Source organism: Nesoenas mayeri, assembly GCF_963082525.1.
Source record: "Nesoenas mayeri genome assembly, chromosome: 1".
In the NCBI taxonomy this organism is placed as follows: domain Eukaryota; kingdom Metazoa; phylum Chordata; class Aves; order Columbiformes; family Columbidae; genus Nesoenas; species Nesoenas mayeri.
In genome coordinates, this window is record NC_137541.1 from 191,889,505 (window position 1) to 191,961,593 (window position 72,089).

Here is a 72,089-nt window from a genome sequence, read left to right on the forward strand (position 1 = left end):
TGCTTATGTTCGCCCTCATGCTGCAGCTCTACATTCAAATCTGTAAAATCGTGATGCGCCATGCCCATCAGATTGCCTTGCAACACCATTTCCTGGCCACTTCCCACTATGTGACTACCCGAAAAGGAGTGTCTACTTTGGCCATTATTTTGGGGACTTTTGCTGCTTGCTGGATGCCTTTTACGCTCTATTCATTAATAGCAGATTACACCTATCCTTCTATATACACCTATGCCACCCTCCTGCCAGCTACCTACAATTCCATCATCAATCCTGTAATATATGCTTTTAGAAACCAGGAGATACAGAAAGCACTTTGGCTCATATGTTGTGGCTGTATTCCTTCTAACCTGTCTCAGAGAGCAAGATCACCCAGTGATGTTTGATTGGCAGCTAGGAGGACATTCCTTAACATGTTACTTTCCAGACATTCTTGCGACACTGTCTTTGGTTTAGATGCATTCATTAAATGGTGTGTGATGGCTTCATATAAAAACCACAGGATGCACTGACCGTGTTGTAAACGGAAAACCCCAGTGACCAAAATGAATTGAGTGGTTTAAGGGAGATTTCCAGAATCAAACTAATCGCTGTTACAGATTAATAATGTTGCTCAGGGTCTTTTTGTTATATTACCCAGACTTTGCCATGATTTTACATCAACTTTGCTCATTAAAATTAGATTGAAACACCACAGCCCCTTTGAAATTGTTTATGTGATTGAGTTCAGTCATGCTGCATGTTATAGTCTGTTGTCAGGATGGATATTTTTTCCCTTCTGTAATTATTTTTTAAAACAGGAAAAAAAACCACCTCATGTCCTGTTAGCCCATTTGTATATCATCAGAATATTCTTCAAAATAATGGCCAATTGTACTGATCTTTATGGTATTTATTGTCATAATCCCAGTGCAACAAATTTGCTCTAAGAGAGGAAGTACTTTTCTAGCTTTTTATTTTACATCTCAGAATGAATTAGCTTGATAATTGTTTTAAAGGGTTACCTGTTCTCTCCTGAGTTCTGGCATAATGTTAAAACAGAAAATATACTTTGCTTTTCAAAGGTCAGCCATATGTTTTCACTTAGATATGGAACACCAGAGCTTATTATACTATTAATTTTAAAAAAATCAGTGGGGAGTTTTGGAGTTGATGAAACAATATGGCTTCTTTTGGCTATGCATTTATAATAGATGCAACACTATGTTTCTCAGACAAGTTTATCTTTTCATAAGTGTATAAGAAAATACCAAATAAATTAACCTACGAATTACTTGCAACACATATTTAGTGTTTACATGAAATGGCTCCCTTAAGTTCGTTATCAAATCAAAAGTATTACCACTTGTTTTTATTGTTCTGCCATATAATTTAAAATACTGAAGTTCATAAATTCTCAGAACATATCTGGTTCATAATTGTATGCAACCAGAACTGCAACATGAAACAATATTTTCTCCTTTTTTAGCAGTTTTATCCTTTAGAGATTGTGATTCTCCACACTGTACACTTGTCAGTTCACTTCATCATAGAATGACAGTTCTGGTCTAAAAAGCAGAGCTTCCTCTCATGAATGGTTACATTCCAAACTGCTTCTAACCTTTTACTGAAGACACATTAGAATGCACTAGAAATAAAACATTATCTTTTAATTTGAAGACTTGACTGTCAGAGTTAAAATCCTCCTGGCAGGTGTCTTTGGTGAGACTTAAGGTGTACCTCAATGTCTATGCATGGGAGTTTATAGTACCGCTTCTATAAATGCTGATGGGAGCTCAATGTGTTAGTGCCCTGTCACCAGTAGGAGGTTATATTCCTTTAAACATCAAAGTTAGCATACTGTATTGTTGCTTCAGTATCTTCCATTACAGTTCAAAAAACCCCAACAAACTCAAGTGTAAAAATAGCAATATTTACAGTTCAATGAAAAAAATATACCTGTATAGTATAGATAGTAGAGACAACTGTGTTGCTGGTCTGGATTTTTCCAAATGGAATCTGTCCTTTTCTCATGGATGTTTGGGTGACCGTAGCTTTTTGTGGCAAAGTTTCTGTGACGTTAAGAATCATACGCTATACACAAAGCTGAATCTCAAATGTAAATGAGTTGTCTGTAAACAAGGCTCTGTAGAGATTTATTTTATTTTTTAATAAGCAGTAATTAATTTTAGCTGCAATGCTGGATTCAAATTCTATGATTTACTTGATTTGGCCTTCACAATATTAGGCTCTTTGTGATCTGGTTAAATAATTGCATGGCATAGTCCAGCAAAGCTGTGAACTTGCAGCTCCCTTGACTTCACTGTGGTTTACAGGTGCTGAGCACAGTTACACTATGGCCCCTGCTCCGTGTAGGATATTGGTGTTATTTATCTACTTCTGAATGCTGATGAAACTCTAGTAATTGCATTTTGCTAAGAATTTTTTGTATAAGAAATAATCACTTCATAAATATCTATGCTATGTATGCGTGCAGTTTTGCAAGTATGCAAAGTATTGGGAATAAAAGGCAGTAAAAATCATGAGCTGTATAATGAAGAAAGACTGACTAATGTAGAATGGCACCTTTTTAAAACAACAAATGAGATAGTTAAAGTCACGCAAAGTTTGCCCCCTCACACTTTTTTTTTCCTCCAATTGTTCTTCTGTATCAAATAGCTAAAAAAGTATGATAAGGATGAGCAGCTACAACTGTGACCAGAATTCAGTCCTGAGGGCAACTGCTGTTTTGCTTATGCAGACCTGTTCTCATCCTCTTGGATAATGTCACAGGCACTAGTGCTTTTCTCTCCACAACACCTGGGTGGTAGGGAAGCCAGAAAAAGCACAGAGGGAGATAATGTCGCCTGCTTTTCTCGTTCTGGTTCACCTAACATCCTTGTCATCTTCCTTGCTCCACAGGCTGCTCAAATCCACAGAGGCTCTACAGTGTGCCGACCTTTTCCTTGTGCCAGAGCAGAGAGACTTGTAACTGGAAGCTCCTCTCCCAAGGAGCAGTGCGAGTCAAATGGAGCAAGGAAGGATTAATTATAGAAGTTCCACAAAGCTAGCTTGCAGGGATGTGATTTGCCCTGGTTTGAGTAGTATATGATTACCTTTCACCAAAAACAGATGAGAAATGTGATTATGCCTCCAACCTACTGTTGTGACCTCCAGTGAGGATGTTGGCTCTTCCAGAAATATATTCTTAAATTGAGACTGTGCAGCCTAGGCCAGAAAATCCTTCTGTAAGTCGTTGATGTAGGTTTGCTCGCAGCTGTCAGGCCAAACTTTAGCATGGTTTCCGGTACTAGATAGATGCTGTATAACACATCTGTGAATGAACTCTTGGAGGATCGGCAGAGCTGTGGCTACAAAGCTGCCTACCTCACTTGCCCAAAAGAAATGCTTGACAGACAGCCGCTTTTCAGGCTCTGCAGAATTAAGCAATTCTCTGCTATGACCTCAAAGTTACAGTGTAGGCTCCGGTCTGTATGGTGAGGTGCCAGTATCCATCCATGATCCCTCTGACACTGGCAAAAATACAGCCAGCTTGTAGGGTTCTGTCATTTTGGCATCCCATTAAACACCACCTACGTGTAAGACCAGGAGTGTTAGAGTCACCATTCTATGTACGGTGAAGTATCTTTCATATCTCCATTATAATGTCAAAAGTATTTTTTCTTAATCTGTAATTTAATTTAAAGAATTAAAATTCATTTTATTTATTAACATGCTTGACCCAAAGTTATTAACATGTTGCATCTTAATGTGCAAACTTTAATGTACTCATTTTTTTCATATATTCATCCCTAACGCTTGGGAGAGGATTTTTTAACAGTTTCTCTTAACAGTAAGATTTCAGCAATATGGGGAAATGCGTTTTTACCACAAGAGCAATAAAATCCTCCATGTTGTGGGTACTATAAACTACTCAGTAAGCTCAGAGCAATAGAGAGGAAGCAATATATTCTTTAGACAAAAAATAATAACGTGCATAAGGACTTTTAAATAAGCAGAAGTCTTCCTTTGTTAACCAGTTTCTACCAGACTGGTGTGGGATGTTATTTCTGCTTGATTTGTCACAGTTATTGAGTTCCTGAATAGAATTGTTCAGCAATAACCTTTTACCTTAGTTCTTGGATCCTGAATTCATAGTATTTGCAAGAGAGAATTCTGTACTACAGTGGGGATTTTTATTCTTTTCATTGTTTGGCATTTAGTTGTACAGCATTCCATGGAGAAATTCATTTCTTTCAGGATTTCCAATTTTAACTTGATACTAAGAATACTCTTCACCAAACACAAACTGAGAATAACTGAATTTGTCATGCCCGTCAAGATGGATATCATAAATGGTGCTAGCCCATCCAGAAGACACTTAGACTTTTAAAAGCCCTGTTTTCCTAACAGGGCACGCAGTGACATAAGCAGCTGCACCTATCCTTTATGTTTGAGGGCCAGCCTTGAGGCATCTCGCAGTCACTAAAACCCTTCCATGAGAGAGTTTGGCTTAGGGCAGGAGCTGTGGATTCATTTCTCAAAAGTGATGAGCAACTTACCAGTGTGACTGGAAGTTGGAATAAAATAGCATTTCTACAAACCAGGCTCCTGAAACACAACTACACACAAAAAAAGGCTTCTCTAACATTCAGAACCATATTTTCAAAATGTTGACCCTGACTTTTATGGAGAAAAAGTATGTATGGTCTGGTTTTCTATGTACAGCAAAGAATGGTTCTTAGTCCTTGAAACAGAAACCAACTCTGGCAACTTTCTAGAAAATCCTCAATACCAATAAGTCAGTGTAAGAGCTTTGTAGAAGTAGGAGGACTAGCATGGTTGCCAGCACAAAATAATTTGATGTAGCAGCTGTGTTATGAGAATAAAAACAATATACCTGCATACCAGCTGTAGACAGATCAAGTCCTGAGTGTATAAGAATAGCACCAGAAAAAGGTGAACAGCATTACTTTAAATCATGCTGCTTCAAGAAGACAATATCAGTTCAACTCTCACTGGATATGGATCCTACATTGTAAGAAATAAAGGATATTTTAAAGTGCTACTGACCAACTATTCAGGGAAAGATATCATGGAGTTGTATTCTTTTGAAGGGGATCAAGAACCCAGCTAGATCTATGAAGGAAGTAATTAAGGATGGTGTTAAATATCTACATGTAGACTCATCACATCTCTTTGAGAGAAGGTCTGAGAATCACTTAAGGTGTTACTTGGCTACCTTTTGGAGAATCTAATTCTAGAACAAGAGGCTGCTCCTGTACATACATTAAATGCAATGAAGAATGTGTCCTCTTTTATGTATTTATCAAAAGGAACAAATAGCTCTTTGGAGTCAGAATTGTTTGCCAACTAGACATAGTTTTAAATAATACCACAGGAAGCCACTTCACAAAAACAGTTTGATAACTTCAGTTTTAAACTTGGAAAAACAAAATTTTCAGATGCTTAGTGTATTGCACACTTGGCATGTTGCATGATAGCAAGAAATTGGTATTAGGCAGCAGGGCTACTCAAATTTGCTGCTTAATCAACAAAAGGCCAGTGCAGATAACAGTGCATCACTGTACTTGGGAAACACAATTTTATATAATATTTTGGTTTCCTGATTTTTTTTTTCCCGATTTGTGAATGCCATTATATAAAGTGGTAGTTTACCCTCTCTTACAGTGTCACATTTAATTTAGCTTAGTGGTAGTCTAGAGATGTGCAATGGAGAAAATGAAAGATCTCTCAATCTCTGTTTATAGAGAGGGGTCTAAAAGGAAAGGGTATGCTTTATATGTCACAAATAAGCAATAGGTAAAGATAAAGCAAAAGATAAATTAGGTATGCTTATCTCCCCTGTCAGTAAAAGAATGATGGGACTTGCAGTAAATTTGAAAGGTAGCATATCTGGAAATACTTTTTTGGTACAAAAGGAGATGACCCCATGAAACTAGGTGCTAATGACTTCTTCAAGCCAAGAATTTCCAATTCACAGAATCATAGAAGGCTTGGGTTGGAAGGAACCTTTAAAGGTCATCTAGTCCAACCTCCCTGCAATGAATTTCTTTTAATGGATCAGAAATTTGGATGAACTGCAAGGATATTTGCTTTCATATTAGGTGAATGATGAAAGATAAGAGGATGGAAGTCTTTATGGCTTGGTGAATCAACCAGGTAGTCAGTGCTTGAGCTTGGATAGGAAGAATGCTTGAAGAAATGCATCCCTGGTGAGCAGGTTGTTTTGAACTTTACCCAATGTACACAGAGTACCTGAGAAGGGCTCTGGGGCTGCGGTTGTTCTGGGGTGTAGTGAAGCAGCCCCTGTCCTTGCAGTTGGCAGTATCGCTGTTCCACTTGAATGGTGCCCAGAGAACAGGAAGGAGGAAATGTGAACATCCTCCCTTGAAAATGTGACCTCGTATGTTTTATTCAGGTTATTACTTGTCTTGCTAGCAGAGTCTTACATGGCTCTGCTTGAAATCAGAAGAGGTTTTTTGTGGAAAAAATTTTGAAAATATGAAAGTAGAACCAACAGCAGATTACAATAAGTCATTATGTATTTCTCTTTGTTCTGAGCAGCAGCAGAGTCTGTAACTTTGTAGTAACCATTTCCTTGAAAATGATATGCCCTTGCACTAAAAAACTAAAACGTGAATATAGTTTAAATTAAACCATATCTCAATTAACTAGTGCATCACTGCTGTGGTAGAAACTAATTCATGAACCTGTTGGAGTGAGTGCAGAGGAGGGCCATGAGGATGATCAGAGGGCTGGAGTAGGTCTCCTGTAAGGACAGGCTAAAGAGAGTTGGGGTGGTTCAGCCTGGAAACGAGAAGGCTCCAGGGAGACCTTATAGCAGCATTCCAGCGTATCTACGGGAAAGCTGGAGAGGGACTTTTACAAGGATATGTAGTGACAGGACAAGGGATAATGGCTTCAGACTAAAAGAGGTTAGATTTGGGTTAGATACAGGGAAGAAATTCTCCCCCATGAGCGTGGTGAGGCACTGGAACAGGCTGCTTGGAGGAGTTATGGATGCTCCAGCCCTGGAAGTGTTCAAGGCCAGGCTGGATGGGGCTTTGAGCAGCCTGGGCTAGTGGAAGGAAAGGTGTCCCTGTCCATGACAGGGGGGTTGGAACAGGGGTTAAGGTCCCTTCCAACCCACATCATTCTATGATTAATTCAGTGTCATTGAAAGGATAAAAGGACATTTTCCAGTGGAGGTTTTTTTGCAAATGGGTTGAGAGAGTAAAACTCGTTTTAAAGCAAGGTCAGTCAAACTTGAATCACAAACCCCTTGAACTGCCTTTTGAGGAAATTGTTCTCTCCTGCCCAAAAAATTTGTTTTGCACTCTACATACACCAAGGTAATTTTTACAAACTCTTGCTGACATGCTAAATATTTAACCAAACAAAATAGTGTTATGGGTTTCCCCCTACCAGGTGGAGGGAAGACTTTTTATGTCTCAGAACTAGTGAACTGATTTATTTAGCTGGCATCTCTAAATAAACCAGACATTTCTAAAAAGCATGGAGTACTTACAGACATTCATTCCACATTTAGGGGCTTCATTAAATTACTGAATTACTATTTCAGCTGATCACCATAGAATTACGTGGAGGAGGAGGGGTGGGTGGTCAGTCATGTCCTTTTTTGGTTGTGTTGTTGTTGTTTTGTTTTTGTTGTTGTTGTTTTTGGTTTTTGTTGTTGTTGTTTGTTTTGTGGGTTTTGGTTTGTTGTTTTTTTTTAACCCCTGTAGTAAGATCTCTGCTACAGTCCTTTCTATTTAAAGACAAATGCTGGTTTATGGTTGGACACAAAGGTCTTTTCCAACCTAAATGATTCTATGATTCTAAGAGCCTGCCTCTCATAAGTACAGTGCTGCATTCTTAGGAAAAAAGCTTATTTACAGAGGTTTTAATAGTTTGTTAAAACCCTTTCAAATGCATCAGCAGCACTTTTTCATTGAACAACTTTGGTGGGCATTTGCCCAAACTGGAAATTTGGTTTTTAAAAATGTATAAATTAATTCTTAAAAGGAAACACCCATCTCCAGATTTAACTTAAGGAACTTAAGTACTAGCTATATTACATGCAGACTGGAGAGAGAAACAGTTTCTTAGAGTATTTTGGTATGCTGTTAACTTAAATATTATGAGCTATCATACTTAAACACTTAAATAGCCTAATTACATACTTAAATATATATACACCTAATTATTATAATATTTATTTTACTTTTTATATGTACGATATGCTAGATATTGCACTCTATACCTTCAGTGTTGTAATGGTCCAGGTGTAACCTGTTCACTGAGGCAGTTTCATATGATTAAAGAAAAACATTGCCAAACTTGTATGAATGTTGCAAACTGAAATATTCAGTGGTAAGTGATCAATATTTCAACAGAGACAATCCAGAAATTTTGGAAGGGAGGTGAGTTCTCATGTCTTTAATTTGGACAAATCCAGCTGCTGGCTTTGGGATTACAGGAATGGGACACATGCAGGACAGAATACAAAGAGGATATTTATCACCAACAGGAGCCTACATAGCAGTTTTATGTTCCTGTGCATACTGTTCCCTGTTCTCTCTCTGTCTCTTGTAGGTGCTTTGGTAACAGGACTGCACAGATCAAAGAGCAGTCCACACAGTCGTCTGACACTGCACTTTTTGCACTGGCTGATGCTAACCTGGGCAATATTACAGTATCTAAAACGTTGTATACATTTATTTTTAAAGGGGACATGAAATATGCACATGCTTCTGGGGCATCCTAGGAAAAGGGACTAGGACCTATAAGATTTGGGGCCAAGGCATGGAGCTCTTAATGCATTGCTTACTTATGTGACTCAGAATTTTCCTCTTACTTCAGTGTTTGCTAAGATGTAACTCACCAAAATCACCAGGAATTCAGCTTCCACTGGTTTCAGGGAAGAAGTATTTTGTAGTATTCAAATGAAAGCAGCATGACTTGGCCCTTTGAAAACTGAGATACCCACATACACATAGGTGGTGGGTCTGGCAGTGTTGTGTTCACGGTTGGACTAGATGATCTTAAGTCTTTTTCAACCTAAATGATTCTATGATTCTGTCCTGAAAGGGACGTACTGTTGCATCCTCGTGGAGCTCAGGGAGCTATGCCCCATCCATGGGTTTTTGTTCTGCTGCTCTTTGCTTGCTCTCTGACAACGTGCTCCCTCAATTCAGGAGCAACACGCCATCCACCTTGTAGTGCCTCTGCCCCAGAGGGCTCACGAGGAAAGAGCAGGGAGGTGAGGCTTTTCTGCAGCATTGATTGCAGGGTCAAAGCAAGCTGGGTTCAGAAGGGAGCTCTGCTTCCAGCAGAGAGCTTTCTGAAGATAGAGTAGAAAATAGGGAGCCTTCACATTCCAAACAAATTTCAGCTCCTTTCTTTTGTATTTCCCTTTAACTGTAAGTAGAGGCATCCATTAGTCTGGCAGGAGGGGAACATGGCATAACTGGGAGTTAGCATGCTCCAGCATGCAGCTTTTTACATGGCAGCTCTTCCAGAGCAGAGCAGCTGAATGCACAGTACTCTGCTTCTGAACTCAGGCCGGTCCCACAGCTTAAAATGTGTAAGGGCAAAATGAAGTTTTCCAGAATGTGGAAACAGCATCTGTGATTTGTGCCAGAATGGGTATTGCAGCTGGAGAGGCAGGTAAATTGCCTAGATTACATATACAGCAAAATATTCACGCAATCTCTAGGGCTACTTGCCTGTGCCCAAATTTTCTGTTGGGCCTCAGCCAGAGCCCAAGGAAATGGACATTCTTATTTTTATCATTATTTCTAGAAAGGACCACATTAGACCTCTATCCGTTTTATATGTCTATACCTTTTTACTCTTTGGGGCCAAAATCTACAGTCATGTTGTGTTTTGTTTGGTCTCAGCTTTACTGTCACAGCCAAGCCTACAAAAGTTGATTGTAAATGTGTTTACAAATAAAAAGAAATTTCATAGGGTAAAATGTTATAACTGTGCCTCTGAAATAAAGCTGTAAAACTCTGTATTTAACTTCAGTCCCAGGCCATGAAATTTGGAATACCCTGGACTAGTAGAACCACTTGTAATTTTCTAGACTTACTAACCAAACCCCTACTTTCTTTTTATTGCCAAATGCAACTAAAAATAACCTGTGGTTTACCACGCTCATCTCATTAAATTCTCGGAGAGAACTTTTCCTAGGAAACATAGTACAATTCATGTAAACTCCTGATACTACTGGCTGCAGTGTGGTTCTGTGCTAAATTCTCAAAGCTTTAGCAAAAGCAGCTGCATGGGGGTAGTTCTCACACTACACATCTCATTAGGAGCCAAATGACTGGAAACCAGTAATTTAAATTCTGCATGTTGTGCTTTTCATATGAGAACCAATTTCTGGTTTAATACATAAAGGCCTGTGGTTATTTCTTATACTAACTTAGGGTTGTTTTTTTCATTTAACCGTGGTTGAAGTTTGAACCATAGCTTGCCAGTATATGAAGTTATTTTAAAAGGAAGTGAAACATCTTTGCCTCAGTTTCCCTTAAGATTAAAGCTTTGGATTGCAACTACAGAGCTTCTTGTTGTATACAAGATAGTAATTTAATGCACTTTATTTGAAAAAGGCACAAATTATTTTGTTTATAAAATGTTACAATTGCACTATGCTGTAAGAATCAGTTACTAAATATAAACTGTACAGTTTTGTAGTCAACATTGTGTTTAGTCATAAATGATTGAAACAATTACATGTTTCAGTTAAATGTTAATTTTATATGTGGTATATGTAAGTACAAATAAATTTTCATTTCTAAAAAAAAAAGATTGTCCATTTCATTGAATTTCACATTCCGTTTCAAATAACAAAACACTGTTATTTCTAAAAATATAAAATAAAATATGATCCAGTGCAAAGAGATGGCAGATGACACTAACTAAACTTGGGTGTTAAATTCAGATGTGCAAACTTCAGTTGAACTTCGGTAGATCCTTTGTATCCACGATTGCTGCAAAAGGAAATATCAGGCACTACAGCTTTGTACAGACAGTCTGAAAGAAGAGCTAACAGGAATTCTTGAATGTAGAGTTGTAAATGAAAGCCAGAGTGCCCTTCCAGGTCTGCCTTTCTTATCCAAGTTAATTTACCTCTTATGCACTTTTGACATACTGCTGTTTATTATCATTGTATACACTTAGTTTTGGGGAGCAAAATTCAGTATGAATGTACAAGGGAGTCTGTGCTGGATCTTGCTAAATGGATGTAAATACTTAATAGTTGAGTTAGTTGTCATTAATGGGGAGAGCTACAACTTGAAAGAAACTATGTTAACTTAGTTATTTGGTTTTTGGTTGTTGTGGGTGGTTTGTTTGTGGTTTTTTTGTTTGTTTGGTTGGTTGGTTGGTTTTTTGTTTTTTTTCCAGAGTTTTGCCCTGATCCTCCAGTTAAGTAACTGTAAAATCAGATGCATGATCAGAGTTCTGTTTCTCCAATTTGACTGTTACAAACAGGCTGAAAGAAAATAGTGAACTGTCTCATTTTCCATTTTTTAAAAAAATGTATATTTTAATTCTTCTGTATGGTTTTCTTGAATACCCAGCTTATTTTCCAGGCATATAAATTGATGGAACGAGCTACATCTCTAACTGCAAAACTGACTATTGTGTACCATAGCTGGTGAACATGTAACTTCTGAAATAAATTGGCCAGTGACCGACAGATATCCAGGTAAGTAATGGAGAGTGAGGCTGCTTCCTTCCTACTATGCAGAACTGTAGTCCTGCAGCTCAGGTGTATCCTGGAGGAGATCTCAGTAATGTTTACTTGAACTGGACACACCTGTCCTCTCGCCTCTCACACCAGACATCCAGGCACCAGCTACTTTATCTAGAGAAATTGGTGTCATCGTGCAGGCACAGACTCCCAGTTTGTGTCTCTGCAGTTAAACTACAGCCAAAAGGACTACAGCAGAATGGTGATCAGGGTGTATTTGTTAAATGTTTTTTGCTTAACTAAACATGAACTGTAGCTACACAATATAGATCCTTTAGATCTATCAGCCATCCAGTCTACTAAACTAGATAATTAATAAAAAATAAAGTGGAAAAAAAGAAAATGAGAGAGGGAGGGGTAATACGTGTTTCACCTAACAGAGAAGCCAGTATTGAGGTCATGTGGCCAGGGCTGTTCGGGGATCTTCTTGAGCTTAATCACTGGAACCTAAAGTAGGACAATAAACTGAACCTGTTCTGATGCTACAGTGGATGTTTAACCTGCATCTGTAGTCAGGAGAACAAGGAATGAGCAGGGAGCAGCGGGGGCAGATGACTCGCGTTTTTGGCATTGCTGTGTTGGTGACCCTTCCACACCTAACACTGTCGGTGTAACAGCATCCTGGAAGTCACTGATGGAAATATGATTAGGAGGGCAAAATGGCTGACAAAATCAATAAATAGAATAGTAAAAACTGCCAAAACTTAATGGTACTCAGCCAGAACTGTAAAGGAATTCCTATTAATATTGTGGAGGATTAATGGCATTACAGGACTGGTAGGTATCTTGGTTGTGGTTTTGTTCAGTGCAGATAGCATCCTTCTGCTCAAAAAGCAAAACAGCACTGTTACTAAAGGAGTGTTTTGGATTAACTGGGAACTTCAGGCACTGGCAATGCTTAGACCACCCAGTAACAACTACTTTGTGCCTTCTGCCAAACATACAGTGCTTTATGTGCTATGTTTGGGTTTCAGATACTTTTGTCAACTATGTCTGGAACTAAGCAGAAGGAAAGAGCAGAATTTTTAATAATGCATATGCAACAGAAAACTTCTGTGGGCATTAATAAATGGTCAGTATATTTACAAGGATAAAATAATTTAAAGCTGTCAGGACATCAAATAATTTCCATGCTGCAGTAAGCAAAGTGAAGTTTTTGTATACAAGTGGAAATCTAAAGCCTGTTGTCCAGTGTTATCCTTTGGCTCAAGGAGGCTCAGCTGCAGCATTCCAGGTGCACATGCCTGTTTTTACATTCTCTGAAGTGTCTGTGGGTCACGTCAGAGATGAGCTGCTGGGTTAGGTGGCCATTTGGACAAAGTGCACCTTGTTTTACCTTCCTAGTAAATTCTTATGGATCATCTTATTTATAGTAGGATATCAAAGATTGTCTACAACTTCACCACTGTCCTGTAGCATGAATCTTTGATGTCTACACAAAGTGCAAGGCCCATGCAGTTAATGGATATTTTACACTCATCACTGAAAACTGTGTAGGAAATACATCAATCTGGTATATAGGACAAAGACAATTCCATTTGCAGGTACTCAGGTTTTTAAAAAATTCCAAATCATATATATCTTTTAAAGTTATTTTAAATGATCTAGGATCATATGGATCTAAATATTTTTTTTTCTAGAATTGCTTTTAAAGCTAGCAACTCAAACCTTATTAGTTCTCTTTTTTTATTTTTAAAAATTATTTTATTTTATTGAAATGGCATCCTTATAAGAGAAATGCTCTCTGGGGTTGTTACTCTTTGCATTCCTCTGATTTGAGTGCAAGCTGAGTAAACCCAGCACTGTACAGCATGTAACAACCAACACTTGGTTACTACATGCAAATCAGCTCTCACTTGAGCATCTTCTGCTTGTGGATTTTATTCTTTTTTTTTTTGTTCTTTCATATCTGCCAAAGTGCTTCATCCCCTTATTTTGTGCTAATTTTAAAGATGGTGGCCTTTCAATGCAGGGCATTCTTCTTCTGACAACAAAAGGTATTTTAATGTACCAGGACACTGTCTTCCCATCAGTGGCCTAGAAGAGCTAGTTTCGCCTTCATTTTTTATCATGATGTATGGAGTTTAAATGATGCTTGACAGTGAGCCTATATAAATTTGGTTTTAAGATGCATTGAGTTTGCCATCATCATCATTTTGAGCTGTCAGGCTCAAAAGCATCCTCTCACAGTTTCCAGGACAAGGATCATCCCACTCCAAATCATTCAGCTCACATGGGGAATGCAGAGGATGTGGCAAGCTGGAATGGGAGAGAGCCCTTGCAACCCCAGTCTTGGGCATGAGAGGATTTCAAAATTTCAAGCTAACCTAAGGATTCCCTTCAGCCCCTAGATATTCTTACTCTTTCACCTTCGCAAGAGAGGGGTGACAGAGAGGTGTGAATTCAAAAAGTCTTCAGGTTCCCCCCTTCTCTCTTAAATGCCATCCATCCATCCATCCATCCATCCATTACTGCAGCCTCCAGTGCCTGTTCAGTTTCCTCCAAGAGCTGGGCTTTCTTGGTGATGCTGCTGACAGTGCCCTGTAAAGACATCCATGGAAACCACCACTAGCCAAGCCGTGCATCTCCAAGGGCATCAGACAGAAGGAAGCTTTTGCTATTTGCTAGTTCAGCCCAACAAAAGTATTTCCTTCCTGACATCCAAGCAAGCAGCGGGACAGACCCACTGCTCTTGAGAGGGAAGCAAGGGTAAGCGTTGGCTTTGCTCCCACCAAACAAGAGGCAGGGAAGACAGAGGAGGGGCTGGTCACTGCACAGGCTGCAGGCCTCCCTTGGCTCTATTACTCTGCAGATATGGTCGAGTTCACTGCCTGTAGCGTACGCTGTGCTGAGCCAGGGCCATGCAGCAGCAGCTCATCTCTCCCTTCATGCTTTGGCTCCTGCAGCCTAGTTTCTTGTTGAAATGAGCTCCAGGATTTATTGTCAGTGCTTGATTCACAATCTCTTCAGACTTCTTTTTGTGAGAACTAATAATGCGGATCTGGGGTTTTCTTATTGCTGTTTTTTTAATTATAGTGAGCAGCCTGTTTTCAGTCTCTGGGATTCTCTGTGCTGTGGTTGGTTTGGGGTGGGGATTTTTGGTTTTGGTTGTTGTGTTTGGTGGGGTTTTTTTACCTTCCAGGAGGAAGTCATGGGAAAGTATTATGACTCCTTAATGCTTGGTCCGTTTCATTCATCATACTCCTTCTGAGCAGTGTTTGTTTGCCTTCAGTCCAGGCACAGCTTGTGCACAGCCTTTACAGAAACACAGTCAGCCTTGCCAATAGATGTGTCTGGTCTTAGATCTGCAGACTCTGTGTCTGCCTTCACATGGTACTTCAGGCTGGCCCCATTTCAGCAGCTGCATGTCAGCTTGGGACTGCTGCCTCAAACTGCCCGCTTCCTCAGGAAAGGGAGCAGCCGTTCTCAGATGGTGGCAGTGACCTGCCTCTGCACCCTGCAGAGCATTTGCTAAAACTGGCCAGTTCTGCAGGCAGAAGGGGTGGCCAAGAGAGCATCCCCAGGGTGCTTGTTGCTGCTGCTGAGGCCACCACATCCCTGAGGCCTGGGCAGAGCGGGATGCGAGGGGCAGACAGCAACAGGCACCGGTCAGGCAGGCTGATTCTCCTTCCCTTGTGATACGAAGTTATGAACAGATGCAGGAATAGACAATATAGACAATATCTGTCCAGAATGTGTTTGCTGCTCAGACATCCATGGTGCATCTCCTTGAGGAAAGAGCCACCAGGCTAGATGGGTATGTAGTGTAAGCCAGTCTTGTCCCGTGGCCGTGCAGCTGGGCTGTACTGGTATGAGTATGTACGTAGCAGACCCACAGCCGCTTTTCAGTTTGCAGCTCGTATCAGTTCAGTGTTTTCTTTGCATTTACTTTTAATTTGTCTTACCAGGGACTGTTGTATTTTTCTTCAGAGATGAGATAAAGCATTCATCAGAGCCCAGTAGGTACCCCTATTCTCTTTAGCTTTGCGTCTATTATACTTGATTCTATTAGAGGCTGATTTAATGAGCACTCATTACATACACGCATCTCTCTCTCTCTCCAGAGATCTAAGCAGTGGAATCTCCTACAAAATGATGTAGTGCTTTGTTTTAGTTTGGTTAAAAACAGAACAAAATGCTGCTCTGTGTCCCTCTCAATCATCTTACCTTCAGCAGTCATTTGCAAAAACACTGATGCTTTTCCTCTGCTTAGAAGTTATTTTTACACCATTTAAATGCAGCTTAATCGTATGATAAAAGACTTTCCCAAGCACAGGTCTTTCCCATGTGTCAAAATATCAGTGGATTCCCTATTTAACATCAGATGCAACTGCGCTGCAGTCGTAGGTGAAGTTTCGCCTGTGAACAGCCTGCATGATATATCACTGTAGAGAGCATTTCCCTTGGGAAAACCGTTCTGAGACAGAAGTCAGCAGAGCTCTGACCCCCACAGTGGAAATCAACAGAAAAATCCTGAACAGCAGCTAAGTGCCTGTAAAGATGTTGGTATACATGCAAAGGTAGTGCTGTATCTAGAATAACTCTGGCCATTTATGATAAAGTAGCAGTATTATTTTCAAAGATACAGAAGCCGTGGCAAACAACACATGTAAAGTGCTTCACAGCAGATGGCAATGTGAGCAGAAAGAGGTCACATCAAGCATGCAGCAGACACAAGTATCTGCTGTTCTTCCTTCTTACTTCCTTAAGTGCTCACTATGAGAATGTGGCAAATGAGACTAGTGCTCCCTGCCACTGTGCAGGGAGCACTAAAAGAAATTATCTACTTAAAAGTTCTGAACAATTTCCACTCCTGAAAAAAGCCGGAGTCCATCACATTACCTGTGTGGCTCTCTGTCAGTAGCTCACAGTGTCTGGAAGAGCACACCCCCACAAATCCATATTAAAGTTTAACATAAAACTACCACATTGTCAAGCTTACAGTGTAAAACAGGCTGCCATCAGAAGCAGAAGCAAATAGCAGTGTTAAAAAAGAGCCAGTGACTTGAAAGGCTTGCAGTAACGGCATAGAGGAAAGGTGCAGATTCTGTGGAGATTTTTGGCACTGTGTGCCACCTCCCCTTGCACACTGTAGACATGTCTCCAGTGAAAATGTCTCCTGTGAAAATCCAAGTGGAGATGCAGCGACTGAGAGTTTATGGTCAGTGGGTCAGGTTAAAGGCCGTAAGAAGCCTAAGGTTTACTTGGCCTATTAAAAGTTACAGAAAGCCTCATCTCTAATAAGGTTTTGCCAGATGCTTGCTAATGCAGATGAAGAATGACTAAATTTTTCACAGTGAAGATAGAGCCCAAAATGTTCTTTGCAACCAGCATTAATTAGTTCACCAGCAGCAGAGCTACCATTTCCTGCAGAAAGGTCACAGGCTGTTTGCAACTTTCTGAGTCAAAAACAATGCTTAAAACTCCAGCTGAAAACCACATAGCAGCTGTATACAGCACTGTAATTGCCCCCAGATTGCAGCAACTGACTACAAGAACCAGAACTAGAAACAAAATCCTGCCCAGGAGAGAATACAGGCTTTTGTTGCTGATAGTAAAATCAGAGCAAATATGTAAGTAGAAGAGCAGGACTGTACTTGGTGTGCACAGCATGACGGCTAGGATATGGTGTTTCAGAAATAAATGGGGTAACGAGCTGATGTGTGCATTACATGAGAGCCCATCCTCTCTACACTGAACATTGTATAAGAATTCAGGAAGCAACACGGAAACCTCTTGATAGCCCTCCTTCCCCTCTGGTTCACCATCAGCACAAACAGAGGTCTGGGTTGCTGGAGAGGTATGGAGATGACTGTGAGGTGACAAGCTGGGAGGCCAGGCAGGCAGCTGAGAGGGACCCTGCTTAGCCCAGCCTGGAGAAAAGGGTTTTAACCTTGATGCCTGAGCTTTGAGCTGGAGGGAGGGCAGACAGGTGGTGAGAGCGGACACAGTCCTGGAGGTGCTGGTAGCCCAACACAACATCCCATCAGTGTATATAGTCAAATTTAGCAGATTAGATTAATAGGAGCTGATGGGAAACTTTGACACTTACATAACATGTATCGACATACATGCTTTATTCTACAAAGGCTTTATAATACCCAAATTGTCATTGAGATAACTGAGATCAGACTGATCAACAACTCAACATCACTTTGTACTGTATTTTGATGTTAAAGGATTAGTTTTGTAAACACACACCCATGTGGGAAAGTGACAGTGCAGGTAAGTCATAGGTGGTTCCACAACGGCTTGTGAGGAAAAACTGAAGGAGCTTGGCTCATTCAGCCTGGAGAATGGATGGCTTCATGGGGACCTAACAGTGCGTACAGGGATGTTGTCAGGACAACAGATCCGAGATCTTCACAGTGGTGCACGGTGAGAGCAGGAGAGACAACAGGCATAAGCAAAACAGGTGAGGTTGAGACTGGGTATGAGGAGAAACTACTTTCCATCAGGACAGTCAGGCAGAGGCACAGCTTTGCCAGCAGGGTTGTGCAGTCTCTCCTTGGACGTTTTCCAGACCTCACTGGATAAAGCCTGAGCAACCTGGGCTGGCCCTGCTTTAATCCAGAGGTTGGACTTAGAGACCTCCTGAGGTCCATTTCAACCTGAATTATCTTGTGGTCCTCATGGAGAATGAAACACCCTGGTAAGTGCCCAACCATCTTACCTCTCAGTCCATGAAAGGCAGACTGAGGTATCAAACAAGAGGGGGTTTTGTTTTGTTTTTTTCCCAGGTTTGATCCAAGATGTTCTACAGTGCCCTAGTTATGAGTCAGAGCCCCATACCTTGGTCCAGAATGCTTAGACCTTGGCAGAGCAGTGGTTCATAAAAGGGCAGAGATCAAACTGTATCCAAGTGCTAACCTCAAAAAACACTGCTTACAGCAGCACAACGTAACTGGGATTGTGTGCAGCACCTCACACTGAGCTCCAGGTGCGTTTTCAGACCTGCTAAGTGATGGAGAACAACCACAGCTGGCTGTGCTCTTGCTGACGCCACCTTCTGTGTCGTACCACTCCAATGGGGCTCTGCTGCCTCACCTTCAGCCTGCTGCTCACCTGGACCTTTCCAGCCTGGACTGATGCACGGGCTTATTTCACCACAGGTATAAGAATTTGCACTTATCTTCAGTGAACTTTGTGAGGTTCCTGTCATGTCATTCCTCCAGCTTACCAGCATCCCTGTGAATGACAGCCCTGACCTCCAGTTTGCCCTCCGCCCAATTTTGTGTCATCCATGAGCTTTGGAAATAAAATTAAAGTTAGACCAAGGTCTTCTTTGGCCCACAATGTGTTTGCGTTGTATCGGAGGCAGAAACAGTATTTAAAACAAAAAGTTCACACGTGTGTCGGTCGCCTCCATAGATAGGTCGCAAGAGCAGAAAGAGCAGAGTTATGGCATGGAGCACCATTGGCACTTGGATTCTGAGTGGGAAAAATCACCCAACACCATTATAAGTGGATCCTTTGTGAAACACACCAGCTCACAGTCACTCAGCTCCAGCCCAAGCTGTGGGCACATTTCAAGTCCTCAGGGCCAGTACATCCAGAAGAGTAAAATCAGGACTTTATGTCTGCAGAGGCAGCTGACACAACATACCCTGGTCTTCTGCTGTGACTTGTAGATAACCTATGCTTAATACAAATAAAAACATATAAAGAACAATCACAATTATCAGTTCACCATTATTTATTTCTGTACTTGAAATAATTTAAGGCTATCAGTCTAGTTGGTAGTGACTGATCTATAATTGTTCTGACATTTGGCTCTTTATTCACAGTGCCAGACCAGAAGAAAAAAAAAGAGCATGTGAAGACATCCTGTCCTCCCTGGGACTGAGGCACACAGAGAGGATTGCATGATTCCTGGATGGAGTGAGCCTTCCAGGCTCCAGGACTATGCTAAAAAATACCAAAGTCCCAGGAAAAATAAAGAGGGAAAAAATCTTGTCACTGCCAGCATTACTAACCAAGTACTAATGTTTATGAAATGAAAATTTTCTATGGCAGCTGGTGTTTTGCTAAACTTATATACATTTCCTTAATAGTGTTTTCCATGTTATCGCTGGCACTGTCACTCTAAATGTAATGTAATTTTGTTGCAATAATAAAATACTACACATACACAGTTTATAGAAATACCTTTTCCCTACCCTAGCTTGACAATAGCTCAAACTGCCTGAGAAAGTGAAGTAACAGCTCATTCATCACTGTCCCAGGTGGTTGTATAAACCACTCTAGGAGTCCTGGTCAAACTGCTTTTGTCCTGTTGAAAACTTTCTTTGAAAGCCTTGTAAGTCAGGAACAATTCCTTGTGGATTCGTGACACAGATTTTTACAAACTTTGATGCTCAGAAATACCAGATGGAAATCCCCACACGAACTGCCTGGACTGATGACAACAGGCCCACCACCATCCTGCCCAGCCAAAACCTGCTGGCCTGGCAGCTTTTGTCTCCACCAAACTGGGAGAAAAATGTTTTCCCAGTTCATTTGCAGTCGGCCACTGGAAACCCTGAGTACTGATTCCTGGGGCCCACCCTGAAACGCAAGTGTCCCTACAGCAAACTCTCAGCAACTTGCCCATGGAGAGGTGTGAGACTGCTGGTGGGGCTCATCACTGAGCCTGAGGATGAGGGTGAACGTGGGAAGGCTTGTCCTAAGGTGTTAAACTGTGCCAAGTTTTACCTTAAAAACTTCCTTTCTTAACTTTTTATGTAGAAAAAGAAAAAGCACACACACAAAAATGTAAAAAATATCCCTCGCAGCCATTGAAAGCTGGGTCTGTGACCTGGCCTGCTTTGCTGGCCACCAAGCCCCTTTTGCTTTGGGTAGGAGGGAAATCCCTGGGAGGATGCGGAAAGTGAGATTTGGAGGGGAGGTCCTCACATCATTCCCTGAATACTTGTGGAAACAAAGGTGTGTGGAGACTCCCATCCATGTAGAGTGTATTTCCACAGTGGAGACTAACAGCAGAGACAATGCTAAGATCCAGGTGCACCAGGACTAAAGCACACACACATTTACACCCACCCATACAGTGAAGCCCATCTGCCATCACTCCAATCCCTGACAGGACATGGAGTGGACAAACAAGCAAGGAGCAGCCGCTGAGGAGAAGCTCCTGGGGGAACTCGCTTAGCATCGCTGCTTCCACAAGTGCTGTCTATGCAACAAAATGCCATATAGCTTATATAGGTCTAACAGCTGTATGCACACCAGCTGGGTGCGGTGTACCTGTCCCCTACCTCTGATACAGCATGAAATCCCTGTGGAGCTAATTCATCCTGCCAGGAAGCTGACCTTAGGATGCACCAGAGCATATTCTCACTCAGTAGACAAGGAGACTGAAATAAACTGAAGATTTGTCTTTATGAGTACAGCTCCCAGGGCAGTAGGGCTTTTCCCCAGCTCTACAGGAGCAATAAAAAAGGAATTACAGAAACTCCATTATCTTAGGTGTATGCATATTCCTGCAAGAATTAGGAAAATATTAAAACCAGAGCAGCTACTGTCAGTGCTATTTCATCAGAACGATTTGCCTGCTGATGAGAGACAGGTCCTGTCCATGTGCCCCTCTGGAGCGGCCGAGCTCCCGGGGCTGCAGGACCCCAGGGGCTGCCAGCCCGTGTTTGAGGGAGCTCCAGACAGAGGTGCCCCTGCTGAGCTGGGGGGCTGTGCAGAACAAGCAGTGCTGCCACCTCCCTTTTTGTCCTGGTTTGCTCTTCCTTCTCCATTCTGGCAGGTCTCCTCTCTTCCTCTCTGCCTCCTGCCAGCATAGTTCAAGAATTAGCAGGGGATGCTTTTTGGCCTCTTTGTCATTACATTTAATTAGAAGACACTCTCGTTTACTTTGCTCTCACTCTGCTGCCTGGCAGAGTAATTTGCATTTCCCAGGCAATTCTCTGGCCTTGTTGAACGTCTTCTACCTGAAGTGAGCAGCACAGAGAATCACGCCAAACCACTTGGCAGCAGCAGCTGTGGCACAGCCAGAGCTGACAGCTGAAGGAACACCTGGCAAGTCTACAGGGTAGCTAAAAATTAACAATAAAAGGAAAAATACTGAACATGTGGTAGGTCTGGGCTGTCAGAGGTCACTGCAGACACAGAGCATCATGACAAGGTCGCACACAGAGAGCAAACCAAAGCCCTGAACCTCTCTCCAGTGTAGAGCAATGAGAAACAAGTGTTCACGTGCATCCAGCCTTAAACTGATCCTGAATTATTAAAATTAGTGGGCCAGGAACAATTAGTACATCCCTATAGAGGTGTCAAATTGTGGTGGGGCACCCTGTTCACCCAGTGCCAGCACAGGGCAGCCTCTCCTTGGGGACAGTGGATCCTCACTAGAAGTGAAATAAAATTCAGCAAAGTACGTACTTATCAAAGCTTAAAAATGATTCATTGTTGGGAACGTAATTGAGGAACAGAATGATGAAAAGAAGCCTGTCTGCTGTATTTTCCACCACTTATTCACAGGAGGGTTTTTTGGTCTAGTTCACTTCAAGCAACTGCAGTCATCTGGCAGAGCTGAAAGGCAAATTAAAATGTCAGCCCTGGAATTTGTTTTGGCCAGAGATCTACAGAGATAGGAAGGTACGATAATTGTTCGGTTCGCAGACTCTAGGCACTTCAGTAGATTTATCTGTGGATAAAATTAAGTAAATTGCCTTGAAAGGAATAATTTATTGATATAATTAATTAAATGGGCTGCATTTTTTTTAAAGCAGTATCAGAATCTGCTCTGTTTTCTATAAAACTTCAGTGTGTTTAGTGGAATTTGCAATTATCTAAAGCTTTCTTCTGCATTTTATTTGCCTAGATGGGGCACAACGAAAGAAATCAAATGACTTTCTGATGACAGCATGAGAATTAAGGAATGTAAAGTAGATATAGGGTTTAAATGCTGCAGTAGAGACACAGTTTTACAGAAGGAAAAGCACGTCTATACGTGTATCTGCTGTACATACAGAAGCTGCATTACAGAAGATTATTAACCAAGCTGGCTCAACACTTCAATTTCTATTCTCAAAAAAATTCTTAAAAAACCTTAATCTAGAAAAGTCATGATTTTGAGTAATTCACTTGGAAACCACCATATGTACTCAGAAAAAAGGTAATTTTTCAAGCTGTTGAAACAGTCTGCCTGAAAAGCCTTCCAAAAATCTCACTTTGCACCCAGCACTACTACAAGGGTGAGCCCAGCTGCAATCTCAACATTCTTTACATGAGCTGATGGCCAATGCGCAGCAACCTGTGTCCACCTTCAGTTCAAGCGAGACAGAGAAACGGGCTCTGCTCTGCTTCCCAAGGCCTTTCCCAGCAGTAGAAGTGCTCCAGGTCCCACTTCAAGGCACAGTGATGGTTTGTCTAGGCGGCTCAGACACCCCTGCCCACTTCCCTCACACACTTTGCCTACCACCTCCAAACCACGCTTGCCCCACGTGCCTCTTGTTCTTTGGCTGACCTTTTGTACCAGGTTTCTCAGTTTTTGGTAGCAGAAATCCCAGTTGCACCCTTTCAGACTCCCCAGAGCCCTCCATCCCCAGCTGCAACAGCTGTTCCCCATCACTTCTCCTGCACCCAACCCTACTTTCCCTATCATACCGTGCACCTATTCTCCTCCCCATCCTTCCATCCTCTTGCGTCTGCTGGTTCTTCTTGCACCCCTGTAAGTTAAAGTATAGCAGATTTAAGACAGACCTAACTTGGTTGTGCAAAGCTGATTAAAACCAGAGGAGGAAAAAGTGATGTAGAGAGTCTGAATAAATTTAATCTTGGACTAATGACTGGATTCATCATGTGGAAGAAGAGAGATCATTGGGGGCAGGAGAAAGAGCACTGCATTTGGACTTGCAGAAGCTGCAGAGATGCAGCCAGGGAGCGTCAGTACTCTGGCACATCACGTTCACTGTGCTCTGCTACTGTGAATCACCATAAACTGCACAGTATAAGGTTTTATGTACCAACCGTGGGCGTGCAGTCGATTTTAATTGTACTTCATGTTGTGACAAGCCTTCGGAAAGAGACATTGTTCTGATGGAAATGTTTTCTTTCATTGTCACCTTTCCCATCTATTCAAGATCAAAGCAAATTGTAGAAAAATGGAGCCTGTAGAACAGAGTGGTTGAAGCAGATCGTTACACAGCTCCTGTCAGCTCAAAGGAAAGAACAACAAAAGCAAACGGCAGCGATGCCTTCCCACAACACGGTGCAGACGGACACTGCGGTTACTCTCCGGACAGAAGTGAGCTGGAATCATGGTGTGTGCTACAGGAACCACTGGCAACGTGGCCTTGGCTGGGACGGCTGGTTTTAGCCTGCATCCACTCCCTGCTGGAGATCATTACAGCTCTGAGTACGCTTTGGTCTGCGGCAAATCTCCCTGCTCATGGGTGGGCTTTGAACTACGAAACAGTCAAGGCTCCTGTTCAGGCAATGTAGGTGTCCACCAGCTACCCCTCACATTCAGGTGAGACTGCAGAGATCACCTTTTACCTTTTCTTTCTATGTTTACACACCGTCTGGCATTGCAAGCTTCCCACCCTAACCCCAATTGCTAATAAAATGGCAGCATCTGCAACACGTTTCTTGTTCTGAAAGAACAAAAACTCCATCTGGAAACTGCAGATATATCAAATTTATTAAGAAAGGAAAAACTGATCCTTTCTATGCTATTAATACTATTGGCTTGTAATCTCTTGATGCAGTTTAGATATTATGGAGTTTCAGATTTAATATTCTGCCCAAAGGATGATATAAAAGACACTATTGATTTCCACTCCCTGTAAGCAGGCTTCATCTCTATGTAAATTAAAGATTCTCTAATACATTTCACAATATAGATTAGTTGTCATTCGAGCGTTGATCTATTCTCATACCAGCAGGCTGACTTATTGGGAAGTTCCAGACAATAACGCACCTAATGAAAACTGGTTAGACCTTTGCGTATTGACACCTGCATCAACAGACCCACCATTCAACATCCTAAGGAAAATCTGGGATGGATCTCTTCTGAGAGAAGGAGTGGCGTACACAGCGACACCGCAAAAAGCATCACTCGCCTTCATTGTCCCAAGGGAAGAATCATTCCCTTTCTTTTCACCAGAGCGGGACAGCAGAAGACACCCATCTCTTCCGTCTCTCTTCTGTCTACCAACTGTTCAAATATCTGCAGAGGTTCCAGAACAGTGATAAAGCAAAGCAGCTGAGATCTGAACACCCCAAGTGGCTTCTCCTCCAGCAGCATGCCTGGGGGAGTGGGGAACATCAGCACCGCAACCTCTTCCTTGGGGACCAGGAATCATTTGGTTTTTCCTCTTCAGAGCGATGGTGGAAGCAGCAGTGGGACCGGCATCGGCAGTCACTGCCCTTTGGGGTGAAAGCTTAACCCCATCTTGATGATCCTTGTCACACAATGTGGAAAAAATAACTCTTACCAGAGGCACCAGGGACTGGATGAAGCCCTGCACAGTTTGGTCTCACCTCCAAGCTGACCCTGCTGCGAGCAGGACAGGATTGTCCCGTGGTCCTGTATGAAAGAGCAGAGGAAAGGCTTTCTGCTAAGACTTACTCCCACCACACAGAGGAGTAATGGGAGTCCAAGGAAACAGCACGAGCTCTGTGTTCCCCATCACCTCTCCATCTAAATCTATGCTTTATCACAGAACGGAAAACCTGAGGCTTGCCAACACCTCACTCTGCCCCTCCCGCCCTTTTCTAAACAGCAACCAACACACTCTCTCCTCCTCACAAAAACATCCTTGTCAAGCCCAACAAAGCCCTCAGGTTATTTCTCATTAGGCTGCTGCTGGGCATTAGAAAATCTCTCAGCACGGTGAAACTCGAAGCACATCTCCCAGGCAAGCCTGGGCAGGAACAACCAAGCTTTTCCAATCTCTTCTTAGTCAGCTACAGCCATCAGAAATCCAATGATGAAACCTGCTGTGCAAACTCACCCTTTACAACCTTTTTTTAATTATTATTTAGTGATTTTTACTACTGTGTAACTAAGCAGCAGAACAGCACATCCATTGCCAACCATACATACTCCTCGTTGTAGAAAGGACTCTTACCATGTTTAACTCAAGCATTGTGTTTACAACACCACAGCTGGTGAGCAGAGATGCGCAGCTTCCCTGGGGCTTCAAGCACACAGCAGAAGGCAAGGGACATGCAGTGGGCACAAACTGACACACAGGAGGTTCCCTCTGAACATCAGAAAATGCCTTTTCACAGTGAGGGTGACTGAGCACTGGCACAGGTTGCACGGAGAGTTGGCGGAGTCTCCATTCATGGAGATACTCAAAAGCTGTCTGGACGTGGTCCTGTGTAACCAGCTGTAGGTGGCCCTGCTTGAACCAGAGGGGCTGGAGCAGACAAGCTCCAGAGGTGCCTTCCCACCTCAACCCCTCCGTGAGCCTGTGAATGAAAACCTTACAACATCCAACACCCAGCTGCTGCAATTCACCCATCTCCCCCAGCTCCCCCGGAGGCCTCCGCTTGGTTTGTGCAAAGTCACCTCATAGCTAGGGCAGCCTCAGGGGACCCGTGGGGACACTCACGGGCAGGAGCTCAGCAGAGGTGCAGCAACTCCCTCAGCTGTCACATCTTGTCACTTCAGTGCTCGTAGCTTCACGGCAGCTCTGCCTTGTTCCAACTTTGTTAGGGACTGGTGGACTTGGCCTCCAGTGCGCTGAGGTTTTTCTATACACTTGCTTGTGCCACAGCACCACTCAGTTGCCCAGAGAGGAGCAACCAGTTGAAATACCCACAGAGGACCGTTCCCAGAGCCTCCATTCTCCTGCAGCTATCGCACTCGCAGAGCAGAGCTCACATTAGATCATCTCACAGCAGATGAGTTTCTCTTCTTTCAGAAGGCTTGCCTGTGCAGGGCAGCGCCACCACAGAAAACACCTTCCTTGGGGGAAAGAAGTTGAAGAGACAATCAGCCATGTTAAAGACACTGAAATTTCACAAAGGTACGTAGGAATATTTGCTCTGTGGCTGTATAGAAATATAAAGGCTTTAAGAGTTTGAGGAACAGTGAAGTGGGGGAATCTCCATATCTTCAACTTCTGCATCTCCTTTCTAAGTTCTCATGCAGGTAAATCTTAATTAGAATGAACTCTTATGATTGCCCGATTTGTCCACTGGAGGTCAGCATGTTTCTACAGAAAGGCAGTCCCTCTAACCCGGTGTGTTTGCGGAGGACACAAACTCCGCAGCAGCACCTTGTTCTCCTGCCATGAGATTTTAAGGCTTCATGTACCAGAAGACAGAGGCCTAGTACAGGTCCGTCCCTGACAAAGGAACACCTCTGCTCACACATCCCTTCTTCATCAAGCTAAGCTTCTAATAATGTCACACAAAGGATTAAAGGAACCTCAAATATATTGTTTTCCCAGCTACTAAGCAGGTCTGAGCAGGGCAAAAGCTGCCAGGGCTCCCCTGCAGCTCTCCTGCCAGCCCTGTGGCGCTGTAGGAGTCAAGGCCAAGCTCCCCTCTGGGTAAAACAGCAGGAATTCCTAGCTGAATAAACATTTTCAAACACCTTCATGCTTCCTGCGTTATCTGGCCTTGTATTTTGATCTGATACTGAAGTGTAGTTGCCAGCTGATAGATTTTTACTGTCTAGCTGACCCCAGCTGGCTTGCTTGACAGGATGAGCTGCCGCACGGGTGGTACAGATGTGCTGCTCCACGCTGCCCCCAGAACCGCTGCCCCCAGAACCGCTGCCCCCAGAACCGCTCCTTCATCAGCAACGCTGCTCCAGCAGCTGCGAACGCTTCGCCAGATGTTCAGCACAAAGATACAGGTGTTTGCCTCTCCCAAGCCGAGCAATACATGGTGCTGAAGGATGACAGCAGCCATGGACATGAGGGAGCGAGCACACCGGGAAGGGTGAACAGCTGTGAAAACCGAGCTGTTTAGCAGTCACACCTAGGTCACAGCCACCCTTTAGGCAGTGTCCATTAGGGTATTTTAGTTTGGATCGGAAGCTCTTAGGAGGCAGATCTGCATGTTCCCACTTGCCACGCTTGATCCCCACCACGGAGCAGCACGTGGATTTGATTCCTTCCAGACACACCAAGTGTCAGAGCAGCTCTCGCTGCAGCAGCGGGCGCTTCGCTCGCCTGAAGCAGAACCCCTGAAATGCGGCCAGTGCTGAGCAGCCCTTTGGGGTGAAAGCTTAACCCCATCTCGAAGACCCTTGTCACACACTGCGGAAAAAATAACTCTTACCAGAGGCACCAGAGACTGGATGAAGCCCTGCACAGTTTGGTCTCACCTCCAAGCTGACCCTGGCTTAGACTCAAACCCTTCAGGGTCTGCTTCTGACCGGCACAGACATGGCCTGACCAGCGAGCGGACATCATGGCTGTTCAGGCTGCAGCTTCACCTGTATCCAGTAGACAACTTGTCATCTGTAAATCTCAAGGCAATTCCAGTGGAAGGGAAATCGCATTATTGGGGACTCTCCTTGCCTTCACCTCTCCAGTTTGGGCACCAAATGGAAAAACTGAGGCATGAAGTCTGATGAGGGGAGACAGTCCCCATGCCAGGTCTCCAAAGACCTGGAACTTTCAAATTCTGCATTACTTTCTTTCCCTTCTGTGGCGACAAATTAATGGTGCCTTCAATAACTTCACTTCTGTCCTGCCATGATGATGATGTTTTCAAGAGTAAACTTTGCTCTTGCCATCCCACTACCTCCATTTCCATTCCACCTACACTTCTTGAGCCAACAAGTTTTTCTACATATTTTCTACAGCAGTGGGATCCCTGCTAGCATTCAAACAGATGGCTGAGAATAAATCATTGCTGCCTGAAACCCAGAGAGAAGCAATACCTGCAGCAGGCTGGTAATTACAGCAATTGTGCAAAGCTCACACCTGGAAGCCTTAAAATAGAGCTGTGGCTTAGAATTATGCTTTACCCACATATTCTTTAAATACCCTACCCACCCTGAACATTTGTGCTTTGCTTTCTTTGCAGAAAACATTCCCAGTTCACTAGGCTCCTTTAATAATTCTTGTAGTCATGAATTTTAAATAAGACTTATTTTACTATTTAAATGTCAAGTCTATTTATCCTAATCAGGTATCCAGGCTGGCAGCACTGCCAGCGCCGTTTGTACTCTCGTGTCCCCTCTGATCAGAGAAGGAAATAAAAGCTGAGGCAGGCAGATGGCTGGATCGAAGAGAAAGGTCATTACACACTGCAACAGATAAGGTGAAGAGGATAAAACAGGTAAGGTCATCCTCAGGGAGAAGGTTAAAATTTAGCCTCAGCATTCAGAGGGTGTTTCTGTATAGAGATAAAACAAAAACAAAGAGAAGTATCATAAGTTACTCACCAAAGTATCTTCTCCTATTGTTCAGCACAGGAGAAATCCTGGCCTTTCTCCTCTTCCCCATCTGTCCTAAAAAGTATCTTATTTTCCAACCTCACATTTAAGAGACAGAAGAAAGCCACAGATCTGTGGTGTTATTCTCCCTAAGCGAGGCATCCTGTACCTAAATGGTTTTTCTCTGGTAACACAGTAAGGAAGAAGCAACATTACAGCCAGACAACCCCTGTAATCTCTTATGTCAAGTCATTCTAGTTTTTGCCAGCTGCTTCACAATTTGATATATTTTAACTAGGTCTGAAAATCCCTAAAGTGAGGATTTATTATCTCTTTTGGCAAAGTATAAAGTCTATCATGCCATATAAATCATTCATATAAATTCTAGAAACATAGCAAGAAATATAGGTCAGGAGGAGCACCAGAGGAGAGGGATGGAGCACCCTTTACATAAAGCATGTGGTAGACCTAATTCAGTTTCCTAGACAGAACAACTTGAAGAATGAAGATGGCTCTTAAATAATTTAAAAAGCAAAGGATGGCTTGACAGTCACTGGGGGTTTTGAAGAGAATACAGAGGATGAACAAAAATGAGAACTTTTTTCCAGGTATGAATCTGTCTGATAGTTGCCTTGTACCCAATTGATTTCTATCTTGCATATTTTTTGTAAAGATTTGTGAAATGTCACAATGGTGGTTTTCAGCAGTTACGGCAAATCAGTGACTGGTCACTAGGAAGAGCAATGAGCCAGCAGGATCCACCAGTTTAAGTAAACTCCATGTGCTCCTGGGAGTCATTGACATTTATAACCAAGATCCAAGTGTATGTCAGTATTTCAATGTATATATTGCAACAGCGCTGCACACATTACATACCTTACTGTCCTCTTGTCACAGGCAGATGAAACATTTTTATGACCCTATACAAGAGTTGTAGAATCACAGAATGTCAGGGGCTGGAAGGGACCTCGAAAGATCATCCAGTCCAATCCCCCTGCTGGAGCAGGAACACCCAGATGAGGTTACACAGGAATGTGTCCAGGCGGGTTTTGAATGTCCCCAGAGAAGGAGACTCCACAACCCCCCTGGGCAGCCTGTTCCAGGGCTCTGTCACCCTCACGGAAAAGAAGTTTCTTCTCAAATTTAAGAGGAACCACTTGCCATTCAGCAAGTCAGAGACAGGTAACTGATAAGGGACTAGAAAATTAAATTTGCCAGAGAAATAAAACATTAACAACAGGATTACTCAGAAAACTGAACAGGAATGCATCAGCCTGATTTTAAAGAAAAACAGAGGAAACAGATGAGTTCTGCCATCTCCTTCGGTATAGTTGGTAGAACTCCTGTTTTGGGCTCCTCTGACAGGCAGATGGGACATACTGCCCCCTATTAACTGGCATTAGGGTAACTTTGTCAGATTCCCAGCCCTTTTTTCCTTCCTCTAGCCCACACTGCTTTGGCAATGGGTGATTGCTCAGCAGGGCAGAGAGTTTTCACATGATATTACAGCACATTAGTGATTGAAAATGCTGAGTGACTCGGAAAGGCAACATATCTAAGACAAGCTGTTGAGACACCTCAGAGAGAGCTGCCCTCAGCTCTCATCTCCAAAGCGCTCTGCATGTGACCCCACCATGAGACAAGCGCTGAGGTCCTCCCTGCTCCAGCTAATCAGATCGGAACTTGTCTATCGGCAGCAGTAAGAGCTAATCTCTAAAGAGACTACTATGTTTAGCTAAGAATCTCTCAAGGGCTACTTATCTTCTTATCCAGCTGAAAAAAGGCCCAGTCCAGCACAAACTCATGAGACTGCTTTCCAGGTGTAAGAATGCCCACCTTGGTCAGCCACAGATCAGAACACATTTCTCCAGAGAAACCTACAGATACTTGACTGCACACAAGAAACACTTCTCCTCCATCTGTTACTACAGAAAGCAAAATATTAAATACCTTCTTCCCGTTTTGTAATGAAACGTTTTCCCAGTGTTCCTATTATTTCTATTCACCTCTAATGACAGACAATGGTTGATTGGAAACCCACAGCCCTTCCAGGAGTACCCACATGCAAGGGAACTGGGAAGGTTGTTCAGTGACAAGCTCGAGTCCCTCCCAAATGCTTTGTGACGGATGCCGGGCCCTAAGGGATCCTAGCAGGGTTCATCATTTACTTTCATTCCCCACACAGCACTGAGCACACTGACAATGTTTAAATGCATCAATACAAAGCTGCCTCAAGATGCTGAAAATGCTCAGATTTCTCTGTGTGTGTGTGTGTGTGTGTGTGTGTGTGTACGTATGTACGTCCTGGTATCAGGAACACCTCGAACTCAGAATTAAAAGGGCAAGAAACTTTACCCAAGGTGAACTACAGCAGGTTGCTTTTGGTAAAGGAAAAGGGGTATTGACACTTGGAAGAAGCAAAAAGAAGAAAAAATAATTAAATTTAAAAATATCACTACCAAAGCCATCTTGGGATAAGCTGTTCCAGTATGTCTTTTACCCTGCTGCTAGGAAATAGTAGCTCAAGATTGACTTTGCGCAACCTCAGCTTCCAGCCACAAGATTCTAATGACATTTTCATCACCAGGTTTATACTCAGATCAGTTTATAGTGAGATTTTAAAGATTTTCAGAAGTTACATATTTGCTATATCCTTAGGTGTGTTGTTTCAAACAGAAGGGAACACCTTTCTATGATTAAAACTATGCCTGGCACATGAGAGATAACATACCTGCAAAATACAATCACAAGAATTGATTTCCCAGGGAGTCATTGCTCTTCCTCCCAACCCTATTTGCATTCAGCAAACAAACTCCATTTTGAGCTTGTTCTGCACAGCACGCACCTCTTACAATAAAAACGAAGTTCTTTTTCTTCATGCAGTTCATCTTAGTACAGAGAAATCTGAAGTACCTAAAAACCCAACTGATGTCAGTTTAGTCACTCGGAAATATTTTTTATCATTCAAAAGACAACTGGAAGAGCTCTCAGTAATACAATAACATAGTATACACTATGTGATCACCAGTCCTAACTCCAGCCCCAACTGATAAATGAGCAGCTATAAATGCTTTAAGGAGACAGCCTTTGAAACCAAAATTGCAAGCTCATATATTCAGTTTCTATGTAGAATTGGTGTCTTTGTTCTAAATTAGCTGAATTAAGTTCAAGTCATAGATGAAAAATTTCAGCGAAATATGAACCAAGTGCCACGGAGACTGGAATTTTCAGCTGAGCAGATTAAAGATTAATTCTTTTTCCCAGGGAACAACCAAGTCTAAGATACATAAACAAGTCTGTTTATTTATCATGTCATACTGGGAAGAACTACATAAACCAACTGTGTAATATAGTAGTAAATTAAACAGATCTGTTTGCATTAGGCAGACATGGGTTTGCATTTTACAACATAGCGCTTGGTGTCATTAACCTACAAAGACTCTCCCGTATTAAAAAAGTGGGAGCGGGGGCTTGCTAATGAACTCACACGTTCTGCACTGTTCTTTCTGCGAGCAAAGTGTTAATGCATTTCCCTGAGAAGAAAATTAAAGCTACCTGTAGGGAAATTAATGTCTATTTACACTAGCCAAGAACTTCAATGTGGAGCTTGCATCAAGGTGCAAAAGAACAAATAAGTATGTAGGTCAAGAGAAGCAACGGTACCTTAAAGGGGTCTGGTTTTGTGGAGCTCGGTCTCCATGCCAGTAAAACCATTGCTCCTGGGATCACAGCCGGCATTTGGAAGACTCACATTTCCACTTCCATTATTCACTGATAAGGGATAAAGATTAATCTTACTAATCTCAGGAAAGAAAGACAGGCTCAAAAGTGAGATTTTATTCATATTTGTTACTTATTCACAATCCAAAGTATGATAAAACTGATAAAAACATCCTGGAATTATGTTAGTTTACATCACTAAATTCAACTCACATTTTATTAATAAAATACTGAAAGGAAAATGACAACATTGCAGGTTCAGAAAAACGGGTTGGCTACTATGACTGAAAAATCTACACTATCTTAATTGGTCACAACTGCTTGTTTAACGTTTATTATTTAAAATTAACATAAATTACAAAATTCCAGACACGCCCAACTTCTGTGCTCACAAAATATATCTTCTCTCATATGAAATTTCAGTAGCTTGGAAAGAATTTTCTGCTGAGATATTCCACGTCAGCATGCATTAAAGGAACACCACCAGTTCCCTCCCCACCCACATGGGGATGTAACGCCGCGTCCCGCTTGCGCTTTTAGCCTCCCCATCCAAAGCATCATTTTGCAAGTGCACCCTGATGATCTGAACAAACCGTCTCTCATAGATGGATGAAAACCACAATGGGGCCGTGGGCTAAACGCCGTGCTCTGCGATGGACACTCGGACTGCAGGACACCAAACAAAGCAGCCTCCAGCTCTGTATTTTAAGGCAAAGACAAAACCAGCTCCGGCTGAAAGGGAGGGGAGCACCTTCCGCTGGCACCAACTAATGGGAGCCGTAGTTGTTCACTATTATGCAGAGATCGGTCTTACTTTACATGGTAAATGTTAACACCAACACTGAAGCAGCGTGTTACCACCCTACCAAAGATACCCGCCACAGACTGGAAGATCATACGCAGATTAAACAGCAGTGAAGTAGCCAATAGTCTGCATGCAAACATCATGTTAGACTGTTACATTCTCAGGACTAAAACTTAATTGTGTAAACACAAGTTAGATAATCATCTCCCGTTTCTCTTTTTATTTTACATGCTATTTTTTTTTTCTTTAAGAACAGACAGGGCCTCACAGAACAAAGGAGCTTTACCCAGTGTACACCTGGAATTACAAAGATTAAAACTGTAATATGGTAAGGAAAGAATTCTTCCCACACTATGAATATATTTTTTAAAACCTCATTAGGCAAAGCAGCAGCCCAACTCTAAGTCCAGAAGAAGGAAGGAAAAAAGTAAAATAAAATAAAATAAACCAAACTCAAACATTTTAATACTGTACTGTGAAAAGAAAACTGAGAGCATGGCAGAAACTGTTCCTAGGGAAGGAGAAAACAGATGTATATATATGGCATAGTACCTAAACAGCCATTAAAACTGTTTTAACTGCCCATGTTTTATCAACAGATGGACTGGAAAAAGAAATACATTCGAAGTAATAGTAGTTTTGAGTAAACGTGCTACAGGGAACAGAAAATCTGTCATGACTATAGGTGTACAAATCAACAACAACAAAACATTTACAAATGTTTATACCTACAGGCATAAAGACCAAGTTTAATACTTGTGAAATGTATCCAATTGCTAGATTTGGACTGATAGAAGTTCCAATCTTCAGTGATAACAGAGGAACATTTACACACTGCAATAAGCCATACGGCTTCTATCAGGTCTACCCTGAAGTCTTTGCATCCCCCGTTGATCTGTATCATAAAACTAAAAAGCTCTACAGGTATTTCAACTTTCATTTGTAACATGGACATGTGTCCACTACCCACCCAAGAGCCCCAGCACACTTCCCAACAAGCAGCCAGCAACCTACTGCTGGACTCCTACATACCTGCTCTGCTCACAAAATGGTCATTTTGGATCATGTGGATTCATGCTTCAAAGCATACATTTCATCTTCTGCTACATTGTCAAGATAAAAAGAACTATTATATAAAATCAATTCTGTAGGCAAAAAAATCCCTAAGCCCAGGAATTATGAAGAATAGACTACAGTGGGCATAATTAGTAACTAAAAAAAAAACCTAGAAGTCTTATTTATGGAATTCAACTCTTCACTCAGTCATATAGTTAAACTGCCCTCAAAGACTAACAACCAGACCAATTCACAAGTATCTAAGTTGCTTACATAATTAAAAGATGTAAAGTCAAAAAAATATATTTTATCCCTTCAAGATTGGAATGTAAAATAAAATGCTGGTTCTGTAACAGTGCAACAACTGCAGCATGTTTTGCACGCAGCACATGATTTGCTACATTTAGTGGCACTTAAGTATTATGCTGTAAATACTGAAAGTAAGACAAGTTTCTGATCTGCATAAGCGTAATCACATCATTATTACCAGAGTTGCTAAGCTACAGCATTCTGAATAATACCGATTCAACTTCAGCACTTCGATCACTAGCCTCAACACATGTTAATGCCCTGCTTTATGTCTTGCTAAGAAAGCAATCACTGAAGCCAAGTATTTCATGAACTTGCTACTGGGCTTGGACCAGGTTCAATCTGACCAATCATTCTCATCAAACTCTGAGTCATCATCAGAATCGCTGTATTCCACGGCAATGCGTCTTGAAAGGATGGTTGCCACATCATTTCCAACAGGCTCTCGCTTTGCTTCTTGCTCACGCTGCTCCTGAACCTTTTTCAGCTGAATTCCTGTAGAGACAATTACTCTCAGACAAAGTTCTCTGCACAAGAGATTTTAAATTTCATATTGTTATTGGCAAGTTTGTTTGTATTCTAACAATATATCCAGAAAACAGAATGCAACAAAAAAAAAAAAAACCAAAACATTTTGTTAGAGCCTCCTTGAGCAAGGGAGAAAGACAAAAAAGGCAGGTTTGAATCTACTGCCAGAGATGAAATATTTCTAGAACCAACAGTATGGCAAAACTAAGTGTTTATGACCATAGAGGTCCTTTTGATCTGAAGATGAAAGTTTTCATAAGTGTATTTGGAAATACCATTAGACCTTCAGCTCCATATTGTAAGCGAAGCCAGGAACAGCCATTAGTCACTGGTTAAAACCCAGCGGGCTGAAGCCTGGTGTTGGATAACTCTGTTCTGAACAGAAGCAAAAATCCATGTACATCTATTGGCTATTTTACACAATAACACACAAGTGCTGTTTTTTTCATTTGATTATGTCCAATCAAACACTAGAACAGATTAGATAAAGCTGTACATCTCTAGGCACTAGAAACAAAAAAATCCAAAGTCAGGGTTGACGAATGTTAGAATGGCACCTGTGGTTAACTAGGCTCTACAATGATATTCTGCCCAGCTGGGAACAGAAGTCATGGGCTTGGATCACTTGGAAACACGGAGCTTTCATTTAAAAAATGAAAACATAAAATAAATAAATAAAGCTAAGAGTCAGGCTCCTCTTACCCATGCGAATGGCAGCAAGCAGGTCGCTCCGAGCATCGCTCATGGGCGGCTGCGCAGGCTCATGGCGCTTGGCCTCGGCTGGAGGAGCGTGCATTGGGGAGGGGGAGAGGGAGGGACCCGCGGCTGGGGGGCCTGGCGGGGGCGGAGGGGGGCCGGGCGGAGGGGGAGCAGTGACAACAAGCCCACTAGGAGGAGGGGGATGAGTGGCGCTGTATGGAGAACTGGTCACCAGTCCGGAATGGGAAGGTGGCACAGGAAGCTGAAGGGGACTGACAAATGCAGTTTGTGCTGAAGGAATCACAGGAGGAGGAGGAGGAGGGGGAGGACCTGCAGGATTGTAATAATCCACCATCTGAGCTGGAAGCATCCTAAGTAAAACAGAACAAAAGTGTTTAATGCAATGAAAGTTAGGACTTAAAGAATCATCACCCCTTAAACTGCTCTCATCCAGTCTCAGCTAAAACAAAAATCAAAGAGCATTTAAACTGAGGAGTTAAATAGACAAGTGATTATAAACATTAATTTTCAAATATTGACAATGCATTGAGATTTAAGGCAGATTATGAAGTTAAAGGCAGTGTCCTTCTTGTCTCCACAGAGTAAGATTTTAGCTTAATACTCCTACTTAGTTAAATATAAAGCTATATTTGTTACTAAACATCTATTCTGTGAGAATACAAAGTACAATGCCTATGATGAAGAAGGGACCAAGAAAACTGCAGATCACACATATCACTTCTAAAGAAGACCAAGTGTTAGAACAAATACTAAGAGATTACAAGAGATGGGCTTGGAGGACAATGGAAAGTATGAAGGGAAAGATTTACCCAAAGGTGTATCATGCATCTCATGTGCTTCTTTAGTCAAGTTTATCAATTTAAGTATTATTTAGTTAAATTGATACATTTGATTGATACTTTAGAGGCAAGGAAGAGGGAAGAGCTAATTTCTTTGTTAAACTGTCACAAAGAATTCTTAAGCAGGAAAAATGGGAATTAATAGGAGTCATGAAGTAGGTAAACAACTAGATATAGGGGACAAGAGTTGAAGGAAAGTTACTGATGGCGTTCAGTGACACACAGTGTATGACAGCTCCAATACACTGACACGCATCATGCACTTGGGGATTAAGTGCAAGTATTTGTTATAAACTGGAAATAAAGGAAAATGTACATTGGAGCAATCAATCATGTAACTCAGTCATCTACAGCATGACAGTGCTGAATCAGGCAAATGCCATCCCAGGATACAACAAGTGAGGCTGAAAAACCTTGGCTTGCTTCATTTAAAATAACACAAGCAAGAACGATTACAGCTTTCCTGGGGTTACAACTTGAAAGTTTAAGCTATTTACACTGAAGAACAGGCACAGACTGGTTAGAAAACACATGTTTTCTTGCTATTGGAGAGCCAGTACCCTGGAGCAAGCCTGCCTTCAGAAGGCACTCAGGGGCAATATCTACACAGGAGTTTGATATGGTCCTATACTGAATTATGGAGTTGTCTGTGGCAGCAGGGAACTTGATTCTGTGTCTGAGGAGATCCCTTCCAACGCTGTTCTAAGTTCCTTTAAAGAAGTCATTTCAAGGCTGCACCACAGATTGTCACGTTAATCACATTCAGTGATACTTTTTTCTGCACCTTTCCTCAAACTGTAACTATCTTCCACTTTACAGGAAAATTATCTCCTTTTTAATATTATTATAGGAACCCTTGATATTTTACCAGCATATTGATCGCACCACAGTTGATACACAATTCATATTTCCACTTTCACCATTTCTTGACTTAAATTCAGTTCATACAGAGAAATTACACCAGTTTTCTTTCTGTCCTCCCCAGGGAGATAAGTAATGTATTCTGGGATCTTTTTGTGTGTGTGCATTATGTGTTACGATGGTTATGGAAAACATGCATCCCTCTAGCTTTGTCAAGAATCCATGGGAATAAATGAGGAGTTTTACCCATATTCTGCTGGTACCACAGGTACTGAGCTATGCTGGCCATCTGAAGGCTGGGGTGGCGGTGGAGGTGGTTGCTGAGGTCTGTTTAAGGTAGCATGACGTACAGTGGTGGAAGGTGGTCTGTATTCATGCTCATGGCTTTGGGATGCTGCCATGTACTGTGCACCATCTCCTGCTCCATAGGAAGGCAATGCTATCTGCTGATGGAGGGAATGATTCGGAGTGGCAGGATAAGAATAATCTGTAACATCAGATGCATGGGACCTAAAAGTAAATGGATGCAGAAGAACAGATTACGTGTGCATAACAAGGTATTATCTAAATAGCTCACAAGAAAAGCTAAATAGAATGCAATCAGAATTACTTTTCTTGCAACAGGACCCCCTGATTATCAAGCACTGCTCCCTTTTAAGTTCACAGAAAGCAGGAGAACAAATGCAACACAAAATCATAATTCAGCTTAACATGACTTGAAAATAAATCAGTCTAACAAGGCAGAATAAAAGGACTGAAATTGAACGTTTTCAATATTTCAGCATAGTAGCTGCATGCAGAATGTCCTCCTACAGGCAGACTTTAAAAAAAGCAAAAAAAAATTAGAGCTTTCTCCAGGTTTTGCAGTTCTTTAGGAGCTGTAAGGAGGCATATTGTTTTCATCAACGTTTTTGACAGCCCATTGTTTGAAACGATAACATTTATCAGGTCTGCTTTAAGTTAACAATGGCAGCAGAAAAAGGAAAGCAATACTGCAAGCAGTTACGATTATGCAGAGGAATATATTTCACCAAGGCAGAGAAAACCAATTTCAAAAGTTAGAAAACACTTTTTATTTTGTTTGCACAATTAATTTCGCTGGAAAGGCTTAGAGAAACTGGGAAATGCAAATATTAGTTGAGCAGAGAGTTCATAAAGATACAAAGTCTAGGATGCTCTGTCAAATAAGCCCAAGAGAGGGAGCAAAAGGATCTTTTCATCCCATTACCACAAATAGTTGTTTTAGTAATGAACAATCGTGCAGCCTGGCTTTTAGTGAACACAGTAAACTGATGCACTTATCTGCAAGACGGGAAGCAAGGTAAGCAACAAAAAGCCAGGGCTTTGAGGAAAACAAAACAACAAACCCTTTGGGCATTTTGTCCTCTTTCATGCTTCCTGCCTGTTCCATTTTCTTTGCGTCACTCATGAACTCAATGCCCATTTTCCTTCTCTCCCACTCTTCTTTTCTTGTTCTTACTTTTCTCACATTAATTTGCTGGTTTCTGTTTGGATTCAGCTTGTGTTTCTCCCTCTGAAGTACAATAAGTATAACAAATACATTGTAAATCGCCACAGTCTGGACACTTGGATGTCAATGTTTAATGCATAAGTCTTACAATTGGCAAACAAGAAGAAACATGAGCTGTTTGGGGTTTTTTGTGGTCTTTTTGTTTGGTTGGGTTTTTTTTCCCACTTTAGCATTAAAAAAGAATCGCACTATAGCCAAATACACTGCTTTGGGACATGACTGACAAAACCCTGCACGTAGCTGTCAGCATAAATGTATCTCTGAAACCAGTACGTATTTCTAGATGTATGAGGTTTTTAATAGCTTAGTTCCTACAGCTGAGACTACCTCAGGATAAAAGAAATAGCAAACCTTCTCTCCACCTCACTACTACCCACCAAGTTAACCCTTCATGCATGTAGAACACACATTTCAGGATTCAATCACTGATATTTGATTCACTGAAATTTAAAGTTCACCATACATCGTAAAATTTGACAGGCTTACGTAAGTACAAGGTATCTGTCATACCACATCTACAGAAACATAATGATGCATCCTACAATTTCTGCTTTAAAAAATCCTACTAAATTCATGTATTATGGATATCTGCAAATAGGCAAATGCATGTTGACATTGTTGGGAGATAAGAAACAAACCACTTCAGTATGACTAAGCTCAGGCGTCCTGGAAAGCAACATGTTAAGGCCAGAAAAAGACTCAAAATATGCAAAATGCCGAACTCTGAGATGATGAAAAAATCCACACCTTGCACTTGACAGCTGAACACCAATGTCATTTTACCAGATCAACCTATGGAAAGCACAATCAAACAGTACAGACCGACAAACCCGATACAAGGTTTTGCATTAGAAACTGTAAAAAAATTGTTGGTGTTTGAAGGATTTTAGAGAGAAGGGGTCTGAATACATTATTGAAGCAGCAGTAGCAATTTTCTTCAAACTTTTTGCAACAATTTAAACACTAAATTGTTATGCACTTTTTCCAGTAGATATTCCTAACATTACTGCTAGCGATTAACCATGACAGACAAAGTAAGAGGGAAAAACCCTCTGGTGAGACCAGCCTAGTGAACCAACTCAGACTTCCTGCATGCCAGAAGAAAGTAACTCCCACTGAGCTCAAAGGGAATCTCAGACAACGAAGGTGAATTCTGCTGCTTGACTCTAAACAGAGATTTCTGCCGTTTTAAGCAATAATGTTGCGTCTGGTTTTGTAGCTTGGTTTTTAGACAAATGTAACATTAATAAAGCTGACCGGTTCCCCCATTAAAGCATTCTGTTAGAGGCAAAAGTACGCCTGAGCTGATCACAAAAAAATATTTATTAAGCTATCAGCAGTATAACATACAAACTAGACATGAAGGAAGAGGTACTGATGTTATCTAGTGAGACAGATTAAAATGCTTTCGCAGCTACAACTACAAGATCAACTATAAAGTAGACAGCAAACACTTATTTCACTACAGTGCATAACATTATGATGACAAAACGCTCATCTGAAGCTGAGGAAGAAAAAAATCATTAATTGCAGAATTTGTAATGTTATTCATGCTTTAAAGTAATTTTGAGAAGAACTTGAAAACACGCATCATAGGTTTGGTCCATTCTAACTATTCCCAGGCTGTGAAAACACCTAATTCTACTCAGTATTTCTGAACATGCAACTGTGGTATAACAAACAGCTTTGCTGTAAACAGACCTAGTATCTGGGGACAGTGATCCCTCGGAAGATGCTCCATGGTACACACTTTGAGACAACCTGTTGTCAGGTCTAAGCTCTTTGTCATATGCCATCATATTCCATTCCTGGCGTCTGTTCCTGGCTTTTCTAACCTTTTTCACCTCACGGGTGGTGCCATCTATACGCTTTTGCTCCTAATGTTCAAACAAAAGAAATAAAGCATGCAAAGAGAGAAAAAAAAAGCAAAGGAAAAAAGCCGGTTAAAATGCAGTTAGAGCGCATGAAAATAAGACCAGATTTACAGCTGAAGCCAAGTGTTCATAAAATTTCTCTGCACTGAAAATGAGAATATCTCCTTAAGCTACGAACCTCATTAGGAATAAGACTCTGCTTTGCCCTTCTGCAGGATGGACAGGCCGGTGTGATAGCGACCTACTGGCCTTCCCAATACAGACAGAAATGTGGCTGATTTTTAAAGTTTAACTTCTTCTGACCTAGTTTTTCACACATTTAGACCGTCCTGAAGAACCTGTCATTTCCTCCTCCCATAAATCAATCTTATGAGAACGTGTTAAAAATGTTCAGGGTTATTTTGGTTATTTGTTAGGGTCAAAATTGCCTGAGGCCGTGGGGAAGTATGGAAGAATTAGAAGAAACACTTCGCTATTTCACAGTCTCTACAAAATGATTTTTTTGTTTTAACTTCCTCTCCCTTCTTAGATCTGATTAATTACTGAACGTCCTCCTAGTTTTTCCTCATAATTGTTTCCCATTATCTCATATAAAAATGAATGACAACTATTCTCTCTGCAATGCGTCAGTAATATTCGGGCCAGTTGTGTATTACAGCTTGGTAGCTTCACAACAAATCAGTCAGTTTAACTTTTTAAAAAAAACCCTCTTTCTATACAATTTCAGGCCAAATCAATGTCAGTGTTAATCTATCAGTAAGATCTCCTAACAGCAAGACTCAACGCTTTCACACCTCTGAAATGTCATCCTCACCTACCTCTGACTCCTCAGTGTGACCATAAAAACCATAGTGGTGCTTCAGTAGAGAAACAAGTTTACTCAAGAAAAACTGAGGGTATTTTCTCCTTTTCTCAACATTTATGAAGTAATTAGATTGTTTATTTTTTTTAACCATCTCTAGACCCCACATCTTACATTACTAATTCATACACAGGTTAAACATGTTGGTATTAGGCTTTTGGTGCAAGAAAAATAGTTTCTCAGTAACAAATTCTATTGATATTCTGCAACACATTCAACTGTATTTAGAGAAGAGTTTGGTAAAATGCTGATAAGCAAGCATTTTATTGTGCAATCTCTCCCTTTGAAGTAAGGGACAATAGCTGGAAAGCCAGTCTCACCAAAAAGAAAACAGGCACATCACAGAGCAACACAGGTATTTTACTCCAACTGCCAAACTGCACTGAGTAAATAATTCTGAAATAATGTACTTGGTAGCATACAACTAAAAATCTATCAAATATGTCTTGCTTGTCCTTGTTTTGGATCTCTTGTTTGTTCATGCTTGTTGATATGAGGGACCTGATGATCCACATCTGCTAACATTGAAAATGACAAAGAAAAGAACTTTTGAAGTTCAACATCCAAATGTTCTGACAACATTCACACAATCCTGGCCCCTGCAGTGAGTATATTTTTAATCTGACTCATGTTAGGTAAAGATTATCACCTTGGTTCTTAATTACTTCCTCTAAAAATCTGTTTCCTCCCAGAACCTTTTAGAATCACACCCTTTTTTATCCAGGTTATGCAAGGCTTTACTTTCTCCTTCACATCAAAATTACCCACTACAGGAACTGGAGCAGAATCAGGCTAGATTTGAGAGGAAAGTACAAGTTAGCCTTTTGGTTCACTGAAAATACACTTTCTTTTTCTCTTCTCACCAAAGAGTAACTCCGTCCTCTATAGGTCACAACTACGTATTTCTTGCAAGTTTCTAGATAAGGTAAATATCCAACTTTTTACCAATGTATGATGCTGCTCTGAAGACAATCATTCTGAAACAAATCTTGTACAATCTGGAGTGCTTACGTAACTGCTTATATATAATCACCTATTTAAAAATTTGGTTTTAAAGAGATCACTATGTTTTTTCTGAAAAAGGTAAATACAGAAGCATGTATAAATAAACAACACAAAATAAATACTAAATTAGTTTGGTTTTGTTGGATCAGATTTCAGTTGGATAGGTTGTTCCAGACCAGCATCTGTGAGTGTCCTAATGAATAAAGATGCTGGAACCCTTTTTTACTCAAACAGTAAGCCCTACTGGTATTGATTTTTGCATTAAATATTATACCAATACATCTATTTCTTCCAAAATGGTGGGGAAGGCCAGTTACTAGCAGCTGCCAAAACTACATACACCTCTAATAGAGCGGATTTAAGTTGTTCCAGTAAGACTTTCGCTACTTCAACAAACAGAGGCAGCGCTAGTTTCAGTACCCAGAGGAATGACAGAGTTCAAAAGGCTTCAGCTCCCCTAGAAGTAACTACAGTTAGAAATATTCCTTTGGAAAGTTAGGAACCATTAAGAAGAGTCACCTCCTTTAACAGAAGCTGTGGCAGACAAGTGGGTGCTGTAGGTTAAGCCAGGAAACAGGTTATTATATACATTATTATGCATCAGTCAGCTGCGGGCAGGAAGGGACTCCAGCAAACACAACATAGTACAGCCCTCAAACAGGGTTAATTTTAAGGTGGACATTTGCTTTAAGTTAGCAGATGATATTTCAAGCGTCTTAATGAAGAATTAGAGCCAGTAACAGAAAGTAGCTTCAGCAAGTATTTCCAATACCTTCAAAAAACTGGAAGTATGAGCATAGAGTATTTTCCTGACTTCACAAATTTACAAAATCCTATCAATGACAAGTCATCAAGAACGATTTTTGAACACACAAGCCCTCCAAATTTCAAGATTCCTACTTATTTAAATAACTAAGCATTGCTCAGAAGAAATGGGGAACAATAAAGAAAGATAAATCAAAGCAGAACAACTGCCCTTTGGTTAACCAATGGCTAACAACTGGTTTACTATGGTCATTCAATTCAGAAAATTACTGATACATGCAAAAATCAAAACTAACACCATTGAACTCCTAGGCAATGATCTGAAAGCCTGACAGTAAAAAAAATATAAAAAACACAGTAGAAAACACCAGAGACTAAACAACAGATTTTAAAATCAGATAATTAAAATTTGTTTTCTTCAGAGAAAAAGTTCACCTGAAAGAGTCAAATCAGAGAAAGCCTGCATTAGATTTCTTCAGTTAAACTGAATACAGAAACAGTAAGTGTGATATTTCAAAGAAGGAAAATGAAACTCCTTGAGCTGCTGCAACAGCTCAAGCATTTAAGGGAAATCATCAAAATAATACTGGAAAAACCTATTCTCTGGTGCAAGGAATACCCTCAGGCTACACCGACCACTTGAAAAATTGAGGTTAAAAACCAGCTGTATTTGGTCAGCTGAGTAGGGCTGCATTTGGATGCCTAGTTTATAGTTTGCTGAACAATATACATCTATTTCACCTGCACAGTTTCTCAATTTTGTGCTTCTGTAGAGTACAAATTGCTGAAGGAATTCTCACTTAGTAAATGCAAAATACAACTTCAGCCACGAAGTGGCTAATAGATGTTCTGGGTTCATTCCTAGTCACCGCGAACATAAGGACAAGAACAAAAGAAAACGGGGTGTTAAGCACCTTGTGGAATGAATGGTGCCTGTGAGACATCCCACCCAAACCCTCCAGCTCTCCAAAGGTTCCAGATGATAGAAAACTCATTTGCACACCAGCTTGAAATGACACCTATCCATGCAATCTCACATCTATGTTGCTTTCTTCTCAGTTGGTCTTGTTATATATTTTATCAAATCAAATAGCACTTCAGGTAGAATTTATTAAGATGTATTACTGTGATGTATGACCATAATCCTACATGATTGGAATTGAGCATACTTTATATCTGCTTTGTAGACTGTAGTAAGAAAATTAAAATCTACCAAAAAAATGGGGATGCAAATGAGAAGCGATGCTTAAAAGACAGTCTAAAAGCAAGTTTACATGTAAAGTGGCTTTGTAAAAATCTCTAAGTTAAAGATTTTACAAGCAATATTCTGTTACAATGTTTTTAAAAAGCTTCTGCATTTTTTCCTTCTTTTTGTTTTTAATATTAAATCAGAATGAAAAACTTAACAGTTGGTAGTTTCTTTTTATCCTTCTCTCTAGTGAAAAGATCTAAATTTGAATCAAAAAACGTGGGAGGGAAAAAAACTCACAGGGTGTAATTAACCCTAATATTTTTTCATAAAGAAATACTGAATGAAATTTTTTTAAAAATAGAGAATGAAAGCTGCTTTAATTATTTCCAGTCTTTTAACCAGCTTTGTGACTCATCATATTGAGAATATAGTGGGATTAACAGCCCTGCATATACATCTGTATACAACTATACAAATAATTAAGTGACTATTTTTCAATACTTTGCTTCAGACTGTAACTTCTACTGGAATTATTTACTCAGCTTTTTTTACTCTATTTAATATTTCAATACTGAGATGCCTGTCAAAACAGAAAACACTGACTCCTACTCCTAACAGAATATCTGATTCACTTCTTCCAAAACTTTTAAAACCATGAACTCACAAAACATTTTAGTTAAACCAAGTAGTCTTCATGTTTTGTTTAAAAATGCTGTAGTCAGAAAGCTTTGTTTACCAACAGGAACACAGAAATCAGAATTTGATAGAAACAGAGCAGTAAAGCTTCCCAGTCATGCCCTACAATTTGATTTCTAAGCAAGTATCATACATATTAGCATATATATACACACATGTATTATACACATTATGTATATACATTAGCATTAGCATGTATATTCACTTATTAGACATTATGTATATACACATGTATCATACATGTATACATATGCTGATATTATGAGACATGCTCATATTACACATGTATAGGTATGCTAATATATATGTATAGGTGTAGAAACACATGTATGTGTATATATGTGTGTATGTGCACTGAACACTAAGCCATTTCCTTCTATTTCCTCTGAGCAGTCTGTGCATCTTGTTTGGATTCCTTTTATTTTAAATCCCTTCTCTCTCTCTGATCCTATCCAAAAGGGCACCTTCTATCAGACAAGACAGGCAGTCATTGCTTCAATGCTCTGGGTTTTCTTCAGAATTACCATCACAAATCTGAAAGGCCTCAGTTTTGATAAAAAAAAATTGACAACAAAAAAGCTGCAGAAGTAGCAACTGATTTCTTCATTCAAAACTGAAGGCCATTTAAAAAAAAAAAAATCTTGATTGCATCACAATACACATCTTGGATCAAACTGCTGAGGATATTCCAGAGGGACTGAAGCCTTCTGTTTGTTTTAAACTTAAATGAAACAAAGAATATAACTCCTACAATTAATCTTCTCCTGTTGCCAAACCACAGAACAACTTTTCTGTGTATCAACACCTTACCAATTTGTAGCAGGTATTGAAAAGTGAAGACTTACTATCAAGGAACTAGAAAACCCAACAAAATATTTTTTTCTGGATAAGTTCATGTTTTGCTACAGGAGTTGATGTTGCTCTATAAAGAAAAAAACAAAACAAAACCCTGTGAAAATAAGGAAAACATAATTCAAACTCCTTTTTTGCCCACTTAATCAGTGTGTTCTTCTGAAGCACAACAGGGCCAGTTTGCTGTGTACTAATAAGCAGATACTGGCAAAGGATTAAAGCAAGAATCTTGGAAGACAACTACAGTACTCCTAAAATTCAATTTTAAAATTCAATTTACAACTTCTTAAAATAGAGAATACAGAGCTACAGAAACTGAACCAACTGAATCTACAGCCATGTATAAAGAGGAATAGTCTTTCCATGCACACTAACTATGACCTAGCAATTTATGCCTGAACAACCATACACAAAATTGTAATACATACATTTGCTGTTATGTTTCTGCTTTTACCTTTTGTCTCCTCTTTTCTTTTCGCTTATCTTCAGTATCTTGTAACATTTTTTCTTTCCAAAGATCAAAAAAATAGGAAGGATCAGTATAGAACTTCAATCCATCTTTCTTATCATCCCTGGAAATACAGTAGAAGAAAAGCTAAGAAAATGTGAACTTTTATTTCTTTAAAGCAACAAAACTCACCTTTGCCATCATTCAAGTTTTATATCTTCAGCATTTCAGGATGACGGTGTGCTAAGTGCATTAAATGCCACTCTTGGTAGTTACAGCTCACAACTGACTTGACTCTTTCCAAGAATTTCAAAGGGAAGGGGTAGTCCCAGTTTCTTCCTGGGTAAATTTTGATGGCAGCTGAATACTGATTTCTACCAGGAAGATCAAAAGCAATGAAGATCCAGCACACAGAATCCTTAAAACTGCTGGAGCAGGGTACAGAGAGCAGTTCTTGCACACTGCCTGGTCATACAATTGCCAAACCCTTATTTTATGTGTGCCTCATCTCCTTGCTACAAACACCTAACCCACTGAAGGGGCTACTGGGGTAATTCTTCCATCCCTACAGCTTTGGTCAGACTTCAAGCTGAAGTTCGTTTAAGCTTTGTCCAAGGCAAATACAAATAATTCCAATTCAGCAGATGTAAAAGACTTACCAAGGAAAAAAAAGTCAGTAAATTTCAGTAAAGCATCCTTAATAAAACAGGTGTAACAATAAAGGTCACTGACATGGTCATCCACATATAATGTAGGATGTAAGTGTACAGAACTGCTGACTGATAACTCTTGCTAACTGGACACCTATGGACAATCACACACCGCCTTCACTTGGAGGAGTGGCACAAAAATGTGTCCCCCAGCTATAAATCTAACACTTTTACTTTTCAAGTAAAAGCTCTTAAAAATAAAATAAGCTGCAAATGCTCTGCTATGCCATTCCTAAAAAAAATTAAATAATTTACTGCAGACTGAGTGCCTGCTTTGCACAGATACCTCACAACCTAGGTCCTCTCAAAAGCTGAAGGATGCAGTACAAACATGTTGTCCACAAGCCTTCAAACAGACAAATTATACTCATTTCATGAACAACAAGCCTAAAGGAAAACAGGGAACAAAGTCCTGCTTGCTGCTCTTTTATTCACTAGTAGGTAACCAGGAAAAGGTAAAGATTGTGCATGTGCACATGTATGTATATGTTGAGGGGAAGAGGGGCAATAGAGGGGCAACAAAGGGACAGCAAAAGCAAGAAATCCAACTTTCTGGATAAGTGAACCAAAGAAGGCAGTTTAGTATATTAGTTTCCTTTTTATTTTTTACATAATCAACGGCCCTTGCTCTCTGATCCTGTGCTGCTATGTAACATGCTGAAATATGCTGATTTTTGTTAGGTACAACTTACGATTTTAAGCGTGGTAATAGCAATTTTTGTTTCCATGAACAGAGAAGTCCCCAAAACCACAAATCTCAGTAATCAACACAGCTTCTCCCTTCTGCTGTAATTATTCTCTGCATACAACTAAGCAATAAAGGGCAAAGTACAAGAACGTAAACAATGAATATTTCCATACCTATAAGGTGAAAGAATATTCAGAGGTGGTGGTTTATCACTCTGATTATAAATATCAGCCACTGGGTTAGGAATGCTGTTCTTTGAAACTACCTGCTGATCTTGAATTGTTGAGCTCTTGAATGCTTTTTTCATGTTGATATCCTGTAATGATACTGTTAGAAACAGAAATACATTTATCAGAGGTGAAATAAATATAAGTGGATAAACAAAGTCTGTTTTCTGCTAGCTATTTACAATATTTTCAACAAAATGTATAACAGAATGAAAACGGAAAGATTTTTCTTCAGTGGATAATCAAGACATTTAAGCACAAAGGCATATAGGAGTTACCGTAATAAATCAGATTTAAGTCCCATTTTGTCCAGAGCCTCATTTAAAATACTGAAACCATGGATTGTGTCTTGGAAGATGATGCAAGAGTCTTGCCCCATGCAGATGTCCCATGATCTCTTCTTTTTATGAGGTTTAACCTAGACTTCTAACAGCAGAAAGACTGGCTTCAAGCCTGAAATGCAAGGTCTGGTATTCCTCTGACACAGCATTTTTTATAACTACATGTGGTATCCATACACATTCAACTCCATCCTAAGTTTAACTAAAGTACAGCCTCCACAACCTCCTGTGAGAGAGATTTCCACATCTTCTACCATGTTTCAAGTCAAAAAGCTTTCCATGTAACTGAACATCCCTTGATCTCAAGTTTTCGTCATCTCTCTATAGAGAGAAATACTTACCTGCTTTATACAGTCCAGTAGTATACTTGCATTTTATCTTTTCACGTACACAATTCTGGGGAAACAATACTAGGCCTTTTCATTCTTTCTTTTCAAATGAAAGATTTAAGTTGGTTTTTATTGTTCCTGTCACTTTTAACAAGACTTTCATTCTTAATATAAATTTTCTTGAAATGGAGTGAACATTACTAAAAGGATCCAGATAATTCCAACCACAATTTAAAAGTGGCAGTCAGGTCTCCACATCTTCTTCCCTCCTCAGGCAACCTGAAATACAGGTTTTTGACTGCAGGTGAACACAGCACAGGTCTTCACTGGCTTGTCTACAGTGACACTCACCATTTCTTAAATTCATACAACTGTTTTACAACAGTGTGAGCTGTAGGAGTAGAGCAAACAAATGCACTGGCTTGTTTTCTTTTTATTGCCATTCCATCTAATATTTCTTGCCCATTCATCTAATTTATCAAGTCTTGAGAACAAACTGAGAGAATTTCACATGGTAACTGAACAGGACTGGGCAAAAATTTAATATAATGGTGACCTGCAAAACCAAAAAGGCATGAAGTTTGATAGAGATCCTGTGAAGTACATTGTTACCCTTTGGCATGATGGAAACCACATCCCACTCAGACTTCTCTACCCAACTATATTGGTAACTGTGCTGAGGTTTCGTCTCTTATTCCAAAACGACTTAGATTCTTCCACAGCTTTCAAAAGAGCAAAAAATTAGAAATGGAATATTTCATTCCAAATTGTTGTTCTCCCATTCACATACTCTGAAGTATCAAAACATGTCTTTGAGAAAATACAGGCAGGCTTGAATAGAAAGTAAGCAAAGCAGTAAGGTATTTCAGGCTGGTTTTTTTCATATGTATAAATATGAATTATTACATTATTGTTTGAAGGAAGACATTCAAAAGAGCACAAATCTCATTTTTCTGAGGCTTTTTAGTGTAAGTTATTTATATGCTTTTGAAAACAACCACAATTATTTTAAAATGTTTGGTTTGGTTTTGTATTGTTTTTCCAACTGTAGTATTAGTTATATATACAATATTTGTATATGTACACAAAATATTGGTTATACTTAAGAATGTAAGAAATCACTGATGCAATTAAATCTATAGGGTGCTTTTCAAAAATCAACCTACCAACTGACATTTAAATGCCTAGGGTACCCAGAAATATATCTACTATTAGTGACAGTACAATGAAATACTATAAAGCAGGGGCATCAAACTCATTTTCATGGGGGGCCACATCAGCCTCACGGTTGCCTTCAAAGGGTCAAATGTAATTTTAGGACTGTATAAATGTAACTACTCCTACAGTTCTAAAATTACATTCGGCACTTTGAAGGCAACCACGAGGCTGATGTGGCCCCCCGTGAAAATGAGTTTGACACCCCTGCTAGAGGGACTTTAACTTCTACAGTGAAATAGCTAATAAAATTTCCTAGTAGCACTATAGCAACAGCAGTTTATATATATACAAATGTAAATAAAAATACATAAATATATAAAAAATATTATTAAATATATATATTAATATATATTTTTTATATATATAAATATATATAATTAACTTGAAAGACTATTAGCAATGCAAGAGTAATAACTGCTATCAATTTTAAATAAAAACTGATTAAATTCTCAGTCTGTACACTAGTTTCCCCTTCCAATAAGATGCTTTTAATTACTCTCCAAACTCTGAAAAGCAGCCAGGAGGTATTGCATAATACCAATGAGACTTTAAAAAAAGCAACTGGACTGCATTTCCAAAAATGTTGGACTTGAAAGTCATGGAAGACTGACATCATTCACCTCAGCACAGAGCAAGTCCAGTGTACGAATATCACCTAGTTTGCTCCTATTACCACCATAACATGCCTCAAAAACTAGGCTGAACAGTGACCCCCTAAAAGCTTCATTTATGTTCCCATATAGCTCTTGACCTCCAAAGACAGCTAAAGAAAGGTGCTGGTATCAACTGTGATACCCTACCAGTCGATATGTTCCAACACCAGGAAAAAAAAGAAGACATCTAATAATTTTCAGACAGTAACAAGCTAAAAATGGATGGCCAAATATCACACTATTAACTATCAACAGTAACATTTAATATTGGTATTAACAGTAGTATTAAATATAACACAAACTATAAAAATGTAAATATTCAATGTAATATATAAACCATATAAACAGTACTATTAAATACATCACAAGTAGCATTACCACTAAGTATTACACTATTGTCCTGATGTAATAAGCTTTTCTATTTTACTAAATGTCAGGAATTATCTAAATAGGGAGTACATGCAGTAGCTGGCTCAGACACGTAACTGCATCCATAAGCAAACATATACGTTAAAGCTTTTAGAGCGAGTCAGAGGAACGGGTTTTACTTACCCAAATTAGTGCTTTCAAAGAATGTAATGATGTTACTTAAATTCTTTGTTTTCACTGTGTATTTATGAAGTGAATGACCAAACACATAAGCAAGCGAGGATATAAACATCATTTTAAAAGAAATACTGTTTCTAGTGACTAGAACCTTCTAGGGAATTTCACCTAGTTGATACAAACATGCAGTGCCTCATTTAGGTGAAGAGTATTATAAGATCTTAGAAGACTGCACAACAGACGCTACTAACACAGTCTGTGAGTATCCTACTCTGAAATAAGTAGATCTACTGTCTCAAACTTCTTCCAATATTCTGATTTATTTATATAAGGTCTAGATTTATTCCCTTCTGATTTATTACACTCACAAACTAGAATTTTTCCCAGTGAAAAATGTAGCTTAATGGCTCCATTACTACAGGGGCTTCTTGAGGTAACACTAACTCAAAAATGAAGACAGTTATACAACTCCAGAATATTTTTTCTCACTCTCCTAACATGATTTTTTCCCAGCTTGCTTTACTGCAAAAACAAGATGAAATATTGGTTCAGGATTACTTTGAAAAGACAGAGATTGTTGTGTAATTAAATACTGTGGTCTTGTCAACATCACTTCTGGCTCAATGCTTTCATGCAATTACCTACCCTCCTCTACTGTTGAATCCAGCTGGGTAACTTTGACAGCAAGGCGATCAATTCTGTCTTGAAGAGAATTTGCTCTGATGTAGAAGCTGTTGGCCTCATTAAACAATTCACCAAATATGTCTTCAGCATGTTTGCCTGTGTAAGAAAATAGACAGGGAAATACCTTTGCTAAAGGCTTACAAAACACAAGACAAATGGCTTAAATATCATGAAGTTATTAATAAAACATAGTAGCTACAGGATTACAGCAGCACAATTTGTCATAGAGCAAAATTTTGGGCAACAGATTTGCAGGAAAATCTCAAAATATCTCAAAAAATATAAATCAAAAAAATAAAAATATAAAAATATAAAATATTAAAAAAATAAAAATATAAATAAAAAATATCTCAAAATGCTGCCTTAAGTCTGTTCTGGACATCCTGGTTAGTCTTCTACTTAAACAGGGAGACTTTCAAATTTTAATCCTTGTGGAGCTGAACCACTGCCAGCTGACACATAACTGATCATTAAAACCTTCCTCTGTGATGAAAACAAAGGCCCAAAGTTATCACTATCCATAAAAGCTTCTGAAGTAAATTTTTACATCTAAAATCTTGCAGTCCATAGTCATTAAGTGTCGTGAGACGACGTGGAGAATGCAAAATTGCCGGCAGGACCTCTTTGAGCACGACGGGCAGGCCGCGAGAGTAAAGAGTCTAATTCAATATGAATTTACCATCAGTACCCTTTAATCAACTCTTAACACTGAATATCAATGTCCACGAGACCACGTTTTTCCAACCCTTATATACTCTATACCCAAAAGGCCATGCGGCAAGCACAGGCTACGATTGGTTACACATGCAGTCATTCTTCCCCCCCGACGATGGTGATTAGCTGCAGGGCACCGTCCACATGCGCAGCTACAACGACGGCGCCCTCCTGCAGCCTGGGTCGAGGGCAGACCAGCTTCTGTATATTTCCGCATGGTCCTAGTGCACCACAGCCACAACAAGCCCTGGCTTGTTCACAGCATACAGCCCAAAACTTCTCCACAATTAAGATTTCATTATAAGTACAAGCACAAGCCACCATCAAAATGAAACTGACAAAAACCAGGATGCTCATGCAAGCTTGCCCATTTACCTCTGCAAATCCTCTCTGGATAACTCCAGTCACGGAACGTGTATCTGAGAGGCCAGGCACTGACCCTGTTCACCCACAGCCAGTCTGAACTCCAAACAGCACGGAAGAGGAGCCTACAACCTTCCCAGCCTCCCTTTCAGTTGCTCTATTTTTCCCAGTCACTATATGTGGATATGTCCAGGTCAGATCAGCAGCTCAGGCCCCACCCCAGAAGTGCTGCCATGGACAGGAGTGCCACATGATAAACCCAACAACCTCTTGGCCCACAGATCCCTGTGCATGCCCATTCCCTTCCCTTCCTCAAAGTACTATGCACCCTCACCCACAGTCTGACTCTTTTTGCCCCAGCCTGAACCTCTCAACCACTCCAGATCAGAATCCCAAATTTAACACTTTTCCTGCCCAAGAACTTCCCCTAGAAATGTCATATTCCCAAATTCACTGCTCCTGCTCACTCAGCTGACAGTACTGCACCTTCTTGTGTCCCAGTGCCTCCTACCCAACTACTGCTGCTTCATTGAAGATCTTCCTCTCTACAACTTCTGCAGCTAGCACCCCCCTCAAGACACCCACAAACCATCAGTTCTCCACGGTTCTTAAACAAAAATAGATTTTTAAACCCTACTTCTGAGTTAAACTCATCTTGTTATGACCTATATAAAGACAAGTCTGAAGAGCTGAAATGGAGGGGAGAGGGTAAAGTGAAACTTCATCTAGTAGCTGGAACAATATGGAATATGCATTAACCACCTAAATGAGAGTCACTTCCAAAAGAACACCAATTGTTGACACTTTAAGTTAGGTCCTATAACCAACCTTAATATTAAAAAAAAAAAAAAAAAAAAAAAAAACACACAAAAAAAAAAACCACCAGACCTGACAAAAATTTGGACAAGATCTCATCCTGTGAATATCTGGAGACCATAATTCAAAGCAAAAAATAGCCACCCTTGGGAAGTCAACAGCATCTGCCCCTTTCTTGGATCATTGACCTGGGGAGAACACCACCACTAAAACAGTATCTGAAAGTACTGTTGGTGAATTACAAATTTAAAAAAAAAAAAAAAAAAATTGATTGTCTTGCTTTGAGTGGAAGACTTTACCAGTAACAGATTTCTTCACTAAACAAAAGATCAGCCAATAACTAACCTAAAATGCTGGGTATTTTGGTGTATCCAAGCTCTGCCTCATCCATATGTGGAAGGTAGAAATGCAAGGTGAGCTGCCTACCTGCTGCTCCTAATCCCCAGCCCTCCAAAGCAGAACTCACACAACCACACAACAGGTGAGGGTGAAAATCACCTATTCCATCTCCCTGCTCAAGGCACAGTCAGGTGGAGCAGGTTCCCCAGGACTCCATCCAGTTGGGTTTTGAATACATGCAAGGATGGAGGCTCCACAACTTCTCCAGGCAACCCGTGCCAGTGTCCAACCACCTGCACACTAAAAGTGTTCCTAAGCGCTTCCCAGCAGCCAGGTGAGATTCAATTATAATCCCCATTTGATTTAGTTGCTGCAAATGAAGAGGTTATTCCAAGCTATAGAACAAATAAGCTTTTCAGCTCTGCAGCTAAATAAAGCAGGTTATTACATTCTTCAGCCACCAGTACTCAGAGCTCAAAACATCAATAAAGTTTAATGGACATTAGTCAATGTAAGGAGCTCAGCCTGCTGAGGGAGAACTGCCACATTCTAGGATCAAACAACACTCCTGGAGAAGTCAAGCAGACGAGTGCTTGCCAGTTATCTTTCAGGAGGCAAAATAAGTCAAAGTTGATTTATGGGAACATATTTATTTTAATATTGAACTCAATTTTTCTTTTTAAACACTTGCTACTTTAAAACAAGTGAAAGACAGGTTGTAAATCTCCTGTCAGCAAATACAGTGACATGGTAAAGCAATATTGGAACGCGCCATTCTGATTAATGTGATGCACTAGGTTGTAAAAATAAAGTAATACTTCTATAGTGTTTTCTATATTACCATTTTTAATTAGATTTTTAACAATAACAGAGAAAGAAGCAGCAAAAAAAAAAATCTCTGAAGTTACAAGCACGTAGCTTTCAACTTAAGAGCTGATTTCAGTACTTTAAGACAGCCATTTAAAAACACGAGGTGCTTCCCAACATACAGGCAAACCGAAATAGTCGTCTTAAAAACAAACAAATAAACAAACAACAACAAACACAAAGGAATTCTGCAAGTCTGTCGTTCTAAGTCTCCCTCCAACCACAGAAGTAGTTAATGGGAAATTCACTCATGAGGCTGCTTCACCAAATCCCCACTCTCCACAGGTTTTGATGTCAATTAACAGAAGTGCCCCTTTCTAGCATTTCCCCAAGTCATCTTCACAGAGCAGAGTATTTGCTCACAAAATAAATTTCCAAGCATTGCAAGACATTTCTGGAGACCGGTAGTTCACAAATCATTGAAATCATAATACCTCTGCCCAAGTTCTGCAAGTAATTACATGAAACACCATCTTGCCACATCAGCTTATAACATCTCTAGCAGAGAGCAGACACCACCTCAATTAATTACACTTGATTTTCACATACCACACAAAAAAGTGTGCATTAACACATTAAATATGTTGTCCCAAAGGTATCCTTTGTGCAGTCAAAACGCTCAGTGCTGTAACAGAAGAGGAATCCAACAATGACATTAGCTTGTCTGAGGACCAGAAACCCAGCAGTGTTCATTGCTTTGGCTAGTTTCCTTTCACATATTTGAGCCTAAAAAGTACAACTTCCCTTTGCATTCCTTGTTCCACAGCACAAGTACACGGAAAAACATGTTCAAGTTAACAGAAAGATGTACAGTGCATTAAAAGGGTAAGAATTTTCCACACCTTGAACATGCATTACCAAGGAGAAAAGGTAAAGAATGACATAACCCAGGCATTTGGCTGTTAGTTCTAAAAAGACACCGAAAGACACTATGGCCACCCCAAAGGGAGCCAGCTCTGCACCTCGGGGTCCTGGGTAAGGAGTGAAACATCCCACAGAACGAGCCAGTGTTTTGTAAGTTGGAATTCACACAGGACATGATCATTTTATCACAGCATGGAGCAGAGAACAGTGATTCCATCCACCCATTTGTAATTGGATTAATTAACATTATAATTATGCTTCCCTCCTCCCCAAACCTTTTTTTTTTTAATAAGCAAAAGCAGTAGGCTGTTACTGACCAGCTCTTGATTCTTATCTGCCTCCTCATAGCACTTCCACACTATACTCAATGCCAAAAACAGTTAACTTCCTAACTCAACCTGATTTAGCAGTGCTAAGAGCAGAGCCACACAAAGCTGGATGTCGTGTGCCTGTGTGCAAACCAGGGAACCTCCGAGGCAATTCACCCAAGAAAATACTAGGAGACAAGTGGGTGGACACTGCTCTCTGAGGGAAAGAAAAGGTCTTCCAAGTCCTACTCTTTCCAGGTCCCTTCCCAAGTGGGAACACTTTCTCTATTTTATGTTGCACAACAAAGAACATCCAGTATCACTTGCATATGGATCAAAGAAACTAGATCTGTAGTCATGTACAGATGGTTTATACACATGTAGAAATAAGATTTCAGCCTGACAGGCAGTATCTGAATGCACAGAAAAGCCAAAGATAAAAAAAATAAAAAAGATTTAAAGACTCACAGAAAGGAAAAGTTGAAAAGTGGTAATGTAACTTGAAACACTAAGTATCATAGTGTGCAGACTGAAATTTAATTAAGAAAAACTAAATAAAGGAGTATATATACAGTTTAATAAAATAGTCTTCAACAACAATTCTCTGTAATTCCTTATTTCTTCCCCATAGATAAACACATGCAAAACTCAGGAGCAAAACCATGGTACAACAGATCCTGCTGCAGAGAGCAGCTTTTTTCTCTGGCTGGAATTCTGCAGCCATCACACCAAACTCCACTGCCAAAAGTAAGGGAATCTTTTGTGGAAGCTTTCTTCAAAGCCTGTGCTCCACAACTGTGTTTACTAGGTAAAGCAGCACTGTACTTACAGGTACAGGCTGTAAATGCTCCCAGTCCTCTCCTGGTAGATTCTCTCCTTCCAAGAGGAGGCAAATCCCCTAGTCAAGCCTAATATAAAAGTGCACAGTTTCATACAGAACGCTGCTCACTCTGCCTGTGCTCCCAGCCAGCTGGCTGCAAACCCACATCTGAAGACATAATAGAAAAAAGCTCCAGTCAGAGCACATTCCTTTTGGATAGGAACTTGTTCATGTCTCCCGAAAAGAGCAGAGACAGAAGGAAGACGAATTTGTACTCAACTGCACAAATCTGCCGGTTTTTAAAACCCACACTGAACTTGCAGTGCAACATTAAAAACCAGACCTGTACCTGCTCTCTCCATGCCTCAAGCTGTGGGAACACCAAGCAGCTCTGACGCTGTCAGCAGGACGTGCTGCATTAGCTCCAGCACAGCATTTCTCTGTGATCAATTCCTTGCTCCCAGTTGGCTTGAAACACAGGCAAAACAAATGCTGTCTGAGGAAAAAGCCCTCTGCAAATATGATGGATTTTAGACTGTGGACAAGTGTGGTGGCAGAATTCACTCATTAAATACTATGTGTTTATCTGTTAAAACAAAGGACACATCATTTATTTGCATAATCTTTAACTTGACACTAATAAAGTACTTTAGGGAAATCTACAGAGACATCTGATGACCCGAGAAATCCTCCAAGGGAAAACTGCACGATACGTATTGTGTAAGTAGCCAGTTCGTCAGCAACAATCATAAGAGGATCTGAATACCCAGTGTAAGAGGCCGATTAGCCCCAAGATCAAATCCAGAGAAATGAAAGCTGGACATTCCTAGCAAGTCAGACAAATGAAGAGTGTATTATCCACAGTTTGGCAATCATTGTACAATAGTAAAATGAGGTCTTATCAGATATCCTTGAATGTAATTAGGAGACATTAGCTATTCTTCTCAATTTTCTGAAACTTAAGGATGTCAATACTGAGCAACTGCCTGACAAAACAGTAAATGAAAGTCAATGACAATGCAAATATAAATCCAGTATAAATAACATTAGACACTAAACTGGCAGCCATTGCTCAAGAAATATCAGAGAATCACTTGGAAACTTCTTTGAAAATACTAGTAGCAATCAAAATTTTACAAAATTCTTTGGGGATTTAATGATAAAACAAAAAGTCTGTTTTGACTATGGTCTGAAGTCCTCAATGCTTCAAGAAGATGTCATGACACTCTAACTTACATATCCAAAGCAGAAACAACAATGATCAGAAATGCAAAATCGTTTCTATCAAAAAAGAGTACTAACAGATCAGCAAACTGCAACCTGGAAAAGCTATCACTAGAAGAACATAATAAAGATCTAATAACATCACAGATGATTATGGAAACACATGAGATGGAATCGCCTTTCACTTTTTTACCGTAACTTAAGAACCAGAAGGTATCAAAAGGAAGAAACAGATCAACTTCTATTGCAGGACACTCTGCCACAGGTCATTAGGCAAGAAAACAGTGCAATCCCTATTTGAATACATCTGAGCAATTCCACGGGTGACAGGTTTATAAATACTCCTTACATAGGATGATTCAGTGGACCTCCAGCTTGGAAAATCCCTAAATCACTGACTACTTGAAAGGGGAACATGCTGTGTTTCTTGTATTCTTTCCCCAACCATAGTCTATTTCCTGTCATCATAAATTGAACATCGGACTTAGTGGGACCCGTCATCTGAACTCCATACAGGCTTTCTTACATTCTTAAACCATTTCCACTTACAAAGTGAAGAAACTGATGAAGCGATGATTTCTTTTCTAGGACCAGAGTTATCAGCACAAACAACAGCTGCTGATTGTTAAACACTCTCTGAAGAAATTTATTTTCTTACTCATTAAGAAATATTATTCTCCTTGGAAGTACTCCAGGCACACTTGTAGAATTGCTAGTTGTGGTGTCAACTGACAGGTGTCCTGCGTAGGTCTCAACAGTAGTTTGTTAGTGAATGCCATTTTTTGGATGTATGTGCTTAATTTCATTCATATGAATTGATGACACACATATACAAAGAAAAGGCTTAAGAAACATTAGCACTTCAAGACAAAATGCAGTTTCAGTCGAATGTATCATGCAATTCCACAAAGCAGAAGAGTTTGCTGGCTTCAATCTTGTACAACTGAACACCAACAATAGCTCAAGCACTAGCCTTGTTTCTTACATCAGTTTCCTTACAAAACCTCCTTACAAAAACTCCTAGTTATCTATGCCATAAGTTTTTGTTAGTTGTTGTTGTTCGGGGTTTGCTGCTTGTTGTTTTGATTGGGGTTTGGGTGGTGGTTGCTGTTGCTTTGGTTTGGGGAGGGGTGGAGGGTGTTTGTTTTACACTTGTAAGTCTTAGAGAGGCTCTGCTTGTATAAACTTCAAAATACAGAAGAGCATAAAAGCAATAAACTAGCACACCCTGGCAGGCAAGAGGGCTAACCGTGGGGTGCATCAAGCACTGTATTGCCAGCCGGTCAAGGGAGGTCACTGTCCTGCCTCACTCTGCACACCATGAATTTGGAGGTTGTCCTATGCAGGGATACAAGGTGAACACAATCTCCTGGGTCCCTTCCAACTCAGGACATTATATGATTACATTCTTATAGTAGGTAAGTGGCAACATTCTGTATCGCAATTTTGCTATTTAGAACAAACCATCTTAAAGCTTTTAATTTATTCAGTTTTTCATTGGGAATCAAATACTTGCACGAAGTTACAGATACTTACTTAAGCTGCTTAGCTGGCGTATGATGGCAGCAAGGGTACTATTCGTTACACATTCCAGTTCACTCGTAATTCCCTCTGGCAGGGCTCCTCGGCAGAGATGCCGTGGTTCAATGTTCCTCTTCACCAAAGGCATGGCTCACAACCTGGAATTTACAGAAAAAATGCGTGTTATATTTACAGTGAAAATAACACCGTGCAGCACACATTCAGTTTCTCCTACAAAAATACACGTCACCTTTCTTCTTTTAAAACACTTGCTTCAGCCTTCCTGCCACAAGATACTGTACAACTCCTACCAATGCACAGCAGCCATGCTCTCAAGCCAGAACACGACAAGAGCACTGCAGATAAGCACAGAGGATACAGACCATGTAGATAACGTACATCATATCCAAGCAAAAAGTGTAGTATTTCCTGTCTACCCAGACCCATCCTCCAGCACCAGAATCACTGGACTTTAATGCACGTGTGCACTTATAAAGAAGTTGGCAGTCCCCACGGGAGAGGCTGGAGTGATCAATGTGTGGGGCGAACTGCCCACCAATGCACTGCCCGTGAATTATGTCCGACACTGACCTACCCCAGCTTCCATGGGTTTGCAGCTGAAATGATAAACTCATGGGACAAATGAGGGCAAGGGCCCCACAGAAACAAGCTGGTGAAAATGAGGAAGAAGCTGCAATGTGAGGAAGAAGGCATTCTTCCACAGGTGGTGCTGACAATCTGAAAGAGGTTAAGAGCACGTATTGAACAGCTTTTGGGAGCATGCCAGATGCAGGAAAACATTTATCCGAGAAAACAAAGGCTGTCAGAACTGCTTATCTTGGAAAAATAGAAGAAACTAGGATGGAAAAAACAAATACAAAAAGAGGTCTCAAAGCATCACAAAAAGGCCCAATGGCACAGAAAACACTGTCGTGCGGGGAACAGCTTTGAAAGCCAGGATGCCCAAGTGGGACAGAGTTCCCCCAAAAACGAAATGAGAGCATATAACATCAAAAGTTCATACACAGTTTTCTTTAAAATGTCATTAATACAATTATGAGTCAATTTGATCAGCTTTTTTGAACACTGACAATTCAACGTCTATGCATTGCTTATGAATATTGCATTTAAAGAAAATGTGGCAGCAAAATTTTCTGGAATGTGAAGTTAGAGTGTTATCAAGGGCATAGGTTCATCTGGAAAAGACTTAAAAGGAAAAGTTCTTTTTTTATTGTACTAAAGCAATTTAAGTAACCTTCCCATTTCTCTAATTAAAATCACATTAGTAAATTAAAAAGATCTTTTTGCTTTTCAAATGTTGCATAGTAATTTTTGTAATGACTTTCCCTCAAGGTTTAAAATATTTCCATCTCAAGAACATTTCTAAAAAATTAACAACTTCAGTAATTAGCAAAAAGCAAGTTATTTAACTGTGAAGGGATTTCAGAACAGGCCAGGAAGAAAGAGGCTCATGACAGAATTGTAAGTAGTAGTCTTGAACCACATTTTAGATCTATCTTAATATGAGGCAGTTTATTTGAATATATCAGAATTCAAGGCCAGTCGATTATCTCTGAATTGTTTAAAATTTAGCAAAAGAAAGGAACAATTTTTATTTTATATTAGACCAAAAAGCTTTTTGTTTTTGTTCTAGGCTTTTGTATTCCTCAACAGATGCATTTCAAAATATTACTTAATATTCAGTGCAGTCAGCTTTCTGAAATTGATCCAAAGTAGGTAAAAACTGGAAATTAGTTATTATTAAAGAGCATTCTAGCAACATTACATTGTAAACAAGCTAACACACTGCAACTATGAAAGAAAAGTCATTATGAGGAATTATTTCACTGTGTAGTAAAATGTTCATTAACATAACTAATAATAAGTAAATTAACAGGAGCCTAAATCAGTGCTAAGGCAGCCAATTCCAAATCTTAGTAGAATTCCAATACCCACTCTACAATTTTTATTTTTCTCTGTAACATTAACAACACTGTCCTACAAACTAAAGGCATAAGGACTCCCTACAAACGTGACAACAGAATTCCTGAAATATTGGTGGGTGATTAGACATCTCACAAAATCTTCTTTTATTGCAACTAATTTTTTATGAGCAATTAATCACTAATACACTGGTGAACCAAGCAATCATTCTACTGGGTTTGGGGTTGGTTTGCTTTTTTGATAGCATTACTGAGAATATATTTTACTACAACACATGTTTATACTCTCAATCTCTTTTTTTTTGTTTTTTAACCCATCTTACTTAAATTCTTACATAAAAAGTCCAGAATACCAGCAGAATGAAGCCTGGTTTCCCAAGGCTTTCTGTCTAGCATTCTCAGAGGTGGCTCCTCTCCCACTTTTTGCATTTCACCCAACTTTTCCCCACACAACGTGCTGGGGCCAGTCGGAAGGTGCCTGCACACTGCCCACTACCCCTTCAAACACCTACCACATCGAGAGTTAGCAAAATGCCTTTCACCAGGAGCACTAATTTAAGTCCCTTCTCCACATCATGTTCTTCCTTGCCTATAAAAGGTAATTTGAAGAAAACACACAACTGCAGTTTGAGTTTTTCATCTTCTCATCAATCCTTTATGAAACGGTCCAATGTACTCAAGAGCTAGCAGGGGAGAGACAGACCGACCCAAGACATCCCATTTCTTTAGCGAGCAGGCTAAAACACACAGCAGCACTGAGGGTGAGGGGGAAAAAACAAGTTTAATTTTTAAATGCATTATTTAAATTATTTATCCACATCATTACACTGTGAAGTTTAATTTCAAAAGGTAAACTGAACACCGATGAGTAAATATGCAACAGATTAAGCAATGCATTAACTGCTCCTGATCAGCGAAATAAAAGGCCTGCAACTGCAATTATGGGTTTATTATAATTTAAAACCTTCAACTATCTGAATCAAACACAGACGTATTCAGCTACTAGCCCATTAGTAACTAAAAACCTCTTACTATGTATCCTTGCCACCGAAGCACTACCACCATTTTCTTCACCACACACAACTCAACAGTTAGACAAACTGAACCTTTCCTAAAGAAAATTCATGAGAAGTGAGGCTAAAATATTTTCAAAATAAATGTAGAAGGAGGTTAAACAAGAAAGCAAGACAAAATAAGCCTCTGAATTACAATGACTTCATCAGGCTCAGCAAGGCTGGGGGTTAGTGTGTTACCAGCTGCAGCAAAATAGTTTGCCATAGGCCATTCCACTGCCTTCCACTGTCATCTTCCACGCTTCAGTCCCAGTTTATTACCCAACAAGATATTAATTGTGATATTCTGCCACTGTGTTAAATGCATCAGCATTTGGTAAATCATATTTAACCTCTGTGTTGTAAAATTTAGTAACAACTACTTATTGCTCCTATTCCCAAATAAACGGAAAACATAAGGCAAATAAGTTGTTACTATTTTCAAAAGTTGCATCAGTTCAGAATATTGGGACCAATCATAGTTTATCGTCTTCTCACATATATTCCACTCCACTCTGCATTGGTGGGGCACCACCTTGAATCCCATGTTGAGTTTTGGGTCCCTCATCATAAGAAGGATGTTGAGGATGTTGAAACACTAGAGAGAGTGGAGAGGAGGAGACAAAGCTGGTGAGGGGCCTGGAGCACAAGTCTGATGAGGAGCGGCTGAGGGAACTGGGGCTGTTTAGCCTGGAGAAAAGGAGGCTGAGAGGAGACCTTATCACTGTCTACAGCTACCTGAAAGGAGGTTGTAGCATGGAGGGTGTTGGTCTCTTCTTCCAAGTAACAAGTGATAGGCAAGAGGAAATGGCCTCAAGTTGTGCCATGGGAGGTTTAGAGTGGATATGAGGAAAAATTTCTTCATAGAAAGAGTTGTCAGGCATTGGAATAGGCTGCCCAGGGAAGTGGTGGAATCGCCATCCCTGGAAGTGTTTAAAAGGTGTGTAGACGAGGTTCTTAGGGACATGGTTTAATGCTAGAGTTAGGTTAGGTTATGGTTGGATTCAATGATCCTGAGGGTCTCTTCCAACGGAAATGACTCCATGATTCTATATTTCACCCCAGTTCAGTAAGCAATACAGCCATAGACACACAACTAGGACAAGTAGGTCCAACCCCGCTCCCTGCATGGAGCCACCTACGCCTGGCACAGCTGGCTTGAAAACACCAGCTGCATCCGACAGGAGATGAAGGATCCAGAACAAATCTACACTGCCTGTGTATAACTGACTGCACCAGAAACGCACAAAACATTAGTATCAGACCAGAAAAATGGAAGTAGGCATCAAAGGGAGACACAGAAAACGAAGAGGGTGAGATGTGGCTCAACATCTTATTAAATCTACACATGCGCTGGACACAGACCAGACACAACCCCTGGTTGGACTGAGCTCTGACCAGAGCACAGACCCTGCTCTCCAAACCCAACAGGCATCAACAACAGTACCCTTAACTCAATTTCCACACACATTCTGAAGGGACAGGACATCAGAAGCGTAAATTAGCTTAGATCAGTCCATTAAAAATTCACATTAGGTGTGCTCTCTCTGTGCTTTTGCTGCCCTTTTTCTTCTTTTTTTTGCTCTCATAACAACTTGCATGACCACCTTATGTTTTAAAATTAGAAGGCACTTATGTAGCAGTTATCACTGTAGAGGTAAGCGAGGCACAGAAACAGACAGCAGGAGCATTTCTGCTTTTCTTTTCACACTTTTCCTGCGGTTGTGGCAGTTTTGCTCCAGGTCAGCTCAGAGCACCTTCCTCTGGATAACAGCCGTTCAACTGCATGTCAGAAGTTGGACATTGCCTTGGCAAGTCAGATTTAAGAAAAGAAAAAAATCAAGTAGAAAGCAGATGTACAGTAACAAACATGAAAGACGACAAACACAATGTACAATCTTTCCAAACAACATCAGAACATGGCTATTATAAGTGGCATGCTGAGTTTTCAAGTATTTGAGCAACTGGCAAAACCTCAAAGCAACAGCTGTTCCCCAAACCTGCCTTTTGCCCTTTCACATCCCCAAAAAGGCACTGTAATTACACCAGCGCTAAAAATATGTAGCTGAATTTCATGGTTCTTACAATATTGAAGTTCTTTATATATTCACTGATACCACAAAATGAATGCCAATACAGCCTCTCTTACTTGTCAATGCTTATTACATTTTCTCAAAGACATTGTTCAATGCTTATTTTTAAACTCTTAAGAGGTTTCTTCTTATATCCTGTAGTAAAATAAAACAAAGTTCAAGATTTTTACCATGAAAAAGAGCTTTCCACACATGCATCCTAAATTCTCCCTGAATATATCCTATTATTTTCAGAGAGCTTTAGAGCTTTTCACTGACAAATCTCACAGACTTCTATAAAAAGAGGCAACTACCATAATTCTCCTTCTATAGAGAAGAAAAACAAGAGATGGATTGAATATGCAGCTGGTCATAAGTGATGTACCAGATGGGATTCTATTCAAAATTAAGCACCTGAATCTGTATGACTACATGTACATGAGCTCAATGTCTGTGTCCCTCTTGAGAGCCCAGCAAGCAAGTAAATCACTTCACCTATTGATAGACAGACCTAAGAATGATATGGTAAGCTCAAATACCTCATGTGTAAACTCTGTATACAACCACCTCTGTTTCAATGTCTGAATCTAGACCTGAAATTCACCTGGCCAAAACCAGAGAAATATTGCCAATTTTCTGCAACAAAGTTACCCTGCCTCCTGATCATGCTGCCTCTCTGCCTAGGGCATTTCAATATTTAAAGTCTTTGCAGACACTTAAGTTTTCAGTACATAATGCCCTAACACTCAATTAAACAGCTAAATTTCCACTTCTGAATAGCACACAAAGTGGCAACATTGTCCATTTTTCTATTTGAGTTTCTATCTCTAGGTAGCCTGCAACTGCCCCAACTTCAAAATGTATGTATGTCCTAAATAGGAAGAGAAGGGAGGATAGAAGACATCACAGACTTCCCTGGTCCTCCAAAGGCCACTCATCATTCACTACCAGACACAAAGAAAGGGCTCCGTCGATGGCAGACAGCACTATCCTCTTACCTGCAGAGAAGGAAAGGAATACAGGTACCTTTTGTACACATCCCTTTCTGTGTTTTCTTTGTCCTAAGTGACTGGGAACCCAATGTTTGTGAACCTTTCCTATTTATCATCTGTGAATGTCATTTACCTCTCTATCAGTAATGACAAGTTAAAAACAAACAAACTGGAACTAGCATATCATCTGGAAAACATTATTTTAAGTTCATGATTTGGCTGCCACTGGGGTACACTTTTCAAAGTTTGTTTGTTTTTAAACTGGCTTAATTTTAACCAGAGTTTGAATCAACATTTTGCATACTGCAAAAGAATATACAATACTCAGCCAGCAGTTACTGTATTACACTGCTCCAATGCCCCAAAATTATTTTGTATTTATAAAAGAGCATCTAACAAGACTTCTTTTCAATACTGTCTTCTAGTTATTCTAGTTCTATGAAGTATGCAATTCCTTGCAGCCACATAACTACAGAATAAATACCAAAACAAAATAAACTTCTACTAAACATCACAATTATACTTTCTAAGTACTCTTATCAGAGCTATCCCAATCTAAGGGACAAACAAGGTATTTATGAGTTAATATACAGTTTTTACATATTTCCCCAGATTTTTAACGCAACTCTCTTGATGTTGATAATAAGTTTGCTGAAGTAAGGACAGCCTTTTGTTAGAAGTATGCACAAAGTCTAATAGAATTCCATTCCTTAACGATAAAGAAAATTATTATCGATTTTTAGTTATCTGCAAACCACATCTTTCAACAAGACAATACACATAAAGTGAAATGCCTAGAAAAAGCTCGGCTCAAAAGAATAGCTAAAATTTAGGATATAGTCAACTCTACCAAAGTCATTTCCACAGATTTTCCTCCTGACTGCCAGACCCACATGAAAGCCACGACAGACAGGGTAGGAATGAAAACAGGTTTCTTCTTTTTAGCACCAGATCACCATTTCTGATCTTCCTCTCACGTCACACCAATAAGTATTAGTGATGATGAAATGGGCACAGAAATCCCTAAAGCAATTTTGTTTCTTTAATACAGCTCTTACTCTAATGTCTGTTGCAATGAGCTGTTTTTGAAGGTTCACCTTCAAAAGGACTGCTTTTTTTGTTTGGTTGGTTTTTATTTTTATTATTATTTGGCTGGGGTTTTGTCTATGCTGAGTTCTTCAGGGCAGATTTTATGGTCCAGTAATATTATGAAGGAAATCAAGACATGAAGCAATGACAAGAGAAAGGACAACAGGGGAGGGGATGGTGTTTGGTTTTGTTTATTTACAGCCCAAATATATTTTATGTACTTGAGTTTCCCTAGACAACCCTCCGCATCTCCAAAAACTCCATAAGAAGTAGAACAAAAATTATGAGTTGGTGGTTACCTCTGCTAACACTGTGGGCCTGCAACACAAAAAGTTTACAGGACCATGGAAAAGTGAACATATTAATTCCGAAATTTCCTCTAATTAAAAAGTTGGGAGAGAAAAAAATGAACTGTTCTCCACAGCACTGATCATTTACATTTACAATTACACTGAATTTATTTATCGGAATTTCACACTAACATTAACTCTGAACAAGCATACACAAGATGACATTCACTAACACGGGGAAAAAAAAAAGTCCTGAGAACAATTTAACCTGAAATTAAGTAGACATTCTTTCCATGGAAGTCTAGACTGTAATACAGAAAATATTATAAAATACTATCAACAACTGTGAAGACATGTTAGAAATTTGTCTTATTTTCTCTAAGCTTGCTGGGTGATTTTTTTTTTGCCTTTGTTCTGTAACTCCATCTTTGCATTACCTGTTTGCATTACTGTGGTTCAAGAAAGTATGTGTGCATCCACGATGCTGTAACAGTGCCAAAGGTCTCATCGCTTTCCACTTAAGCATTGTGTCTAAGTTCACCACCTGGTAAATGTGCTACAATGAACAAGACTGAGGGACCTCTAAGTTTTTGCTTTCGTTTTTTTTCTTCCCAATAGAAATTAAATACTCCAAAACTACAATCCCAGCACCAGCTTTTCTCCATCACAATATTTTCCCCTGCAGTTTTTAAGAAAATAAAAATCTTATCATTATGAAGTACAGCCAGATCATGATAATGTTTCATCCTCTGCTCCAAAACACAGGATCACTTACACGTCATCCAATTAAATGGTTTCACCATTGTTAAAGGAAGAAACATGGATATTTCTTGCTCTCTGCTAATGAAGCATGTGTACAATCTGTAGCCTGAAGCTACTGCATTGTTTTATCTCCATTTCTGGGTATATAACTACAGATATTTTCAGGCTCAACTAGAACATATCCATGGAATACAGAGCATATCTATAGGAATATTATATTTCCCTGTATTAAGTTCTCATCATCCAAATTAATGATTTTGCAATTTATACTCGGAGCATTTTGTCACACTGCCCAATATGCAAAAAACGTTGCCAGTAAATTAGCCTGGATTTTTTTTTTATCCCTCTTTCCAAAAATGCCTTGTGATTTTTATAAAAACACAGGAAAACATAGGCATACTATATTTTTCATATTCAAGTACTTGTAAAAAAACACTAATATTTACTTAATTTCATCACACTGTTTCTTCACAGCATACACCTTCCCCTGAACATCTGTGAGTATCTCTCAGCTAGTTTTAATCTCTCTTTTTTTTTATGCTTATCTTCCCTCTGAAAGCCAAGATCTTTGTTTGGTTCTGTTACTTTCTTCTAATTCAGCTTCTCACTTAGACTAGCTGCCTGCACTATAGTAATAGTAGTTTCAGAGATCTCATTCTCAAATAGCCTTCTTGAATCTAACGTCAGATTCCCATTCCTTAAAATTCTTTTCATTGAAAGAAACACAAAATAATAGAAGAAAAGCACTGTGGCCCCACTGAAGCCATTTGTTAAGCCTTTAAATAAGATTTCTCCTGCACTAACATACTTATTGTTACTAAGGTATCTATTTGAGAACAGATTTACCTACCGGAAATCTAATACAGGTTCACAGATTGCACAATACAATAGCTCACTGTACTGAATCCAACCACTCTGCCAGCATCGGATCCACCCACCCGTTTCTGCGCATCCTGTATCAGAATACAGATGATCCAGGACACCTTCACACTTGACTGGAGTCCCTCGTTTCTGGGTAAGCTGTCCTTTCTCTAGCCAGAGCTCTGTTCATTAAACAAAAACACTAATCACACTTTCAAAAGAAATAAGGCTAAAGGGTACTAAAGAAATCCAACTCTTTAAACTGGAAGACATCCACATATGGTATACTTGTTGCTGTTAAAAAAAAAAAAATAAAAATAATAATAATCAGGGCTAAAAAATAAAAAGGCTTAAAATGGGCTGAAAAACATATACAGAAGATTTTATCCAAACGTGTAAATTTAAATCTGATTTAACAGAACAATATTACCCAACACTGTGTTTAAGGGTAAAAGGTGGCTAGTCACATCAACATAGCATGCTGAACAGGAAAAATAAAAGTCGATTTATGCCTGTATGGGTCCAAGTCCACACTGGCCACCATTAAATTAACTGTTCTACATAAATCATTGTCTTCTCTGTCTTCTTTCCGTATCCGTGGGGATAATGTAACCACACACGCAATGACAACTCGCATTGTTGCTTTCTGCTGAATGAACAGTGACCAGTTTAAAGTATCAACAAAAGATGCCGACACGTTAATCTTGTTGTTAGCGCGATGGCTGCTCATCCAGCTCCCCGGCCCTTCCAGATGGCGCGGTGTGAAAGGGATGGTGGGACGGGGAAGAAGGAATATTCCACACTGTTCTGAACATCTGCTCCACTGCGTTTATACATTGTAATAAAACAACAAAAACCTTACTGACACTATTAATTCTACTGTTTTAACCTAATACTACTAGGCTAACACCAAATTTAGTGTGTTTTATGTGTACAGGAGAAAGGAAAAATGTATTTTCAAGCCACATAAGAGCATTTGTTTGGTTTTTGCTATCTTAAGAATGGACTTGTTTCAATAAGGAAGTACTTAAGCTGCATTCAAAACACATTTTTCTTTCATATGACCTTTCTCAAAAGCTGCATTATACTCCCAGAATTTATTATCATACTTTCTCCTATTCAAGCAAACAGAACTGAACCGAGCCACCATTTGTTTCCCTTTAGCTTTGCTTGTTTACTGAAAAGATAGACACCACACAATTTGTTGAAGCTTGTTTTAATTCTATTGGAACTGTTTTGCACAGCACCTCAAAAATATTTGACTTGTGCATGTACAGAAACAGTGATAGCTTTTTGGTTTTTACGTAGAGTAGAAAGAAAGATTCGTATCTTAGTACAGTATACAGTCTACCCCTCAAATAACGTTTACCTTTTAAAAATACCATCTCTTGAAAAGAAGCACTCATCCAGAACAGGGAGAAGGAACTCGGCAGGGAGTTCAAAGGAAGAAGCAGCGCTTTGTCCCACAGCACAGGAAAAAGACTTAGATTGATCATCCCCCCTTTTGTACCATCCTGACATGAACGGACCATATGGCTGCTGAATTATTCAGCTCTTTCTACTTTGAATAACCAATGTTTACGTGTATAAAAATTTAGAAGTACTGCAACACTAATCGAAAAAGTGGCATCTTATAGAATCTAATTTTGTTTTAGTCTTTAGGACCTCAATGGTAACACTGAGCGAGGATTATCAACTGGATGAGGTCAAGAGGAACAAAATCACGAAGCAGTAGAGAGATGGTTATAACATCAAGCTAATTAGCTCAGAACAGTCCTCCACTAGCAAGTCAAAATGTTTCCAGGTGTCTTTAAGCTTGGATCTCACCAGATTTGAGCACAGAGTTGGTTGTGTAAGCGGAGCCATGCAGTTCTCACCCTCCATAGCCAAACTCTGCAGCCCAGGTTTCTGAGAAAGGTGTACAGGCCACTCTTTGAACAAGCAAATGTATTCCTGTGAAACAGATTCATCTAGCCTTACCATAAATCATGGTTCAAACATTTTACTGTGCACTGAAAGACCAGTGATTCCCACCTATTTAGTAACTCTTAATTTTTCCAGCATAATAATACCAGAGGGCAATGAAATTTAAAAAAATGGCAAAAGCAAGAGAACAGCTATTTAATAAACAGTATTACTTAACCAACTGCACCAGGACATTTCCCACCTAATTCTTTCTTGATCACCACCTGCCTATTCCAGGATCTTTTTGGACTACAGTCCAAAAAGCATCATTACAAACACAAATTCCTTCTTCATCCATCTGACAATTAAAGTAAGAGAGCACAGAGTGGCTTCTCATTTCCCAATTTACTATAAACTACTGAGAGACTATTTCAAGTGCGATTCTTTCAATGTGGTCTCTTAAATGATGGCCTTAGAGTGCTTACTTTAAATCCATTTGAGATATCTAATACACGTTCTTCTAATAGTTCAGAGTTATGAAAAGTCACATTTTATCTACATATACAAAAATGGAATAATAAAAATAAATAAAAGAACCATTACCATGTGACTTGTTACACTACTTAAGACAATTTAATGCTGGAACAATTTGCAAGAGAATATTACAAGTCTGCAGCCATAGTCAAGCATTTTCGTAACACTTAA

General features: G+C 40.0%; 2 protein-coding genes across 3 annotated transcripts in view; one reads left to right on the forward strand and one right to left on the reverse strand.

Moving 5' to 3' along the window:
• Window positions 1–386, forward strand: part of GPR12 (G protein-coupled receptor 12) — a gene marked incomplete at its 3' end in the record, with an annotated part of 1,020 nt that extends 634 nt beyond the window's left edge. The window contains exon 1 of the mRNA XM_080354614.1: window positions 1–386. This exon is cut by the window's left edge and continues 634 nt beyond it. Coding sequence (XP_080210740.1) covers window positions 1–386 — 386 coding nt within the window.
• A 34,964-nt stretch (window positions 387–35,350) lies between these two features.
• Window positions 35,351–60,566, reverse strand: WASF3 (WASP family member 3; the record flags this gene model as incomplete). 2 transcript variants are annotated; one of them, XM_080363910.1, is made up of 8 exons in its annotated part: window positions 35,351–35,508; window positions 36,244–36,611; window positions 38,208–38,471; window positions 39,329–39,495; window positions 47,193–47,310; window positions 48,758–48,911; window positions 52,544–52,678; window positions 60,434–60,566. In XM_080363910.1, 8 exons carry the CDS (start codon window positions 60,564–60,566, stop codon window positions 35,351–35,353), a joined length of 1,497 nt encoding a protein of 498 aa, XP_080220036.1. The 2 variants fall into 2 exon arrangements, with proteins under 2 accessions (XP_080220036.1, XP_080220035.1); XM_080363909.1 differs by lacking the exon at window positions 39,329–39,495 and adding an exon at window positions 41,194–41,369.
• Window positions 60,567–72,089: the final 11,523 nt, after the last annotated feature.